Raw genomic sequence first — 71,508 nt, 5'->3', positions numbered from 1 at the left:
ACATTACAACCGTATGAGAGCCAAAGCCGCCTCTCTTACGTTTCTTGAGCGTTTCTCTTATCGTCCAGGTAGGGCTGCCAGAGCCCTGCTGCTCCATCGCTGGTGGTGAGCGGCGTATACTGGTCAGCGTAGACCTCAATTTCCAGAGGTTGGACAACCGAGTGATACTGATCGTAGATGCACAAGGCTGTGGATAGCCCGATCACCCCCGCCCCGATCACCACTACGTGCATGGCAGCCAGGTCCCTCCTGCAGGGGCAAGACAAATTAAACCAAACCCCCAAGATTGTGCCCAGGAAGGAAATAAAGTCAGAGTGCCAGGGGAGCTGCTTGAATGGGCCTGGTTCATCCCAGAGAAGGCCTGCCCCTACAAGGCTGTCCTGAAAGTCCTCTGATGACAACGGGACAGAGCCAGTCTGCAAGGGCAGCAGGCCCAGCAGCAAAGGGGCTAAGCCACATCTCAGTGTTTATATTTAACCTCATTTCTCCAACAGTAAAAGCAGCTGCTGACTCACCTCTCCGGCTCAAGGGAGGAGTGCACCACAGACTTGGTAAGGGAGCGTCGTGGAAGCTTTCCCCACTCTTAACCTTGCAGGACTTGTGTAGACTGGATCACATCCTCAGCTATCCCCACCCCTGGCTAGATTGCTACACCAGGCTGATGAGCCCGAGCACATTATTCCTGAGACACTGCCCGGAGTCAACACACTTTGCTTCTCTTTTAAAAGCTATTTGCGACCACCCTGGCCATTGCAATTCTGAAGCAGAATGGGCATTTGGCGAGCTCCTTTACATCTCAATACCCAGGATGCTCGCTCTTCCAGCTCCCATGGCATTGCTGGCTCGGACCTCTGGCAGTAGGCAGAGACTTGGGCACACAGGCATCTCTTTCCTCAGAGGGGAAGAACCGGGGGCTGGTGCTTTCTGGGCCAGCGTGTCGCACTCACCACGTCCCACTTGAAGGCTTCAGCCTGCTTTACAAACCCAGCAATTCCTCCAGCCACTCAAGCTAGCATCTAACAAGAGAACTCTCTGTGCTCTGGAATGGCGCAACCCACCTCCCGCGCCTGTGTTCTCTAAACTCTGCTCCCGCCTGCCAGCACTCTTGGCACCCCAACGGCTGGGCTCTGAATCCTTGTCCTAGCACAGCAGAGTCTTTTGTAGAAAGACACCCTGGAAACGGTCGACATTTACCCAGCAAAACCAACGCCAGAAACAACAAATGGAAGAAAGGTTTTATTGTACTGGCTTTGCAAACTTCCCCACTCAGCTCTGCGAATGTACCTGCAGCCTGATCTGCATATCCCAACACTGGGGAAGCCCCCAGAGCTACACTGATACCCTGTAGCTCAAAACTACAGCCTCAGAAAGGCAGGATCAAACCAGTCATTCCTAAAATTTGTGCCTCTTCCCCTGTATAAGCCTTAAGCCTCACCCATCCCTTAAAATGCTGCATTGATGACAGCTCAGGGATCAAAGGGTTAAAGTGCACGTCTTTCAATTCACTGTTGACTGGCACAATGTTCCTCTGCTTCTCATGGCCAACATGCAGCTGCAGCTCTTCCCATGGGCTTACCAGAGCAGCTGTTGCTGCTAAATGCATCCTGGCCAACAAACCCCACTCTGGGGTCCTGTCTGGCCAGCTCCCTTAGCAGCTGCTGCTCCCCAACCTGGTACTAGTGAGCATTCCAGCACAGGTGTGTGAGCAGGTAAGTGCTCAGGTGTGCTTGTGCGGATCTTTGCCTGCACACACACCTGAGAGCTCCGCTTCACCCTTTTGAAGATCAGCCTCCTATTTTTAAAATAAATGTTAATTTACTCTGTTACCAACCCACATTCCTAGAACTCCCTTAGCACGCATGGAGAATTAAACTCTTGCATAGAGTCCTGCTCCTTCCATTACTGTGACTAATGATCTGATCAGATAACAGAAATTACAGTCAGAAAAGGCCTATGTGCCCCGCCCAGACCCGTCCCCAGAGCCAGGACAGACTGCCCCGACTGTGCAAATTGAACAGACGGCTTTCTCACCAGTTCTCCAGCTGGTCAATAAACCAGAGACAAACACATTCCCCAGACTAACCTGCAGAGTGACAAGTCCCCAAGAACGTTCCTAGACCCTCCGCACAGAGCCTTCTGCACACAAGCTGTTTATCGCTAAGCACGAACTGTACAGTCTGAAGGTCATTCACCAGCGGCAGAAAGAGCAGCATCAGCAACTCGCTCTTCCTAACAGCTGGGCAGTAGGTCAAAGTCTCCCAGACAAAGTGACACTGGGCAGGGAGATGGCGTTTCACAGTCCTGGTGGACTCACTCTGCCCAGAGAGCATGACTGGGATCTTCCCCAGCGCAGGGCAGAGCTCCACCCTCATTACTGCCATTGAGCTGCCTTGCCTGAAATTAGGGAAGGAAATGGAGTGACAGGGCCTCCCAGGACTCCTGAAAGGGGTGGTCACTGCCACTGGTCACCATGGAAATTTTTCGTTCCTCTGACCCCAGAGAAAGGGAGAGGCGACTAGTGGGTAGAAGCAGAGGAATGGGAGTCAGGACTCTTGCGTTCTCTTCCTGGTTCGGCCACAGGCTTCCTGCAAGACCCTGGGTGTGTCATTTACCTTCCATGCCTCAGTTTCCCCTTCTGTAAATGGGAATAACTCTTCCCTGCCTCACACGGGGGCTGTGTTTACAAAGCGTTCCGGGATCCCAGCTGGAACAGGGAATGCCCTGTAGCGGCATCCCAAGCGTTAGTAGCTGAAGGAGCTCTCACACCACTGGGGTCTTTGTGCCTGGCTGTCCCCTGGCAATAGGCTGACAGTCCTGCAGATGGTTTACTCCATCTCCATCCCTCCTATTCATAGCTGTGCCTGGAGCTGGAACAACTCTCCCATGCAGCAGTGACTTCTTTACCTCAGGGAAGCAGCTGGGAGTATTTACTTAGCCATGGACCTCCGCTGTGCGGAGCAGACCCCTCCTCCTAACACATCCGCTTCCCATGAAAGAGCCAGGACCCCTCAGCTTCTAGGGCAATGGTTCTCAACCTATTTACCATTGTGGGCTGCATATATGTGGCTCTCCATGTGTTATGTGGGCTGCATCCACACTGCATGGCCCTGATGTCACATGGGCCACAGCTGTGTACTGATTGGGCTGCAAGCAGCCCATGGCCTGAGAAACGCTGTTCTAGAGTTTGTGCAGCCTGGAAAGCTACACTCATCTGCATATTCAAATCCATCCTGTTTAACCTCTAGACACCTACAGATATAGTAAAATCTGCCCTAAGCAACCACACAAAGCAACCAAACAAGACAATTGCCTAGTAAGAGTGAGTCCTTATGTAACAGTCAAAGAAAATTGTCCTGGAAATCTTGGGGAGATTTCCAAGTGGCTTCTAACAACAGGAAGTTGCCTATAGGAAAGGGATCAACCCTTAGGGCTGGTGACACATATTTATGGCATTTGTATATTTCTGTGGGTTTATCCTATCCAAAAGGTCATGTGAACAGCCACCAGTAGTAATGTGAGCTGGGCAAACAGCAGAAGCATATTGTGTTTACAGAAGGCCATGCTACAAGCTAATCCCTTGTGTAGCCGGTTTCTAGCAGTCCTGGCGTGAACTCTGGATTACAGCAGGTGGGACAATCTTACCGTAGAGTGGCTGTACTGCTATCCATGTTTCCCATGTAATACTTTAAAGAAGGGAAGCTCTGTTGCAGTGAGGCTCATTCCCCAGTGTAATAATACCCCAAAAGGCCTCCACATCTCTTTCTAGAAACTGGTGAGACAGAATCACCAGTTCTCCACGCAGATTTGAAATGGGGCAGAAAAGTGCCTCTTTGACTTCTAGAGCATGTTTCATCTGAGGATCTCAATGCTTTAAAAATGTCAGTTAATTAGCTAACCCTTGTGAGATAGGTTAGCATTAGCACTCCCATTTTATAAATGGGGAAACCCCAAGGCACAGAGATTTGCACCTGAGATCATACAGTGAGTCAGCAGCAGTGTGGGAATAGAACCCAGGAGCTCTGACTCCTGGTCCCCTGCTCTAAGTAACAGACACACTCTTTCTCAATCTTCCTCTAGCTGGAGAAACCCATAATTTCCTCCCCTGCCTCAAAGACAGGTTTCTTTGAGATTGTGTCTCTGTGTAGATACCCATAATGTTGAAGAATGAGGGAAGCATACAGTGCATGGGCAGGATGGTTACAGACCAAATTTTTGGTGAGTATTCCAGGAGCTGTCAGTAGCTTTTTAAAAATAAGTACAGAGGAAACAGAAATGTGGACTGTTCTCCTAAGTAATGAAACTTAACATATGTATATGGACTTCTGGGCCAAGGATTTCACTCTGAGTGGGTGGATGAATTTTTTTTCTCAACACAAGGGGCTGATCATTTATTTATTGGCTAATGTACAAAGAAGCCATCTCGCAAAAGTATCTGGGATGCTGTGCACAAACTAAAATGAAATCAAGATTGGCTTGGGGCCCGGAGGAATCCACCTCCAAACAATGTGAACAAAGGAAAGGATCCAAGAAAGGACAGAGGTGATTAAAAGAAAAGGTGCAAGGGGGTCAGAGGCAGCTGGCAGGAACAGAAAGGCCTTGCACTTGGCAAGGAAGGAGGCATGCAGCCATGTGTATATGCTCAGTCAGAGGGAATGACAGAGAGAGAGTCGAACCTCCAAGCTTCTATGTCTTGATCCCTGTGCAGCCATTGATGCTGTTGACGATCAGGTGCCGTTGTTCCTTGTGGGCCCTGGCGCAGCACTGATGGGGCCAGTCGTGCCTGACAAATGTTCCTGTCTACCAAGAGCCTCCATGTGGAGTGACACAGAGGTCCCTGCTGTCTGCCCTTCTCTCCAGCATCCACATGAGACAGCTAGTGGGTACTCCGCGATCTAGAGCATGCTGACAACGCAGCTCTATGCACCTCCTCCGTTGTTATACCAATAAAATAAAAACCAGCAGGATCTTATTAAAGGGGAAAAGGCAAAACGCCACATTTATTGTGAATACAGAAAGAATCATAGTAAGCAGTTAGTTATAGCTATAACATTCCATTCAATCTCATCTTTATTCACACATTCATTCATACACACACAGGTTCTACAAGGTTGTTATCATAGTTACCAGCCTTAGAGTTGCTCATGCCAAGCCACTGGCCAGGTGGCCTGGACATGAGGAGGGAGCAGGGCCTCGTCAGATGCTCATCTGATGCTCCTGGAAGTTGGTTTGCAGAATCAGACCCCAAAGTTCTCACTTTCTAGAGTCCATTTTTATAGGAATTTCTTCCTATGCCAGTCTATGGGAATTGCTTCATCATACTGTTGCTGAATCAATCAGCAGATAGCACATTCCTGACAGCTCTGTGCTGCCAGATGTTATCTTGTTCTTTGGTTCTCCCATCCTTGAGGCTGTTGGGTGGATTCCAGTCTGCCCTCCGGGGGTCCTCTCGTTATTTCCACTTGACGCCTTCTTCAGCCGATGGACACTGGATTCTTAGGCTGGCACCTCCCTGAACATTCAGTTATTATCTACACCAAGCATCCATCCACATACATCCTCTATCTCTATTTTAATCACAATTGTTAACAAAGCGAGATGAATACAACAAAAGGGCGGGGAGTCTCTGGGTGCTGTTTCTGTTGTTACAGAGTATTGCTTTGAGTCTCTCTCTGTGTGAGTAGTTGTTGTTACAAAGAATTGCTTTGAGAACAGACTCTGTCTTAGAATGTACTAACACAATTAGCAGCTTGCACGTTTCACACATGGAGGGAGAGAAACAGTACCAAAAACCAAGAGACCTCTTAATTAGTAATACCCTGGAATTTAAACTATGGGGAATCAAACTCATTTGTGATTTTAATACAGAACTTCTTTAATATGATCCAACACCGTGAGTGCACCCCTGCCATCACCCAGGAGCACCAGTTGGCATATGGATGGATGACAAACATTTGGTACAGGTTTGATCCAGGGAAGTCAGAACTGATGATGGAGACAGGGAAACACTGGGAGGAACTGAGGACACTCTCCAGCCCCCAGTCATCCAGGCAGGGCAGAGCCTTGGGGCCATGCTTAGGGTCCTCACTGCACCTGGACGCATAGCCCACACCAGTGCTGAAGGGTGTTCTCCACCAGCTGCAGCTGCCCGAAGGCAGGGAAGCACCTAGCTGCTGCCTTTGCTCATTGCTTAGGTATCTTAGATATGACATCAGACACACTGATCGGGGCCCTGCGACAAGAAGGCCTGATTTGTATGAACCCCTAAGCTTCAGATGCCTTGGAGAGATCTAGGGGGAGAGGCAGTTGCTCAAGAGCCTAAATTATTAAGGGCTTTCTATACAATCAGTAAAGCCTATTATACTAATTACCCTATTACTTGTCTGCCTCTTGCTTTTGGCACTGCTGACCCCTCACACTTTCTCCTGTCTGGCAATTAGACTTTTTCCTTGCATGGTGCCATGCCTTTGATGCTGTCAAAATGCTTTACAGACAAGATCTGTAAAGGCCCTAGACAAATTAGAGGATTGGGCCAAAAGAAATCTGATAAGGTTCAACAAGGACAAGTGCAGAGTCCTGCACTTAGGACGGAAGAATCCCATGCACCACTACAGACTAGGGACCGAATGGCTAGGCAGCAGTTCTGCAGAAAAGGACCTAGGGGTGACAGTGGACGAGAAGCTGGATATGAGTCAACAGTGTGCCCTTGTTGCCAAAAAGGCCAATGGCATTTTGGGATGTATATGTAGGGGCATTGCCAGCAGATTGAGGGACGTGATCGTTCCCCTCTATTCGACATTGGTGAGGCCTCATCTGGAGTTCTGTGTCCAGTTTTGGGCCCCACACTACAAGAAGGATGTGGAAAAATTGGAAAGAGTCCAGCGGAGGGCAACAAAAATGATTAGGGGACTGGAACACATGACTTATGAGGAGAGGCTGAGGGAACTGGGATTGTTTAGTCTGCGGAAGAGAAGAATGAGGGGGGATTTGATAGCTGCTTTCAACTACCTGAAAGGGGGTTCCAAAGAGGATGGATCTAGACAGTTCTCAGTGGTAGCAGATGACAGAATGAGGAGTAATGGTCTCAAGTTGCAGTGGGGGAGGTTTAGGTTGGATATTAGGAAAAACTTTTTCACTAGGAGGGTGGTGAAACACTGGAATGCGTTACCTAGAGAGGTGGTGGAATCTCCTTCCTTAGATATTTTTAAGGTCAGGCTTGACAAAGCCCTGTCTGGGATTATTTAGTTGGGGATTGGTCCTGCTTTGAGCAGGGGGTTGGACTAGATGACCTCCTGAGGTCCCTTCCAGCCCTGATATTCTATGATTCTATGATCTAACTTGAACAGAAGCTGCACCCGTGGGGGGGGGGGGGGGGGAGGCGGTGCGTGTCAGAATTATTACCCCCATTTCACAGATAGGGAGGCAGAGGCTCAGGGAGATGGAATGATCTGCCCCAGGTCACACGGTGAGTCAACAGCAGGGCTGGAAACAGAGACACCCCCTCCAAACTGCTAGACTGCACCCTCCTCCTGCCAGGTTGGGTCTTCAGCCAGGAAGGACTGCGCTGTGTAAAAGAAACCAGCATATGACAGTACTTGGCTAATGGCAGCTCCTGCTGCCACCACTTCTGCTCTGAGAACATGGGAAGCTTCTCCTTGACCGGATTATGTAGCTGTTTAAATATTTCATGCAACATCTTTGTAGCAATTCTCTGTTTGATCAGTTACCTCTGACTGCCCACCTAGCGCTCCAGAGGCAGCTGTGACTCAGGTCTCATTAGGAAAAGGCTAATAGTGACACATGTGAAAGGGAATAATTTTCATGCCTGTCTAACATACTCGGTCTGTATGGATTGCAGGGTGCAAAATTTGCACACAAGAGTCCATCTCCTACAAAGCAGGGCAGTTCAGGGTCTGCTTGTTTCACTTTTATAAGCATCTGTGATTATTACTGCAGATCTGTATAACTATGACTATTCACAGAAAACTGGTTATTCAGTGACTTTAGAGCTTTCTTCTGTTGACAAATTAGCTGTAGGCAGACTGAGCTCTTACAAATTCATCCACTAATAATATAAATAATAACAACAAATAAAAACACCTCTCTCTTGTACAGTGCTTTTCATCCATAGCTCTCAAAGCACTCTACAAAGGAGGTCAGTAGCATTATCCCCATTTTACAGATAGGGAAATTGAGGCACAAAGAGTGGGAGTGACTTTCCCATGGTCGCTCAGCACAACAGCGACAGAGTTGGGAACTAAACACAGGTCTCCTAAGTCCCAGACCAGCACCCTATCCATTAGGACACACTGCCTCCCCATTAGTCTACACTGTTTAGTGAAAACAATGAGGAGTCCTTCCTTGTTGTTTTTGCTGTACAGACTAACATGGCTACCACTCTGAAACTGTTTAGTGAGTGGCTGATGTGAACGTACTTCAGCCTACAGGCTCCATTTGCCAGGGTTGTTATAATTCACTATCCGTGCTATGTGCTGGTCGCCTGAGTCACATGGTATGGTTTGTGCTCCATTATTGGATGACTCCATGAAACGTTTCAAGATGGCGGTCAGGTGTTTCCAGAAAGGCACGTTCCCATGAGCATCTGTGACGCTTTCTCATTCCACAAACAAATTGCTCATGCAAATATTCACAGGAAATGAGTAAAAGGGGCCGTGAATACTGTCCAGATACATTCACAGGGCTTACCTGAATGAATGTTTGTGGGTGCTTTGGCACAGTATTTATCCAGCTCTAGCTAGCACCAGGAAGGTTTTCTTCCTGAAAAGGGCCCTCATTTGGAATTAGTGGCTCAAATTCAATCCTGGTTTAACAAAATCCCCTGAATCATAGGGAGTTGCATCTGTATCTATGGGCTCAATCCTGCAGTTCTTACTCAGGCCAAGCTCCTACCGAGGTCAGTGGGTGGGAGTATTGCCTGAATAAGTCCCATGTGTAGATCTTAAGTTGTACCACTCCATGTTTGCCCTGTCCTTTCCTGACAGAGAGGCCCCAGCCTCACCCTTTAGGCTTATTCTAGAAATTGATTCACTCTTAAAAATAAATAAAACGCATATTGGTCCCACAGGCCTGTAGAACTGACCCGGTCCTGGAGCAGGACAGAAACCGTAACGAGTTACTGCGAGGGACAGAGTGAGAGTCTGGAACTAAAGCCAATGTAAAGGCAGAAAAACAAAGGGAGCGTCTCCAATGTTTACAGTATGCAGCACTGATTGTCAGGAGTGGTGAGGGCTACTCTCCAGAGAGCATAGCTAATATCCTTCCATCTGGACAGGAATTTGGTCCAGCTTAGTGGATTCTGAGAGTGAGGGCTCGTTTGCCAGTCCCTTTATTCTAGAAGGAAGGTCTCTCTGCAGGACACTCCCTGGAGGCCGGGGGCACACACAGAGAGGAGCCCCTTTGCCTTGTCTTTGCTGAGAGTCGAGGGGAGCCAGCCCTCCTTTGTTCAGTGCTTCCACACAGTTAAGGGGAGTAGAACTGTTCAAACACTATTAGAGAGGACACATCCGTGAGGTACGTGTCTCCAAGACAGACAGATGTAATAGGCTCCCAGAGGGACTGCGAAACACTCTTTGGTCTAGTGTGATTTTTATAAATGCCCCTGGCCATAATTACTCCAGATGACAATCCTGAGTATTCACATTAGCAACAATGTAGAAGGAGAGATCTAATAAGCCACGCTCCCCTATTCCCCAAGTATCATTATTCTCCTCACTGACATGGAGCATCTTTATAAGACGAGACAGATTATGCCCATAAAATTGTAATTGACTTTTATCTCCTTAAAATTCCTTGGCTCTTTCATTTGTGAACTAACAAGCCTTCAGTGCCTTTGTTCTATACAAACGGAATCACAAGTATCCTCCCCCTCCCTTTCTGCCCCATTTGCTTCTACAATAAACCACAAGAGTGAACCCCTTGTTTGCACCTGTGCAATGGCACTGAAGGAGGTCAACAGAATGGGTAGGATTTGCTCCATTACTTGGGAGATTCTAATAATTCCCTTTGTTTTCACAGTCATGGTTGCAGCCGATGAAGTGAGCTGTAGCTCACGAAAGCTTATGCTCAGATAAATTTGTTAGTCTCTAAGGTGCCACAAGTACTCCTTTTCTTTTTGCGACGTTTCTGACAAGGAGCAGAGATGTGAAATGACCCACATTTCATTCACTGAAGAAATCCCCTGTAATTTATTTTGCAAACAACACCGTTAAAGAAATCAGTATTGCACTTGTCAATGAAAAGGATTCTAAGCAGTACCTGTTTTCTAGCACAGCCTCCAAGGGACAGACAGAAGGTTGCCAAGTGCCCGTCAGCTGAGCTGGATCCTCCCTCACCAGGTGTCACACAGGTCAACAGAACATGAGAAAACGGTTTTGATTTGCACTGAGAACAGTGCACCTGATGCTCCTCTCCTGTGCACCAGCCACCCTCAGTGGGGATTAACGCCAGTGCAGTCCAGGCAGTCGCCCCAGTGACCAAACCAGACCCAACTCTGCTGCCAAGAGGCCCCCTCCTGTGCAGATATCCCCGCAGCCCTGCCAAGCTTCCTTTGCAGCTTCCCCCGCCCACACATACACCCCCGCCAGAACGCACTGCTCACCTGCTGCTGCCCCCCCCTCCATCCCCAGCCTGCCCCCACCTCCCCTGCTGCCCCCCAGCCCCCCGCTGCCCCTTTCTACGTCCAGCCCCCCACCCTGCCCTCCTGCGGCTCCCCCGCCCCCAGCCTGCCCCCCACCTCCCCTGCTGCCCCCTTCCCGCCCTCAGCCTGCCCCCACCTCCCCTGCTGCCCCCTTCCTGCCCCCAGCCTGCCCCCCACCTCCCCTCCTGCGGCCCCCCCCACCCCCAGCCTGCCCCCCTCCCCTGCTGCCCCCCGCCCCCTACCTGCACCCCAGCCCTGTGCTGCCCCTCCCCTACTTCCAGCCCCCCTGCTGCCCCTTACCTGCCCCCCTGCGGCTCCCCCCCACCTCCCCGCGGCCCCCCGCCCGCCCTCTCCCGGCGCCGCAGCCCGCTCGCCCCCCCGGCCGGAGGCTGCGCAGCAGCAGCGGATGGAGGCGGCCGGAGGCCGGGAGCCGCCGTCGCTGTAGCCGGGCCCCGCGCTCCGCCCCGGCCCGGAGCCGGCAGCCCCGCGCCCCAGCCATGGCCCTGGTCACCCTGCAGCGCTCGCCGACCCCCAGCGCCGCCTCCTCGGCCAGCGCCAGCGAGGTGAGCCGGGGCGCCGGGCCGGGCCGGGCCGGGCCGAGGGGGAGGCCGCGCCAGGCCCCGGGCGGGGAGCGGGGTCCGGGGTCCGGGCCGCCCCGAGGGCTGCGGGCAAAGGGGGATGGACCGGTCCTGCCCCCCGCGCCGCTGAACCCCCCGTACTCCCCGCCCCCGCTGTACCCCCCACCGTGCCCCCAACCCCCGCTGTACCCCCCACCGTGCCCCCCGCTGTACCCCCCCCGTGCCCCCCGCCCCCGCTGTACCCCCAACCCCCGCTGTACCCCCCCCGTGCCCCCAACCCCCGCTGTACCCCCCACCGTGCCCCCCGCCGTACCCCCGTACCCCCAACCCCCGCTGTACCCCGTGCCCCCCGCCCCCGCTGTACCCCCCACCGTGCCCCCCGCTGTACCCCCCACCGTGCCCCCCGCTGTACCCCCCCCGTGCCCCCCGCCCCCGCTGTACCCCCCCCCGTGCCCCCCTCCCCTGCTGTACCCCCAACCCCCGCTGTACCCCCCCCGTGCCCCCAACCCCCGCTGTACTCCCCCCGTGCCCCCCGCCCCTGCTGTACCCCCAACCCCCGCTGTACCCCCCACCGTGCCCCCCGCCCCCGCTGTACCCCCCACCGTGCCCCCCGCTGTACCCCCCCCGTGCCCCCCGCCCCCGCTGTACTCCCCCCGTGCCCCCCGCCCCTGCTGTACCCCCAACCCCCGCTGTACCCCCCACTGTGCCCCCCGCCCCCGCTGTACCCCCCACTGTGCCCCCAACCCCCGCTGTACCCCCCACCGTGCCCCCGCTGTACCCCCCACCGTGCCCCCAACCCCCGCTGTACCCCCCACCGTGCCCCCCGCCGTACCCCCGTACCCCCAACCCCCGCTGTACCCCACCGTGCCCCCCAACCCCCGCTGTACCCCTCGCTGTGCCTCCCGCCCGCGCTGTACCCCCCCCGTGCCCCCAACCCCCGCTGTACCCCCCCGTGCCCCCTGCCCCTGCTGTACCCCCAACCCCCGCTGTACCCCCCACCGTGCCCCCCGCCCCCGCTGTACCCCCCGTACTCTCTGCCCCAAACCCCCGCTGTACCCCACCATGCCCCCCGCCCCCGCTGTACCCCCGTACCATCTGCCCCAAACCCCCGCTGTACCCCCCACCGTGTCTCCCGCCCCCGCTTTACCCCACCGTGCCCCCCGCCCCACTGTACCCCCTGCCCCCGCTGTACCCCCCACCGTGCCCCTCGCCCCTGCTGTACCCCCCACTGTGCCTCCCGCCCCCGCTGTACCCCCTGCCCCAAACCCCCGCTGTACCCCCCACCGTGCCCCCCAGCCCCGCTGTCTCCCCACCGTGCCCCCGACCCCACACCCTGCTGTCCCCCCCACGCCCGCTGTCCCCCCTGCCCTACCCCCTGTCCCCCCACTCTCCGCAATACACTCACCCCCCGCAAATACTCCCTGCCCCCCACTGTGTCCCCACCCCCTGACCACCACTGTATCTCCACCGAGCCCCCTGCCCCCACAACACCCCACTATAATTCCTGCCCCCCACTGTACTCCCTGCCCCCCACCCTCTGCAATACACCCACTATGACCCCCGCATTCCACTGTACCCCCTGCCCTCCTCATCTCTCTGTCCCCCCTGCCCCCGTTATACCCCCACCCCCACCATAACCCCTGCCCCCCACTCCCTGCTATATCCCCACTGTGCCCCTTCCCTCACCCCCACTGTGCCCCCTGCCCCTGATATAACCCCACCCCCCACTCCCTGCTATATCCCCACTGTGCCCCTTCCCTCACCCCCACTGTGCCCCCTGCCCCTGATATAACCCCACCCCCCACTGTGTCCCCTGTCCCCCCTCTGCTATATCCCCACCTTACCCCCACCCACCACTATACTCTCTGCCCCCCACACCCTGCTATACCCCCACCATGCCCCCTGCCTTCACAACAGCCTGGTATACTCCCAGTCCCGCACAGCCCCACTGAGCCCCCTGCCCCATACATCTTGCTATATAGCCCTTCCTTTACAGAGCCAATATCCCTCTGGCCCATGCCCCTGCTGTACAACTCTGCCCCATTCTGTCCCCTGCCTCTATACATCCCACACCTGCTATACCCTCTCTGCCCTATTCACTCCACTATACCTCCTCTCTCTGCACCAGGCCCCACACCTTACTATACTTCTCTGCCTTATTACCACCCCCATAGGCCCCCACTTCTGTTATCTCCTCTGCCCTGTTCCTCTTCTCCTGCCCTATACGCTCCTGTGTCCTTCCCCTGCCTTATAAACCCCAAAGACAGGCTCTGTGTTCCCCTACCCTAACTCCTCGCTCTCCTGTGTCCTTCCCTACACCCCCATGCCCTCCCTTTACACAGCATCCCACTTGCCTGGGCCTCCCTCCTATATACTTCCCCCTGTGTCCGTTCTCCTATCAGGTTAACAGTCCTATTTGTCACCTGTCAAATCCCTGTCACTAACCTTCTCCCACTGATGATCTCAGCTGAGTATGGGAGGTGGTGGGGAATGGCTGGTAAAAATCTCATTGACTGTCCCCAGCTCAGGGATGCTCTTCGTTTACTTTGTTCATTCCAAACTGTGGGCCTTGGACTCAGCCTTTAATTCCCTAGTGGCTCTGCCCTCGCTCCAGGTTGTGGGTTTGAGTTTACCAAGCCACAGAGACACGGTTTATTTTCTAACTGTGTTCACTGAAAAATATGGAATGCAGTGTTGTTGTCGCCGTGTGGGTCCTAGGATGTTAGAGAGACAAGGTGGGTGAGATAATATCTTTCATCGGACCAGCTCCTGTTGGTGAGAGAAACGACCTTTCAAGCTACACAGTGGTCGTCTTCCTGTCAGAAGAAGAAGACCAGAAGAAGAGCTCTGTGTAAGCTCAAAAACTTCTCTCACCAATAGAAGATGGTCCAATAAAAGATATTACCTTGCCCATCTTGTTTCACTGAAAATGTTATGAAATCATGAAGATATTTCTGTTTCCATAAGGGTTTTTAAAATCTTTACTTTGTTTAAAAAAAAGGTATAAAACCTAAATTTTGAACATAAACCATTGATCGTCCTGTGAACCCGTGAAAGAGAGAGACCTGATTCTCATCTCATTTACACAGTTGTAAACCAGGAGTAATCCCACTGAAGTCAGTGGGGTTACACAGGTTTTAATCTAGTGTATATGAGAGATGAATCAAGCTTTTGGTGTGTCTGTCTTGTCTTTGGAGTGTTTCTGCATTATGTCTGTTCAGTATCATGTTCTGTAAGGGTATTAAGCCGTTTGTTTTTTTTTCCAAGGAAATAGGGGTCTCCTTCCATGAGGATTGGCTCATGCCTGCCATTGGATGCAGTACTGGCTCATGCCTGCCATTGGATGCAGTAGAGTAGTGATTCCCAAACTTGTTCTGCCGCTTGTGCAGGGAAAGCCCCTGGTTGGCCGGGCCGGTTTGTTTACCTGCCGCGTCCACAGGTTCGGCTGATCGCGGCTCCCAGTGGCCGCGGTTCGCTGCTCCAGGCCAATGGGAGCTGCTGGAAGCAGCGGGCAGTACGTCCCTTGGCCCGCACCGCTTCCAGAAGCTCCCATTGGCCTGGAGCAGCGAACCGCAGCCACTGGGAGCCGCGATCGGCTGAACCTGCGGACGTGGCAGGTAAACAAACCGGCCCGGCTCGCCAGGGGCTTTCCCTGTGCAAACAGTGGAACGAGTTTGGGACCCACTGCAATAGAGTGTACTCCAAAGGCAGGGCAATTCCTTTTCAGAAGCACCTTTATGAGCCAGGAATAGAGATGCTTTAAGGGGTACCCAGAGAAAGGCTGAGGTAGGATATCTCCCCCTACTCTCCGTCCTAATGGTCCCTTCTGATCTAAAAGTCCATGAATATATGAATCACCCCTGGAAATTTAAACATTGATTTTTGTATAATGTTAATAAAAAACAAAGAATTTCTAGCCAAACTGTGTCTGTGTTTTCCCTGATCTGTTACGCTCTTTCTTGTGTGAAGATGGATTTACAGGCTGAGTCTGTAGCAAATATGTATTTAGAGACTTTTTAAAAAGGGAATTATTGACCCAAAAGTTCTTACTATGAAAGAGCTCTTACAGCCTGCTTCTTAACAACACATAAACCAGTATGGATTTATAAAATGGATGCTAATGTTGTCTTCATGGGAATTGTGATAGTGTCAATATGGCATGCCAGAAACCCTTATGAATTTTTTTCTGAGCAGAAAACCAGTTTGCACAGTTGCTAATTTTTTATAAATTCAAATAGCTCCCTTGCCCTATCAGATCTCCAGCATCTTTTCTGCTGTAGGCAAAGCCCCAGTCCAGCATTGCAAGCTGTACAGGCTCAGCTGTCTGCTTGGGCAGGTCATGGTGCGGAATCAGGGCCTAAAGATGGATCTATCCCTCCACGATGCAGATTTCAGGATGCTGTCACCTGAAGAGCCATGGCTTGACATCACTCAGAGTGCCTGGGACAAACTGGGGGATGAGTGGATGGTTGAATGGCACTGCCAGTGATGGGTCCAGTACAAGATAATTATATTTGTATATAACCCAGCAAATACCCAGTCAAGTTGCCAGCCTTGTCAGTTCAGATAAATGTTCTGCCCAAAGAACTAAAGCCAGTTAAGAAGGTTTCTGTCCTCTGTAATATTGAGCCCTTAATTCTTCCTGTTGTGCCTATTTTTGTTTATTTTTTAAAAAGGTCAATTTGAAACCTAGTCAGTTTGAAAAGATGAGTGTAAAGTAGCTTCAAGTTCTGAAGCTCCCTGATGATATTTGTGGTTTCATACATATTTTTACAATCACAATTAAAAAAAAATATTTGTATGTTCCCCCATTGCTGTGTAACAGACCCAGACAAGTGGGGGAGCTCACTAGGTCCCCAACGCTGCAACTGAATCCAGGCAGGTGGACCCTGTGTCCAATGATTTCAGTGGATTTCTTGAAATCACTGATTTATTTGGGCATAAGCTTTGTGGGTAAAAAACCATTTCTTCAGGTGCATCTGAAGAAGTGGTTGTTTACCCACGAAAGCTTATGCCCAAATAAATCTGTTAGTCTTGAAGGTGCCACGAGGCTCCTTGTTGTTTTTGTGAATGCAGACTAACAGGGCTACCCCCTGATACTTGAAATCACTGGGACTCCACATGGGCCCAGGGGGATTTCTGCAGGAGTCTGACCTCAGGATAAGGGCTCAACTGATAGTACGCTAAGTGGTGGTAAATGCACAAAGTAAACAAACTATAAAAATAGAGGAAATATATTTTTCTTCAAAGCTCTATCAGTCACAGTAATCTTGCATTGCTTTTTAATATCTTCTTTCCACTGAATAGATACGTCTAATATACAGATTATGCAAAGCTGTAATAGAACTTGTGTGTCATCATTTTAATGTCCAATAACAAATTAAGAACCATAACTACTAGCTATGAGCAGCAAATTCCTTTACATCATTAACTCTGACCTTTTGAAGTCTTAATATTAAAAACCCCCTCTAACCTTGAAAATGTTATGTTAACCTCTTTTCTTTAGTTGAGGTCCACAAAAAACATTTCAGAGCATTGTTTGTACATTGTACAGCAGAAAGGGGCTCCAACTGGCCTTTGCACTACTGCAGTAGAACTGTTCATAAAAACCAGTAGGACTCTTACACTTTTTTAAGTTTAAAGGCCAAATTAACTTCTGCTGATTTGTGTAAAAGCTGCATTTGTGTGGAGGCTCACCAGCTGTGTTAGGTTTTACTCGTGCTTCTAATGGCTGGGTTACCTTCTCTTGGTAGGTTAAGGTACTTGCAAAAAAATCAGAAAAACAAATCCATGGCCGTTTAGGAACATGACATTTGTCAGTAGGCTACACGCTTTGAACTGGGGATAGAGCTCAGATCTTCCTGGCCTAAACGCATAGGCACCTCCCAGAGATCAGCAGCATACGGCTTATAAAACCGAGTTGGACAGTTTTGATTGCATCCATCATATTGACACACTACCCCATTCATTGAAGGATTTCTTTATGCCCCGCTCTTTGCTAACATTCTGATGCTCTATTCAGCTCCTGTTGATTTCAATGGGAGGGCTGTGTGCACATCCCTTGTGATGTCTAGGCATTCCATCCGCCAGCTGATCTGCCCTCCAGCTTGCAGGATTGGTGTTTAATGGTTTTAAACTCCCTGTGAGCCCCTTTGACATCCTGTACCCGGGGAAATGGTGGGAGGGGATATTTTATGTGGCTGTATAGTACTATTTTTCTGTGGACATTGAAAAAAAATCATTGTTTTAAAAAGTGTGAGGAATTTTTGACAATAAGGTAGAAACAGCCAGTGCATAACACATTCTCTATCCCTCTTTTCCCTCCTTAGCTGGAGGTTGGCAGTGATGAAGATCGCAAATTAAACCTGAGGTGAGCAGAACCGTTTAATTCATGCTGTTCTAAACATTGTTTCCAGCACTGTTGAACTTCTGCCATGTGATTTCCTACGCCCTGATCCCACAATGAGCTTTGGACGGGCAGATTCTTGCTCCTGCGCAGACCCCAGGACCTCTAGTGAGCTAAGGCCAGATCACTGACCTCTCTCATTCAGTTATTTTATTTTTGATCTTGGAATTTAACATTTAAAAACTAAAATGAGGTTTAATTTTCTTGTCAGGAAAAAAGTGGAACATTGTTTATAAAATTCATCCACAACGCTTATTAATTATCTTAATGTGTCTTGTCTCTAATAGTTTGGGCTTCTTTTGTGGGGCGGGGAGCCTATACCCTAGTTGGAGGTGGCTGGAGGAATGGTGGAAATAGAGCCATCCTCTGTTCACTTTTGACTGTTTAATGGTCAAGGATTGAATTCATTTCATGTTGGAAATAATAAGTTGCTGTTATGAAGTGAGGAGGGGGAAACGGAAAAGGAACAAAAGAAATAAGTGAGGAGAGGGCTGAGGTAAGTAACCCAGAGGAGATGGGAGCGGGCTTTCATGTGCAGAATCAATTGTTGCCCCACAATCTCCAAACGTAGCTGTCTGAAAGGTAAGGCTTAGAAACTCTGCAGTATCTCAACAGGCTTGTTCTTGCCATTTGCTCTTCTCCTAGGTCCTACTCCCCAGTTTTAATGTCCGTTTAGGCAGTTTATTGGTTTTGTTTTCTGTTTGCCGTTTGTCATTGCTTTTTTTATACCTTCAGGCACACTGAGTTCATGGGATATTGCATGATGTGTCTCTGTTACACACTACTGGAAGTTTGATTCCCTTTACACCCTAATACACCAGCGGATTCCAGCAGATGCATAGATATGTTTTGGGGCTGGGATAGAACCTGTTTTAATTTGGAACCTGTATAATTTTCTAATTTTGGCAGTGGGTGGGGTTTTGAGGAATGGACTCTTTTTATTCGGCATAAATTGACGTTAGAAAGCCGAGTCGTCTTCTCTGTAAACAGGTGAGGTAAGCTGCAAACGGCTGTATTACAGCCTCTGTTGTTTGGCTCAGCAGTGATCTGACTTGAGTTACAAATCACTCTAACAAGCCTGACTATACAGCAGAGGCACTGTGCATTTGATTTTGCTCAGCAGGACTCTCTGGTTTGTAAGTTCTGATTACAGGTTTTAGTTTTTATTTCTCAGTCCTTATTCTGTAGTGGCAGTGGTGTCTAGAAGTTCAAGGAGAATTAAGTACTCCTGGTTCTACTCCCAGCTCTGCTACTTATTCACTATGTCAGTGGTTCCCAACCAGGGGTCCGGGGCCCCTTAGGGGGCCATGAGCAGGTTTCTGGGGGTCCATCAAAATAAACCAGAGAGCAGGGCTGGCATTAGACTCACTGGAGACCAGAACAGAAAGCCAAAACCCAAGCCTGCCGCCCGGGGCTGCAAGCCGAAGCCTGAGCAACTTAGCTTCGTGGGGCCCCCGGAGGCATGGGGCCCTGGGCAGTTGCCCGGCTTGCTACCCCCTAATGCCAGCCATGGCTTTTAATCTGCTGCATATGCAGAACACCAGTTGTTGTGACACAGGTGGGCCACGGAATTTTTATAGCATGTTTGTTTACCCTTTTGTAAAACAAATAATAATATGTAACCTATTAGGAGGGTCATGAGAACTAATTAGTGTCTATAAAATGTTCCTTTGCTGAAAGCTGCTGCAGAAGTGCAGATTGTTGTTGTTGTTCTTTATAAAGGGGCAAAGTGATGGTGCAATCGTAGGTCCATGAGTCGCCGGTCTACGTAGACACAAGGCAGCAGAGTTCTAAGGAAGGTGTGTCAAACGGCGGGTTTCAGCCTGCTTGGTGTATCATCTGGTCGTTATGACAGATATCGATTCTGTAGAATGCCGGATTTCATTTGCAGAAAAGTATCAAGTATCTAACCAATATGGTCACAAAGAACCCTCTGAATGTAGCCTGACGTAATGCTGCCTCAGGGTATGTCTGTGCTGGATCTGGAAGGTTTAAATTAGGTGTTCAGCTGATCACCTGCGTAACTTAAAAATATAGCCATAAAGCCTCTTCATTAGGTTTTGAGCTGAACGAGATGGCATATCCTTCTCAGAGTCATTTCAGGCTTAGGATCGGTAGAGTTAGAAGGCGTAAATTCCAGCTCCAGGAGTCACCCCTGTGCTAGCTCCGATGGAGCAATTGCACCAAAATAGAAATGTAGCTGTGGTGGGCATGTGGCAGGAGAGGCTAACCGTCCTGGGTATGTACCTAGGGTATTGGACAGCATCGTACTGGGGTCGGCTAGCTCCTCCCACTGCTCGCACTGCCATGGCTACACTGCCGTTTTTACTATGCTAGCTTGATTAGAGTGTGTGGGTATGTCTAGTGTGGGTATGTCTCCTTGAGTTGGAATTTACACCTTCCAGCTCCAGTGTAACCAAACCCTAAGGCAGCCTGAAGCAGCTCTGAGAAGTGTGCACGGTCTCATTAAACTCAGGTTAGCTCTGAAACTTAACGAGAGGAGGCCTTATGGCTAGTTAACATAGGCAAACAGCTGCGCCCATAGTTTGAATGCCCAGCCTCTGGATATATATGCACAAGTCAGGCATTTGGACTCACCAGTGGCCAAATAAACAAAAGGGGAGATTAATACCAGTCTTAAAAGGGGTTTTGCGTAATCTTACTCACTGAGCGATGCTGCGAACAGCAGTAACTTTACGAACTAAGGTCTGATTCCCTGACCACTCAGAGCGTAATGGGGCTACTTGTATGTATATTTGCAGGACTGAGGCCTAATAATTAGTTGCTACCCTTGATCTTTGTCTAACCCTCTTGCTGTGATGAGTGGAAGCTGTGCAAAAGATTGATGGGAATTTATGTGGCACCATGGCCTATGAAATAAAATTTAAAAATGGATTGTAACCTTCTGCACAGAAGGATTCAGAGTAACAGCCGTGTTAGTCTGTATTCGCAAAAAGAAAGGGAGTACTTGTGGCACCTTAGAGACTAACCAATTTATTTGAGCATGAGCTTTCGTGAGCATCCGATGAAGTGAGCTGTAGCTCACGAAAGCTCATGCTCAAATAAATTGGTTAGTCTCTAAGGTGCCACAAGTTTCAATGCTTTTTTTGCCTCTGTTTTCACTAACAAGGACAGCTCCCAGACTGCTACGCTGGGCATCACAAAATGGGGAAGAGATGGCCAGCCCTCTGTGGAGATAGAGGTGGTTAGGGACTATTTAGAAAAGCTGGACGTGCACAAGTCCATGGGGCCGGACGAGTTGCATCCGAGAGTGCTGAAGGAATTGGCGGCTGTGATTGCAGAGCCATTGGCCATTATCTTTGAAAACTCGTGGCGAACCGGGGAAGTCCCGGATGACTGGAAAAAGGCTAATGTAGTGCCAATCTTTAAAAAAGGGAAGAAGGAGGATCCTGGGAACTACAGGCCAGTCAGCCTCACCTCAGTCCCTGGAAAAATCATGGAGCAGGTCCTCAAAGAATCAATCTTGAAGTACTTGCATGAAAGGAAAGTGATCAGGAACAGCCAGCATGGATTCACCAAGGGAAGGTCATGCCTGACTAATCTAATCGCCTTTTATCATGAGATTACTGGTTCTGTGGATGAAGGGAAAGCAGTGGATGTATTGTTTCTTGACTTTAGCAAAGCTTTTGACACGGTCTCCCACAGTATTCTTGTCAGCAAGTTAAGGAAGTATGGGCTGGATGAATGCACTATAGGGTGGGTAGAAAGCTGGCTAGATTGTCGGGCTCAACGGGTAGTGATCAGTGGCTCCATGTCTAGTTGGCAGCCGGTGTCAAGTGGAGTGCCCCAGGGGTCGGTCCTGGGGCCGGTTTTGTTCAATATCTTCATAAATGATCTGGAGGATGGTGTAGATTGCACTCTCAGCAAATTTGCGGACGATACTAAACTGGGAGGAGTGGTAGATACGCTGGAGGGGAGGGATAGGATACAGAAGGACCTAGACAAATTGGAGGATTGGGCCAAAAGAAATCTGATGAGGTTCAATAAGGATAAGTGCAGGGTCCTGCACTTAGGACGGAAGAATCCAATGCACCGCTACAGACTAGGGACTGAATGGCTAGGCAGCAGTTCTGCGGAAAAGGACCTAGGGGTGACAGTGGACGAGAAGCTGGATATGAGTCAGCAGTGTGCCCTTGTTGCCAAGAAGGCCAATGGCATTTTGGGATGTATACGTAGGGGCATAGCTAGCAGATCGAGGGACGTGATCGTCCCCCTCTATTCGACATTGGTGAGGCCTCATCTGGAGTACTGTGTCCAGTTTTGGGCCCCACACTACAAGAAGGATGTGGATAAATTGGAGAGAGTCCAGCGAAGGGCAACAAAAATGATTAGGGGTCTAGAACACATGACTTATGAGGAGAGGCTGAGGGAGCTGGGATTGTTTAGCCTGCAGAAGAGAAGAATGAGGGGGGATTTGATAGCTGCTTTCAACTACCTGAAAGGGGGTTCCAAAGAGGATGGCTCTAGACTGTTCTCAATGGTAGCAGATGACAGAACGAGGAGTAATGGCTTCAAGTTGCAGTGGGGGAGGTTTAGATTGGATATTAGGAAAAACTTTTTCACTAAGAGGGTGGTGAAACACTGGAATGCGTTGCCTAGGGAGGTGGTGGAATCTCCTTCCTTGGAAGTTTTTAAGGTCAGGCTTGACAAAGCCCTGGCTGGGATGATTTAACTGGGAATTGGTCCTGCTTCGAGCAGGGGGTTGGACTAGATGACCTTCAGGGGTCCCTTCCAACCCTGATATTCTATGATTCTATGATTCTATGATTCTAAGTACTCCTTTTCTTTTTGCACAGAAGGAGTTTGTCTCCCCTTTCATAAGGTGCTTTCTGTAGAGTGACTTACTGAGACTCTACCTTGTGCCCATAGGGTGGCAGAGTTGTTCAACTTCATTGTTCTTTTGCTGCAAAAGCAGTCTAAAGCCGGGGTTGTGTTTGCTGCAGGAAATGAAGGCCCTGATTGGTGTGGCAGTGAGATATTTTTGTCTTAACTTTGAGATCCTAGACCGAGAGAGACTGACATGACAGCAGTTCTCTGTCACGTGTGGTGGGCATAGGGTTTGGCAGTGCGTGACTTAAAAGACCTCATAGGATCCTAGCAGTCAGAAAAAGGAAGAGCGGTTGGAACATAAAGTCCATCTGTCTGCCAGTGCTGGGTGAATTTCCCTGATACAGGATTTATCAGATATTACACATTTACAGCTTTTTCATAAACTTGCTGAACAGATTTCTCATTCACTGCAGAAAGTCCCAGAATTTTCATTTGTGATAGGACAGTTGGCTCAGTGTGTTAATACCATCAGGTTCCTTCTATAATTGCTGAAGGTTCTCTTCTTCCCCCCACGGCCCCTGTCACAAAGGGCTAGCTGCCGCACCTCTTAACTCCTCTTTGGAATTACACGACAGCCCCATGTATGCCGTGTTGTTGTAGCCGTCTTGGTCCCAGGATATTAGAGAGACAAGGTGGGTGAGGTAATATATTTTATTGAACCAACTTCTGTCACAGCTAAATACAAGATGGAACAGATTGTTTAGCATAGATAGTTAGCACATATTGTAAGGGATCATTCACGGTGGAGAGGCCCATTAACACCTCAGCAGCCATAGGACAAAAAATGGGGAGGTTAGTGGGTTACAGATTGCTGTAATAAAGCATAAATCCAGTGTCTCTGTTCAGTCCATGATTTTTAGTGCCTAGCAGAGTAATGAATTTAAGTTCCCAGCTCGTCTTTTGAAAGTGTTGTGCAGGTTTCCTTTGAGGATGAGGACTGAGAGGTCAGCTGTAGAGTGATCGCTTTGTGAAAGGTGTTCATTCACCCACAGGGGATAGGTTGTTTTTGTCTTTTATCATTTTCCTGCGTGCGTTCATTTTAGAGTGCAGTGATTGTCTGGTTTCACCCACTTAGTAGTTATTGGGGCATTTAGTGCTCTGGATGAGGTACACCACATGTTGTAATAAGCATGTCTAGGACGCATGGATCTTGGAGGGTGTACGGGGTTGACGGTTTGATCATTGTAGCAATGGAGATATGCTAGGATACTCACGTTGTCCTGGGTGTATTCCTGTAAGCCATTTTTTGCCACCAGATATGTAAAGACAAGCCCCACTGCAGGCAGAGGGAATTGCTGGCCCTTATATGAATTTGATTCATTGCCTATGATACTTTGGTAAAGTTTCAAATTGCTGTGTGTAATTCTGTCTTTAGGGTTGCCATAGCTGCTGAATGCTTGTTTCTTGTATCTATCCTCATCACAGGGCATTTGTGGTTTGATTTTTTTCAGAGATGCTGTACACCCACAGGATCCTGAAAAAACTTGTGTGCTCACCTTTAACCACGAGTGATTTCATTGAGTTAATGGGACTACTGAGATGCTTAGAGTTTTTGCATAAGATTTTCCAGAACCAGGCCAGTTGACTTCAATGGCCAAGTAATGTGTGCTCAGCATCTCTGAAAGTCAGGTGGCTTTAGACCCCGATTCCTCTCCGTTACACTGAGGCACCCTCAGTGAAGTTAAGAGTGTTGCACAGGAAGAACCCATCTGTGTTAAGCTGTTCTGGAGGACACGGGTAGTTTTTTCTTTGTACAACTCATCTAACTTCAAAACCAGAATTTACCCTGTTGTGACGTGAGAACTGGGAGAGTTTGTCACTTGGAGAGTCATAAAGCGAATCCTGTAATGTAGATAATTCATCTAATTACACTTCGCCTGTTCCCTTTTATCATCCATGACAATAGGTTGTCTTGTCCTAAGTCAAGGAGAATGTTTCACACCTAGCCAGTCCCATTCTGAATATTGGCTATTGCTCAAATACACTCGGCCAATACATCCAGATAAGCACTGTCTTAATTACAAATATACAGTAAGTTTGTTTATCCAGTCATTCCATAATGCTCACAATTACAGGGTTTTCAGTCACATTCTGAATGTGGTTGAAGAGAGACAATGTGTGGGTGCCTTCAGACGCTGATTGCCTGCACAGAGGATGACGTTAGAGCCATGATGCGTTGAGGTCTGTCTGGGGGATACCTATCCAGATCTCTGATCTGGTCTGAAGGTCTCTCTTGAAAGAATTGGTTTTGTTTGACAACATTAACTACAGCTCTAGGAGGTAGCTCCACTCTGCATTGAGTGAGCTAGGGTCATTGTGGGGCACCTCAGCCTTGGAGGAGCCAGAAGGAAACCCCGCTACCCGCTAGCACAGTAACGTGGTCATGCGCATGTGCGTTAGACTGCCACAGTTTAACTCACCCCATGCTAAGCATGCAGCAAACCAAAGGCTGAGAGGGGACCTTGTTGCTCTCTATTAATACATCAGGTGGTAAACACCAGGGAAGGAGACGATCTATTTAAGCTGAAGGACTGTGGTGATACAGGAGCCAATGGGTATAAACTGGCCATGAATGAATTTAGGCTGGAAATGAGCAGAAAGTTCAGAGGAGGGAGATTTTGGACCAGCCTCCCAATAGGAGGAGTTGGGTGCAAACAACCTAAGTTGTTTTCAGAGGGCGCTTGATAAGGTTTTGAATGGCATTGTGTCCCTGCTGTAGTAGGGACTGGACTTGATGACCCAGGAGGTCCCTTCCAGGCCTAAGTGCCCGTGTTCCTGCAGCGTCTAGTCTCATAGCAGTCTCTGCATTGTGTCTTTGCTTCTTCACAGACTGAGGGGTAGGAGCCATGTCTGAAATGGTTACGCAATGCTTCTGCAGCCCCACAACTCCTTTTGACAGCCATGCGGCTGTTGGAGACTCCACCGAGCCTGATGGCTACATACAGGAATTGTGTTGGGGCAGCACTGGGCCTGGGAAGTAAAGGTAGACCAAAGACAAGTCTCTCGGTGAAACAGACCTGTAAATGGGCTTGGATCCTCTGCCCGCCTCCCGTTCCAGTTATCCTGAGCACACCTGGGCACCTCTCACTTCTTTACCAAACAGTAAACTGTAGGCGGTGCTTTTATGGAGCGTCCTTGGGAGAAGGGGTAAAGCTGCATGGGTCTCTGCTCTCTTTGTTGTCTGTGTGCCTGATGGAGCTCTGAGGCTAGCCGCTCTACTTTGGTAGAGGCAGAAGATTAGAAAGCTAAAGCAATAACAATGCAAATTAAATTTGTCCACAGCATGGCAGAGGATTCTGACTGGAAGAATGTGCCTTTGGGGGAAGATAGCTCTGAAGTTGTAAACACTGAGAAACTGGTGCTTCTGGGAGCGGGGAGCAGGGCAGGCCAGGAAATATGCTGCTGATTTTTAAAAAGAACATTATATGAAACAATTATGGCCCAATCCTGCATTTCTGAGCCTGCAGGACTGGGTTCTTAGAGCTTTTTAAAATAACAGTTAAGGAGCAGATCCTGCAAATGGGGTTTGATGTGTAAATAAAGGTTTGCAGGATTGGGCCCTTATCTACCCATGAAGGCTTTGACGAACTCCTGTAGACCTTGTGCTGTTCAGGATGACTTCAGTTGAGTGTGCAATACAGTATCTATACCAGTGAAATGCTACACATTGCTGGCAGTGTGGTCCAGTTGATAGAGAACAGGACAGGGACTAGAAAGAGTTCTTACCTCCCCTATCCCTGCTCTGCTGCTGACTCACTCTGTGACCTTGGCCAAGTCACCTAACCTATCCTGAGCCTCATTTTACCCATCTGTAAAATGGGAGATAATACTTTGTCATCTTTGTAAAACACTCTGAGATGCAAAGTGATGTGTATGTGTTAAGAATTATTGCTTTCATTCAATACCTTTCAGCTGTCTCATATATAGGACTTTTTATCACCTCTGAAGCTACCATAAGTTGATCTAGCTTTAAAAATGTAATGAGGAAGTAGCATTGTTTCCCCTGTCTTCGACTTTCAATGATTTACATGGCTGAGTACTCAACTATTCCAGTGGGTTACCTGGTCAGAAATGAACATGCTCTGCTTTAAGAGACCATATTGGTTAATAACTAGCCGAACACTCGCTTTTGTTGTTGTTTAATAAAAGAAAGTTATTTTCTGATAATAAATTGGTTAGTCTCTAAGGTGCCACAAGTACTCCTTTTCTTTTTGCAAATACAGACTAACACGGCTGTTACTCTGAAACCTATTTTCTGATTGTGGTTTGGAAACCATTGAGGGCATTGGAGTTACACCAGGGTGAATTTGTACCCTTCTGTACTTTGGCTTTGTGTGTCTGATGGAATCTCTGGATTTAGAGAAGTCACCAAACTGCTCTGTAATCGACAGCAGAAAAACTTGCTGCAAGCAAGTTCCTTCCAAGCATATTCTCATGCTTGTGTATAAACAGGGAGGTGATTAAACTAAAATCATATTTAAAAAATTCTTCCCCGTGATACCAATAGTACCTTAAGTAATTGAAACTCAAAGAACTTTAAAAATCCAATTTACTGTTCTCCATTCTGCTACTTGTTTACTTTTTGCACTTCACTTAGCTCTGGTTGTGAAAAAAGACTGCTTCGTTTCAGCTTGTTGTTTTCCCCTGCTAGTCTTGTGCTGTGTTTATGATCCCAGCGCAGCACAGGGATGTTTATATACTTTAGTGAATACACATGTATCTTTAAATATTTTTATAACCCCCGCACACTCACACACCTTTTTTAATGTAATTGTTTTGTCCAAACTGCCTGACAAACGTCCCTTTAAGTGTATAAGGAATTGTGTACATGCAGTGAGGGGAGAATAGACTAGTTGTATTTTAACAACAGACCAGACTGACTCTGAGCCTTTGGGCTGGGGAGGATGTTGGGGCTTGGGGAAGTCAGAGTGGCTATCTTGAGCATTTATTTGGTAAGACAGTAGCCTCACTGTGTTCTTGTCTAGCTACTTCGCTCCACTATTTGTTGCCTTAAAGTGAGTCGGTGGGAGATCCAGAGGCAGAAGTTGAAGAGTGTATTAAATGTTCAAAACAGGATGCTGAATCATATCCTGACAAGGCTGCTGCAGCCTGCCTTAGCGTGCACTGTACAATGGGGAAATGAGTTCTCAGGCCCCTGACCATTTGTAACCGTCTGCCCTGTGGGTGTGGCCTTGGAAAATGGCAAAGTTATAATTAGGGTTTCACATTCCGCGCTGTCTGGTGCAGGAACATTTGAAAAAAGTGGAGTAGGAAAAAGCCCCGGCTTAAACAACGGCTGGGAAGGTGACGTCTCCATCGGTCGCCTGCTCGCAGCTGAGCAACACTGTGTGGTTATACAGACGCGGGCAGAGTCTCAGCAGGAGGCTCCAGGCGGCCACTCCATTGCCAGTCCAGAGACCTGCTATTCAGACATCAGGTGTGGCCTGTGCAAGGAAGGTGATGGGTGGCTTCAGACTCCTCCGACAAGCTCACTTCTTTCACGAAGGCCGTCCCTGCAACAAAAAATACGGTCACCATTTTTTAGAAAAGGTTTTTCTTTTTCTAGGCTTGGTCGGCATGTTTGTCTAACAAATATTGTTCTAAAAACCAGTTGTAAAAAACCTAATACAGGCAGGGCGTCTTCATGGATTTTGTTTCATTTCAATGGAAAGGGCTTTGTGGTTGTTTTTTTCTTTAGACAAGATTTAAAAATCCCTCTGCTGCCTCTGAAGCGGCAAAGCAACAGCACCATGCTAGTGCGAATGAAATGCTAAAAGGAAGCAAACTGCAGCCATTATTTAACCCACGTAAATACAAAAAAGGCACCTCCCTGCTGCTCTCGCGCCCCCTCCCCCCAGGTCATTGGAATCAAATCCACACAGACATCCATTACTGTGCTCCCATTCAACACAAGTACATCAGTGCAAACGACCTATAATTTGGAGCAGAAAGTATGCCCTGACCCCTCACACTCAAACCCTGTGTCTTCCCCCAGAGTCTTAGCAAATAGTGTTTGCAGCAAGACCAGGGGGTGAACAGATTCTGGCAGTTCATATTGGCTGGCTGGTTCCAGAGGCAGAGAGACCTCGTAGACAATGCCCTTCCTGTAGCAGATTCTCTCTTTTAGGGCTTGATCTTGAAGATGCTGTATGTATTGTTCAGTGGGGTGTGGAGTGCTCGAGCCCCTTATAGGATTGAGGCCACGGTCAGGGGCAACAGTCAAAGCGAGTGTGCTGACCAGCGCTGTGGTATACAGGGAGCGACTGAGTGGTGAATTAAATTAGAGTGGGGATGGATAAAGCTAGACTGGCTTAATGGTAGATAGTGCAGAACTCAGGTGGTGGTGGTAGGAAAGAACTTTCCTTTTGAGTAGGTGATACCGTAAGCCTGGTTGTACCCCTTTATGGGAGCTGGTGGGCAGCTTGAAAAGCTCCAGCTGCGTTGGTTTGGAGGGTTATGAGCAGCCACATTCAGTCGGAAGAAGAACACCCTGTTACGGTTGCTGTTTACTGTCCATCCTACATTGATAGAACTGCTACAATCACAGCAGCTCCTCTTTGCTTTTTTCCTGTAGAAATCCACATTGTAAAGATCACTAGCAAAGGCACCTGCTATGGGATTAGGGGTCTGTGTGAATGACAGAAAATAGCCCCGCTCTTGCCAATGGGCAGACGGCTGCAGGGTCTCAGCATCTCCAAAAACGCAGCCAATTTGCCACGATGTCCTATCCAGATCATTCCTGGAACGCTGCCAGCCTCTCCCCAGTCCAAGTGGCCACTTCCAAAGCAAGCATCCAAGCATTGCCCACTTCCTTTGGGGCTGCTCAGAGCATACCTGGTGTGTAGGCATTTCCCGCTTCCAGCCCACCACAACTTTGTAACAATGCTCTCTTGGTTCTTTCAAGTTGGCGGCCCTTGCTCTGGTCTTAAAAGATAGGTGGTTGGGGGGTGGCCCCAAGATTTCCACCCACCTCCACTACATCATGGGCTGGCTTTGTCACAGGCTATTGTTTTCTTGGGCTTTCCTAGTTACCTAGCATGGGGGCTGTACTCTCCCTGCCGCTGGGAAGGCAGGCAGCCTGGGACGCTTCAGTGCTGCTCTGCAGTGCGCCACTAGAGAATGTGCTGGCCTGGGCTGATCTAGATGAGAGGGTTTTTGGCTTTTGCTCAGTTACTCTGCCTGGTTTTGCTGGGTTTATTTTGTACACATCTCTGATGTGTCAAATATGCCCTGGCCTCTGCTGCCTTTTTTGGAATCGTTCTAAAACCCATCAGCTCTGCATTTTCTGGGCAGATGCACTGCTGTGTTGCTGGGGTTTTCCATCACTCTCTGCACTGTTGTCTGTCTGTTAGTGGCTGACCACTGCTCATTCCATTTGTGGTCTTGTTTCTTAATCCTGGAAACTATTATTCACCTTCCTGTGCTCGGCCACCCAGCCTCACCTTCCCCTTCTCAGTGGCTATGGGGGCATGAGGTTGGGAGCCACTGGCAAAGGGCAGGTGACAAATAAAATAGTTTAAAGGTTTAAAATAATGAGTTTGGGAACGGAATGGAGGCAGATTGGTCAGTGTGCTGGCAGCTTGGCTGAGAGAGGAGCAGATTTCGCTCCTGCCTGAGAAACAGCATTCCTGACACTCACTCTCTGAGGCACTAATGCACAGCACTGTCTGCTAGGCCAAGCGTTCCAAACTGTTCTCTAGCAGGGAGCAGTGTAACAGAGTTTTTCTCATGGACACCTCCCCTGCCATTCCCGGTTGTGTGGTCTCCCTCCCTTCACACAACCCCGCTGCATCTATAGCAATTGTTTACAAGCAAAACACTCGGAAAGCATTGACTGTTTTTTCAGTTCTTTTAATACAGTCTGGAGCTGGAAATAAGGAGGCAAGCCAGCACCATGTGCCTAGCTGGCTCGCTACAGACCACCAGGGCATTGGGGAGCAAAGTCTGCCCTAGGCTACAAAGCTGCCCCACTGTGTCTTTGCTTTGTTTTGTTGAACTTACTGATAGTCCCCTTCCCATAGCTGTTCTGCCACGTTGTAGCCAGGCTCTCTTCAGATCAGTCTGGACTGTGATACTGTGCAAGGGACAGCACTGGGGGGTATTTTGCCCCTGTGTACCTAGCAATATAAGCAGGTGTGTAGCGGTTGAGACAGCTGCAAGAAGCAAAACCATACAGGTCTATTCTGAATTGTTAGATGGTTAGGAAAGGATGGATGATCTTGTGGCTGAAACCTTGGACACGGGACTCTGGAGTCCCCTTTCCCCATTCTGTGCTCACGCCCATGCTAGAATGCTGGCGCTTTGCAGACGGCCAGACGAGTGAATGCTTTGGTGTTTGTGGTCATAGGGTGAAATGTCATCTTAAGGGGTAATGTATAAAAAAGGAAAAGCACCGCTTGTTTATTATTGTTTAATGAGCACTAATGCAAGCAGAGAGGCTTTTAAAATCTCTGACACTGGACTCTGAGGCAGCTGGTGTCACAAATGATGTCATTTTTCAGCGGGAAGCTCAGAAATGGTAATTGCAATTAAAAACATTCGTTCCAAGTCTGTTGCATACTTGCCTGATGCTGTGATGGGCCTCTTGCCTTTTTGAACTGTGTTATTAATGGGATGGGCACAATGCGTAGTTTTTCTTTTCTTGTAAAACAGTCTGTAGTTTTGTTTGGCTTTTCACCCGCCAAAGTACTGGGGATTCTTAGAATTTTCTCTTCTCTAGCCATTTGTAGTCGCTCTGCTAGCTTATTTTTGTGTCCGTCTTGGAATCCCAAAGGTTTTTCCACCTTCCCTTCCCTGCATTCAGATACAATTCTAGCTTGAGGGGCTTACCAAAGCTGCTCCTTCATTGCCTGGGGGAGCAACCCAGGCTGCCCCTTCCTGCTAGGAGCTGATTGTGCCAGCTTTGCTGAGCTCGCCGCTCCACTGGGAGTAAAAGGGACAGAGCTGGAGCACAGAGCTCTGGCTTGCTGATGGGGCTGGGAGCTGGATTTTTGGAGTCACTTCTCTAATCCCTCTGAGCGTGCTGGCATTGCACCTGGCCAGCAACGCTTTTCCCTGCGAACAATTCAGGGTGAGGTTTTCCTGTCAAGCAGGAGGAGAGTGATGCGTGCCATTGAGGCTGACAAGGAGGCTAGTCAGGTCTGCCTGCAGGACGGTTATTGTTTATTCCTGACATAGCGCTATAAATGTGCGTTCTGTACAATACAGATGAGGGCAGAGACCGTGCCCCAGAGAGCTTACACCCAGCGAGTTAAGACAAGAACAGTGGGAAGGGATGACAAACCCAGGGAGAGGTCTGGAGGAAGGCTGAGAGTGAGGCCAGTAAGACTATGCCACTACCTGTTGGCCTCCTGGAAGAAATGTGTTTTGAGGGGTGGAAGCCTGGCAGAGGGCAGCATAAAGGCAAGTATGGGGGGAGGACACAAGTGGGGTGCAGTTTGTTGAGGGGCTGGGAATGTGGAGGAAGTGGAAGTAGGGAAGTTGTGGAGGGTCTTGGAGGCAAGAGTGATGAGCCCTGAATATGGCGCAGAAGGCAATGGGAGGCCAGCGAGGGGATATCCCAAGGGGCTGAATGTGCATGGCAGAGCAGTGCCGGATGTATGGCCTTAGACAAGCCAAGGTGTTGCATACTAATATAGGGACATGGTGTCTCCTGGGTTCACTTCCTGGCTCTGTAACTGACTCACTGAATGATCCTGGCTAATTTACTAAATTGCCAGTGTGCCTTGCTTGACTCCTCTATGGAAGGTCTGTGACCCCATCTCCTGGCAGGATTATGGGGCTTAGTTAACATGGGTGAATCCTGTTGTCATCTGCAGGTGAAGGGTGCTGTGTAGCTGCAAGGTATTGTGAGCATCTTAACACACTGGGTCAGGATGAGCTCTGCCAAGGTCACTTGTTTACCAAGGAGTGGAGGGAGGCTGCCTCAAAGAAGAAGGTGATGAAGAACTTCCAGAGAGCTCCAGGTCAGCGGGGCAGCACACATGAAAGAGCATTCTCCAGCTATGGAGTCCAGAGGAGAGCTGGGAGGGTAACACCGGAGACTGAGGCAAGTGGGGCAGAAGGAGCAGCTAGGGGAGTATGTTGCCAGGGAGGTCTAGGGAAACCAATCTGGGCAGAATTTGGTGGTGGTGGTTGGGGGGAGGAGCCAGGAAGATGTTCCTGAAATAATACACTATGCAGCTGGTTCATAAGCTTCTTGCCAGCCATTTTAAAAACACAGAGTAAAATTTTCAAAAGTGCCTAAGTCCAATTTTCAGAAGAGGTTGAGGTGCCATAGGGTGTGTTTACACTGCAATTAGACACCCTGACTTGAGCTCACTGGGCTGTTTAATTGCGGTGTAGTCGTTCAAGCTCTGGGACCCTCCAACCTCGCAGGGTCCTAGAGCCTGCTGTCTTGCCCGAGTCTGAACGTCTACTCTACGATATAGTTAAATAGCCCCTTAGCCCCAGCCCCATGAGCCTGAGTCAGCTGGCACAGGCCAGCTGTGGGTGTCTAATTGAAGTGCAGACATACCCTAAGTCTCAGTGGAAGTCAGGCTCCTAAGTGCCTAAGTCATTTCTGAAAATGGGATGTTGGTGCTTTTGAAAATATAACCCCTATTCCTTTGGGTCCATAATGGACGGGCAGACAGCGTGCAGGAGACACACTAATGTGCTCCAAATGGGGGCGCTTTAGCACTGTGGTAAACGTGTGTTTCCTTGCCCTTCCCCCTCCAGTGCTCTGGCATCCACAGTTGAACTTGGGGTGAATATGTGAAGCGTGATGTAGCAATCTCGAGGTACACTGGACTGACTCGAAGCGTGTCACTGTAGGTCCATTTATGCTGGGGAATAAGCTTTGGTGGGTTTAATGATTGGTTTCATTTTTCTTTTTCCTTTTTGTTCTGAAAGAGAGTTTGTATCTGGTGCTGTGAATGGCCTACAGTGTCTGAAATGCTTCTTAGCATTCTTGTGCTGTGAATGCAGCCTACGCCTTTCAGCCAAACAATACAGGCTCAGAAACTCCTTTTGTTGCTGGAGTGTTAAAAACATTTAGAGTGAAGATTGCCAGGATTTCTTGCTCACTAGCCCCCTTTTTGACTTGAAATGCACCAGAGGGCTGGAATTTTCTTGCATTATCTGATGTGAGTTGCTGATGGGGGTGCTGGGGAAGCCCTGCTGTTCCCCGCACACACTGGATCTTGGGGTACAGGATTGTCTGTCTCTTGGAAAGAGAACATTTGCTATTGTGGCCAGATTGGTGCATGTAAGAGTTTATTTCCAGTTCCACTTCCTTTTAGTAAGGTGAGGGGGTTCTTTCTGAGGCAGGGCTTCCGTTGGTTTGGAGCACCTCTCACACCTAAGGCCCCTTCATTGTAGTAACCTGTTTTCAGCTTAGGCAGTCTGGGTAGGGCTTGCTTTAGCAATCTCTAGTTCAGCCAAAGAGATGGGAAGAGCTTTACCATCTCAGGAGCGGGTAATGAAATGCACAAAGACAAAATATTTTAAAAATATCCCCTAATTTCAAGTGCCTGATTTGAGACGTACGTTCTGGGGGGGTTTAGAGGTGCTGAGCACCGGCAGCTCCCACTGACTGCAGAGGGAGTGTGGGTGCTCAGTGGCTCTGAAAATGAGGCCTTAGATGTGTCACGTTGGGCATCCAAGATATGGCCCACTCTTCAAAATGTAGGTCTGAGTGCTCTGAATGTCCTCTAAAGGGAGCTCTATTGAGAGTGCTTCTGTGTGCTGGAAATAGCCCTTTGTAGTGCACTGTTCACAACAGGAGGTCAGGTGTGCCCGTATTTGGAGAGTGAAAACAAACCATGGTGGATTTTTAGCACCTCTTGCAGTGTCCATATTTCTATAGTAGAATCTCACTTGTGAAGGGTAAAACACAGATTGAGATTGGTCCCTTGAGCATTTCCTTTTCTTCTGGTCCAAGAAATTTAACCAAGTCTTTTGCATGGCAATGCAGATCATTAGGTACTGGGTTGTTCCATAACACATTGTGTTTAAGCAGAAAATGGGAATTACAGTGCTATCAATTAGCTTTATAAAGGAGACTGCATTGTATTTTATTTGCTGGGGCACGCCAGGCTTTCTGTACTACTGAGACGATAGTATGTGTTACACAGAGCAAATAAACATTTTAAATATATGATGCACTTTGTTAAAGTAGGAAAAGTGGAGAAATAAGCTGCTGTTGCTTTAAAGGGTTCTAATTTTTATTTCACAGATTTTACAGGAACATGTAAATGAGTAGCTATAAAGTTAATTTTCCACCAGCTCTACTGTGTCACATAAAACCCCTTCCAAAGGCCCCTATCTTGGTCAGGAATTGTTAGCTGATTATCTCATATCAAGCCAAAGCAAGCAGTCAGTGCACTTTAATTGTCCTCTTGGCTGAAGAAGCAGGAAATGTATTGCTACACGTTTATCTTCCTGATACTTGGTTCCCTGAATCACCCCTTATATTTTGTTTGCATTTCAATGTTTCAAGAAGTCTGCAAGTTTGCTCCTTAACTGGCTTCGCTAATGGGTCAGACTTCAGTAAGAGACTAACTTGTGAGGAGGTTCAGCCATTTGGAAACAGCCCTGTGAATGTGCTGTGAAGGGGGCCTGGGTGGTATCTCACAATTCTAGGAGTGCAACTGGGGAAACTAAGCAAAGGGCTCCATTACATTTTGCTGCAGAATTGCCTTGAGATATTTTGGCTTTTCTGAGCCAATGACTGGACTGAACAGAAAAGGAAAGATAGCTGGAGCCTCCTTTGCCAAAGGCATAGTTACAAAGCAAGTGTTTTTAACAGCGGAGCTTGGAAACTGATTTCCCCTGAACTAATTAGCTTGGGAATGGGGAGCAGAAGATCATGTGAAGATAGGCAGCTGTTATTCTGTGGGGTGTTCTCAAGTGTAACAAGGTAGGGGGTGGGATGGGTAGAAATGTGTATTTGTTTCATCTAAAGATGATGGGGTGGATTCTGCCATGGCACACAGAGGCACAACGCCCATGCCGTGAATGAGTGAATGCTAAGGTTGGATTTGGCCAGATATTGTCAAATACACCATGTAAAGTCCTCCTTTTGTTGGAAACCTTTTAATTCTCCTGGAGCCAGACTCTCTTTTAGATGAATCTGCCCCCTCTTGTATTTTGGAATGAGGAGGCAGACGTCCTGTGTGGTGTTTGGCAGCTCTAGGCTAGTGATGGTCACTGCTAGATGAGATCAGGTGCGAGCTCGCTGATCCACAGGTAACTGGGCAGGGGGTGGGGGGGGAGCAATGGAGGGCAGAGCCTGTTGGAGAACATGGAGAAAGTGCTCATTATTCTCCATGCTGGATGGGAGCAGCCTAGGGATTGCAGCGTCAATGGTTGTTGAAAATGCTTTTGACCATGTGGAGGTCACATGCCTGTTCAAATTGCTGAGGTTAGGGGACTTGTCTGTTCAATGGATTAAGGCTGTGTGCCTCGCTGCTGGGCTGTGGGCTAGCACTAAAGGACTCATGTCCTTCTCCCCCATCCTACACGTACACATCTTTAAATTGACCAGGAGGTAGTTATGAATCTTGATTTTGACAAAGAGAGAGTGCATTGGAAATAAGGCGTGGCTTTGTGCCTGTGGAAGGCCTGATTACCAAGTTTCTGGAGGGCAAAAGGCTGTCCAACCTATACAAGCACATGCCAGAGGCTATAGAGGAACCATTGCCCATGATTAAAGTTTAACTGAAATAGAAACAGAGCATCCTGGGAGTATTTCTCTGGGCTCAAATTTGGGAGGAGGCCCTGAAACTGTTCGGGACATCCAGAATACAGGCTTCTTCACAGAAGCTGACACCCTAAATATGATAGCCAATTATCCGTCATTTACAGACCTTAACTTGAAGGAGGCTCAATGAGCACAGTTCCTTCAGTGGTGCTGCAGCCAGGACACAGAACAATGGGAGAGAATTGCTGACCGGGTGAGCAAGGAGCTGGAAGGTTAGTTATGTGTGATTTCTCCCCTGCAGTTTCCTATCCAGTGGAACAAAGATCCTCTATCACCATTTCCTGTGGCCAGAGTATGCAGTCTCTGTGGGGAGGTTGATGGTAATGCTTAGCCAGAAGGTGTGGAAGTCTGCCGCAATAGTTCAGAAATTGGGAAAATAAAGTTTGAGACTCAGAATTTCCGTTATTCTTTTAGAGACTAGTTGGACCACAATTCTAAGTAATTGAATCTGAACTCCAGCTGCCCTCAATGTACTTCATCAGATGTGATCAGCCGCAAATGCAGTGATAATCAGCTCATCATGCCCTAGGAGGCTCTGTGATGCTAAAGATGCTTTATTGCAGTGAAACTTAAAAACAAAGTCCCTGACCATTATGTTCATTAAAGATCCCATGACAGTTTTAGCAAGAGTCAGAGTATTCTGGGCAAACATAAACTCTGGTGATTAAGTTCTGCCATCTTAAATTCCTCCTGCAGTTTCAGTTAGATATGTTTTTCTACTTCCTGTCCTAAACTGTTAAGGAGCTGCTGCTTTCTACCCTGGAGGTGCCTCTCCCTTGTGAATGAAATGACCTCTGTACTGAGTATGGACATTTACTCCGAGATGAAGGGAGTTGGGTAAATGTGAGTTGAAGATACAGTGTTGTGCTGTATCCTGTAATGCACAGTCATTACCAGTATGCGAGCTTTCCCTAAAATACCCTAAGCGTGCAAGTTTTGTGCCCACTGTGCACCACTGCCTAAGGCATGATGTCAAAATGAGCCTGTCAGGGAACGTTATGTAATTGGGTTATGCTGCCAGCTGTGAGCATCCGTTCAATAACATGCGTTTTGTCTTGAGGTCAAAGACGAGGTATTTTTAAAAGACTTAAACTGCTTTTTTTATATTTGGGGCCATAAGGAGACAGGTTTTGAAATGATCAGAAAGTGCCGCAAATTGTCTCTTTAAACAATTGAAATGTAATTGCAGTGTGTCTGCAGCCTTGTCCTTGTGAGTAACTTTTTGAAACAGCAGTAAATATTTTTCTTTAAAATGTGAATGGCCGTGTGGGTCAGTGGTTAGAGCCAAGGACTGTAAGTCAGGAGAAACTGGGGTAAAAGTACTGAGTTGCTTTGTTTCTGTAGTTTAAGCAACTGGACCTCTGTGCCTCAGTTTCCCAACCTGCAGTGTGGGCGGGGGGGTCCTATTTACCCAGTTTGTAAAATACTTTGAGATGTATGGATAAAGGCCCTATACGAGGAGGGCAAAGTAGCATAAATATCAGAGGAACTACAGAACTTGGACCCGCAGGTCCTCACACTTGTAAACAATGGGACACATACTGCTTGCCCTCTGGTGTAGATCTGAAATAGCTCCGCTGACTTGAACTTGCTGGAATTATCCTGGATTTGCCCTGTTGTGACTTTAGAGAGGATGCCAGCCACCATGTCACAAGGTTCTTTGCCATGAGGGTTAGAGAACCCCTGCTTTCCTGACAGAGAAGGTTATCAATTGTAATACATGACATGGCAACATCTTCACAGCGGGGCTCTCAAAACATTTTACAGACACTAGTGAATATCGCCTCACACCTCTGAGGGCAGGGTCATATTCTTGTCCCCCAATAACAGACTGGGAAGCTGGGACACAGAGAGATGAGTGAATTTCCTGAGGCTGGAGGTCTGTGACAGAGCTGGGTATAGAACCCAAATTTCCTGACACCCTCAAAACCCTCCCTGCCCCTCAAATGTCACTTGGACTCTGAGCATTGTATTTAGTCCAGAGCCTGAAGTGACTCCTCTTGGAAAGGGACAGAACTGGTGAGAATTTGGTGTGTGTGGGTGGGTGGTTTTGTTTTCTGCCTGGTGTGTTTCCTAGTTGAGAGGGGCAGGCAGGGCAAAAAACGTACAGAAGCAGCTTCTTCCTTTGGTTAACCCAGTGGTACTTGCTTGATGTAAGCATGTGATGATGGTTCATGCCTGTAAAAAAAACCTTGACAATTAGTCAAGGATTTGTAAGATGCCTTCTTCAGCGACTTTGGTTGTGACCAGCTGCGAACAAACAACAATACTAAACTGTCTGAAAGGCTTCATTTTACGAGTATCTCAGTTACTCATGCTTCACCCTGTAAAAGAACGAAGCAAACTTTGGTAGCCATACTGTAAGCAAGGAAAGACTTAAATTGATGCTTTTCTTATAGCTACATTGCTGTATTGGTATGCAGTGTATGGTTATGAAAAACAAATCGTCATCAGTCAATGTGACACTTTTTATCTAGTGATGTCCGAATGAATTTGGCGTTTATTTGGAGCCCCGCTGTTTGGCTTTGCATTTTCTGATCTGTGCTGTGTTGCTTCCAGAGTGTGCAAAGGAAAAAAAAAGTCTGTAGGAGGGGAAATGATTAAACAAGCTTCAGCTGTTTTTTCCCCCTTTGAATAGCCCTCTTTCATCAGGATATGTTAGGACAAGTGCTTTTTCAAGCCAGGATATCAGTGGAAGACAGTGTTCTCTAAAAGTCATCCAGTTCCTGGGTAGCATCAACGGACAAGAGATTTCTCTGCTCCTCACAGAATATGCGGTCTATCTTTCTTTTCTTTTTTTTTTCTAAGGGTTTAGAAGCAAAAGGATGTGAGTTTAACAGTTGGTTATGAATCTTTTTGGTTTTATTGACTTCTGCCTGTCTCTTGGGCCAGCACAGTGCTTCTGCTGTTCAAAGAAATCCAGTCCAAATTAGTATGTACATGCCACTTGTTTTTATTCTGCTACCAAATGTCGCTCACTTGAGCATTGCCAGGGCTGCTCAGGCTCAGCAGGTTAGGGTTTGTTGTGTAGTGGGGGGTGGGATATTGGTTTTTGGTTTTTTTTAAAGACATATTTTACTGAAACACCTGAAAAATCCTCTGTCTCTTGCAGAGATAATGGTAACTGAGATCTGGAAATGAGTTCTGTTGCTTTTATCAAAATAACATGATTTAGAAATGTGCTCCTTTTTAAGAAGCAATGTAGAAATGAGTTGGAATATTCTTTTTTTTTCTTTTGCTTTCATTTGTTAGCTGTATTCCGGAACAGTTGCTTGAAATGTTAGAAAGTACAGAAAAATCTCTTTTGCAGGAAGCCCATGTTCTTAGAGTGTATCTTTGGGATAGTGTTGGGCAGCATTCGCATTATAATAAAATTTCTAAAATAAGAGCTTTCACAAAGGGGAGCTTTGACATGTTGATGTATTGGATCGCTGGATATTTGAAATCCACTATCAAAAAGGGTTATGTGGGGACATGAGAGCAGTTAGTGGTAGGGAAATATGAACTGTGTGCTTTACAGAGAGCTGTCTTTTGTGAGGCTGGGGCCATGTCCGAGAAATGTGCATGAATTTTTTTTTTTAACTTCTTGTGTTCAGTGAGTTGTTTGACTTCTCCACCTTCATTTTCATGTAGATGAATACATGGCCACAAAAATCATCTCAGGCGGGTTGCCCTTTTACTATGATTTCACACTGGTCCCGAAATGTGGGATGATCTCATAAACATTAGATAATGCAACATTCTCATTTCCCTGCAACTGGAAATTCTCCTCTTTATTGTAAGAGATGTATTGACTGCCATCACTACAGCAGAGGGAAATATCAGACAAAGATGACCCACCTGAGCTATGGTTACTAGTGTGGGGACAGAATCCTGTCTTCATCAGTTTATCAATGTCTCAAATAGAGATTTCACAGTCATTGTTTTATCAGGGGTAAATATATTGTACTGTGTACATTTCCCATTTTCCAAAGGGAAATGTAAAGGAATTTGATTTGGAGACTGTTTCCCAAGTTTCTCGAGACAGGGCTGCCGCTAAGTATTTAGCTGTGGGTTATTTTAATTGTTCTTTCCTCTTATGTACAACTGGAGGAGGATGAGTTACAGTCAGAAGCATGACTATAAAGGTGGTACGTTCCTTAGCAGATCTGCTCCCAGAACGTATTCAGAGTCAGAGCTGTTCATGTTAGTGATGCTATTCTTATATAACTCTCTACCCTTTTGACTGCTTTACTCTCCCATTAGTGCAGCAGAACCAACGCAGTTATGGGAGAGAGAGCTGGATTCTTCTGTGGTGCACACATGATGAATGGAATTAACTAAATTCCAGTTGCAGAGCCTCTTCCTGGTGGTGTACAAGTCAAAAAGATCACAGCTTGAGTTTCAGATCCTAGGCACAATTTACATGTCTCCCAGTTAGAAAAAACTGTCTCCCAGTTAGAAAAAACTTTGTTTTACTAGTAAACTGAACGAGTGTGATATAGAGTCACTGTAAGAGAGTAAATGTAGAAATGCTGTTTTCAGTCACTTCTCAGAGTATGACCATGCCGTAAGGCTCTCACTTACTGTTCTAAGAAACATAACCTTGGAAACCTTGAGTGACAGAATTTTCACTAACTTTCAAACCAATGAAAAATTAAGATTTAAACCTGATTGAACTAGCCTGGGCAGCCCCCATGTACCTGGAAAGAAGGGATGGAGACACCACTGTATTCCCAGAGAGGGGAGAAGCGGAATGCCGTAATTCCATGTCTTTCACTTGGAAGTCCTCGCTTAGAATTGAGCAACAGAGTGTGAGCTCCTCCCTGGGACAAAGACCCAAAATAAGGCCAAGGAAAAAGATAGGGCAGATAGTTCAGGGAGCTTTGACCTGCGTGGGGTTGATTTCTGTAGCATAAATAATTTCCTCCAGTCACAGTCTCACAATGCAGTGTTTTAGCTTCGTAGATAATTGACAATAATAAAGAAAGATGAGAACCCCAGGTTCTGTGGTATGCGATGGAGGCAAATTTGGGTCTAAAATGAGGGACCTGCCTTGTAAAGATCATTACTTGATGTCTCGATCCTTAGAAGAAATGCAATGTAAGCAGTAACATCGGTAACCAAAAACTAGCTTTGTAGATGCTGATTTTCAGTGTTGTGGGAAATGCTAACTTTAGAAATGGACACTGACACAAATGGCAAATGCTCACCAGTACATCATGATAACATGTAATTAGACTTGAGCTGACCCTTACTGTAACTACTGATTTTGTTAGTTATGTTCTCAGATCCGTGTTCCTCTCAGTCTTGGGGAAATAGCCTCGCACCTTTGCACATATCGGAGCCTGGCCTGCTGTCAGTGGAAGCTTTACGTGCATGAGGACTGTAGGATCAGACTCCCAGGAAGCAAAAAGTCATTCTTTACTCGTTGCACAGATTGTGAGGGTTCCAAGCAGTTTTGTTTGACTTGTACGGTTTTCATGTAAAAAGGATTTTTTTTTTTTGCCTTCTTGTAACTTAAAAAAATGATGTATAATTTCAATTTCTTGATTTTTTTTTTTTCCATTCCTAAGAAATGTGTGCCGTGGAAACAATGACTGGTTCAGCACTTTACATAGTACCACTTTACATTAGTACCACACCATCTTAGTGGCAGAGTTCTTGCAATTGCTGTTTTTAATTTGTAGAGTTTCATAATCAAATGATGTTGTATAATTACTTGGAAATTTACTTCCAGCTCTGTAAGAGCGCATGCAAATAACTCCTTTAGAGACCAAGCATTGTAATCCTGTTGAAAAATGACATACCCTCCAGATGTAACTCCCAAGTTTTGTAATGTTGGACGTGATACCCCGTAATGTCTGAAGCTTGGGACTTTCCATCTAAATGTATCCTGACCTTGAGAGTGTTTTGCTGATCTTTTTCTTAGGTTGATTTCCTGTGTCTTTTGTTTTCCAGCTTAAGTGAGAGCTTTTTCATGGTGAAAGGAGCAGCGCTTTTCTTACAACAGGGAAACAGTCCACAAGGCCAGCGGAGTCTGCAGCATCCTCACAAGAATGCAGGTTATTGATTAAATCCCTTATTGAAATACTTTCTTGCATTTGCTTGTGTTGTGCACAGTGACAGCCGAATAGCGCGAGCACGAAAGTGGGGGTCTCCGCCTCGGCATTAGAGTGTGGGCCATTGTGTAAACGACTGAGTACAACTAGATTTCCACCCCACTTACGATGAAAGAAGTTGAATTGGAACATATGAATGCCGTGTCGCTGTTTAAATTTCTGTAATTCTCTTGTAATTGTCGCTCACTGAAGTAAAAAGTGGTCCTCTATGAACATCATGAAAAGAAAAGGAGTACTTGTGGCACCTTAGAGACTAACCAATTTATTTGAGCATAAGCTTTCGTGAGCTACAGCTCACTTCATCGGATGCATTCAGTGGAAAATACAGTGAGGAGATTTATATACACACAGAACATGAAAAAAATGGGTGTTTATCATGCACACTGTAAGGAGAGTGATCACTTAAGATGAGCTATTACCAGCAGGAGAGTGGGGGGGGCGAAGAAAACCCTTTGTAGTGATAATCAAGGTGGGCCATTTTCAGCAGTTAAAAAGAACGTCTAAGGAACAGTGGGGGTGGGTGGGGGGGGAAATAAACAAGGGGAAATAGTTTTACTTTGTGTAATGACTCAAGCACTCCCAGTCTCTATTCAAGCCTAAGTTAATTGTATCTAATTTGCAAATTAATTCCAATTCAGCAGTCTCTTGTTGGAGTCAGTTTCTGAAGTCTTTTTGTTGAAGAATTGCCACTTTTAGGTCAGAAATCGAGTGACCAGAGAGATTGAAGTGTTCTCCGACTGGTTTATGAATGTTATAATTCTTGACATCTGATTTGTGTCCATTTATTCTTTTACGTAGAGACTGTCCAGTTTGACCAATGTACATGGCAGAGGGGCATTGCTGGCACATGATGGCATATATCACATTGGTGGATGTGCAGGTGAACGAGCCTCTGATAGTGTGGCTGATGTGATTAGGCCCTATGATGGTGTTCCCGGAATAGATATGTGGGCACAGTTGGCAACGGGCTTTGTTCCAAGGATAGGTTCCTGGGTTAGTGGTTCTGTTGTGTGGTTGCTGGTGAGTATTTGCTTCAGGTTGCGGGGCTGTCTGTAGGCAAGGACTGGTCTGTCTCCCAAGATTTGTGAGAGCGATGGGTCGTCCTTCAGGATAGGTTGTAGATCCTTGATGATGCATTGGAGAGGTTTTAGTTGGGGGCTGAAGGTGACGGCTAGTGGCGTTCTGTTATTTTCTTCGTTGGGCCTGTCCTGTAGTAGGTGACTTCTGGGTACTCTTCTGGCTCTGTCAATCTCTTTCTTCACTTCAGCAGGTGGGTATTGTAGTTGTAAGAATGCTTGATAGAGATCTTGTAGGCGTTTGTCTCTGTCTGAGGGGTTGGAGCAAATGCGGTTGTATCGTAGAGCTTGGCTGTAGAAAATGGATTGTGTGGTGTGGTCTGGGTGAAAGCTGGAGGCATGTAGGTAGGAATAGCGGTCAGTAGGTTTCCTGTGTAGATGGTGTTTATGTGACCATCGCTTATCATGTTCTTTGTGTATATAAATCTCCTCATTGTATTTTCCACTGAATGCATCCGATGAAGTGAGCTGTAGCTCACGAAAGCTTAGGCTCAGATAAATTGGTTAGTCTCTAAGGTGCCACAAGTACTCCTTTTCTTTTTGCGAATACAGACTAACACGGCTGCTACTCTGAAACCTATGAACATCATAATATTCAGCACCGTGTCCTTTAGTCTAGGGCCTTTGAGGAAAATCTGCTGAGCCATATGATGCTCTTTTGAATGCCATTCATGTTTTCTGCCTTCTTGTGAGAAGAAATGTCTATTTTTTCCACTTTACTAATTTGACTAAACCTGCTTTGCGTTCCCCTCTCTTTGTATAGCAAAAAGATTAACCCATTGCACTGGGCTGTTCCCTTTTCTTGATCAGTGGTTTTATCATCTGTTCTGTGGGCACTGAAGCCTTGGTTCAGTAAGGTCTTGTCAGCTGACCAGTACGAGGGCGCTGTAGCCTAGTGGCCAGAGCGGGAGACAGGCGTAGTGGCTGGAGTCAGAGCCGTAGTCAGTCGCCAGAGTCAGAATCAAAACTGGAGATCAGGAACTGGATACCGGAGATCAGGAACTGGATACCAGAGCCAGGTGGTCGGGTCAGAGTCCATAGTCAGGAGCCAGAGCCAGGGGTTAGAACCAGAGATCAGGAACTCGAGAGAGCAGGGAGGGGCTCAAGGCAGGGACAGGACAGAGACAAGGCCGGATGCAAGGCAGGAGCAGCAGGAACAAGCTAGGATAGGAGCAGGTACGGCGGCAGGCATGAGCGTTGAGAAGCCAGGGAGCTGCTGCTGTGGCTGGCTTAAGAACCAGGCTATCAGGCAGCTGCTGCAGGCCAGCTGTATTGATGAGGGAGCCTGGAGACTAGCTCTGTTGCAGGCCCTGATTCCTGACAGGTCCGTAAGCACGGGCCTAATTTTAAGTGCATGAGTAATCCTTTTGAAATCGAATATAGTGCTTAAAATTAGACACAAGCCTTGCTGAATCAGGGCCTGAGATGGAAATCATGTTGATTCTATTACTAGATTTTTGTATACCAGGTAAGATATTTTATCCCATCCAAACATCCTAACCCAAATAAATACGTAGTTATTATGTTTAAAGAAGTAATTTTTAGTTAAATCAATTAATTTTGTTGTTCCTACCTTGAAAAAATAGCTCATCAGTAATGGTTTGTATATTTTTATGCTATGTTATAACCTTGACTTTTAATAAGAACTATAACCGGAGTGCTAGAGGGAATGCATGATAGATGTATAATAAAAAGCAACAACAACAAAACAACCCCACTCCCTTCTGTCGACTTGTCCACTCTAGTGTTTGTCACTGGGCTGTTGAAAATAGCCAGTTTTAACAAATACCCTTTGAAATAAAAATAATTGACTCTGTTGTTGTAGATGGAAAATGGAAAAAAAGCTAATTGCAGAATTATGTCATGCAAGTGAAAACGGGTCATGGGCAAGGATTACCAGAACTGCATTTTACTCTCTCTTTACTGTCTTTGATGTGTAACCAATCTGAGCCAGGCGCAGGGACCAACTCACATAAGGGTTTGAGTAGGCAGAATGAAGGCTTTTCCACAGCGCATACAGTCTCCAAATGAACCATGGGGGTAACACAGTACTGAATGGAATTGTGGAGCTTCATTTGCAGATCCGCATGCTGCCTTTGGCATTGCGTCCTTAGGATTCAACCTAAAAGGATCATAGCATTTACCAGCGGCTCAGACTAACCAATCCAGTGGCCAATGCCTGATGTTTCAGGGGATGGCAGCCTCTTTACCCTGTTAATTCAGCTGGCCAGTTTTGGAGGGCGGGAGAAGAATGGCTTCTGGCCCCATTTACATCATATTTATTCAATGGAGACTAAGAAAATGCAAGGTTACTGCTTAGTGAGGTTCATACCACAAAAGACAGGTGACTAGCCCGCTTCAAGCTGCTTTAGTGTGAAGCAGTCTGTAGTGCTTTTGGCTAAGGAATAATTGTTGAAATCGAGAAATAGACCAGGAATAGTTACCAGAAATCCCCACACCTCAGGGTTCTTTTGAAGCCTTCACTTAATATTTTGGTTATTGTAGCCTTACATAAACCCCATTTTCCTGTGATGTCCAGCTTAATCAAGACAGACACAAGAACAGTCTAAAGAACACAGTTCAGGCCCCACTCTTGCAAAGATCTCCAAGTGAGTGCAGAGGTGAGGAGCTCCTTGTGGGATCGGGGCCTAGGATGTACATGACCCAAAGCCCTTGCCTCTTAGCTCCATATATTTCATTTCTTGGCTTTAGGCAGGAAATTCTAATTTAGATGCTACATCTAGACATTGTTCTTAAAATGTTATACATGTTTATGAGTTTATATAGATTCTGGTTGTTTCCAGTGTGCTAAAAGGGAGAGAAGAGACAGTAGAGAATTTAAATTAAAAGTATATTAAGACTGATAAGAATACACAGGGTTAAAGAGAATGAGCCCCACTCGCCCTGTATTTTTATGCCTTCTGTCTTTGATAGCTTTGGAATAAGTGGTTAGCTTAAAAAAAAAATCGCCATCAGGGCGCGTTGCGTGAAGGAGCATGTGGGAAAGGCACAGTGTGGTACTGTATGTCTGCTGCTTAGTAAACACTCCAGAATAACAAAGAGCATGTTTGAATGCCAGCCCTGGCTTTTGGTTTCTCAGACCGTCAGCAATTCATATGCCCTGCAAGTATCCTATGGGAGGAACTGTATCTTGTATAGAAAGTTATGCTTGCGTTATCACATTATTAGACAGAGTCTCATTGTATTTCCACATGTATGACTTAATCCTATAACCCAGTGGTTCTCAAACTTTTGTAGTGGTGACCCCTTTCATACAGCAAGCCTCTGAGTGTGACCCCCTAATAAATTAAAAAATCCTTTTTTATATATTTAACACCATTATAAATGCTGGAGGCAAAGTGGGGTGGAGGCTGACAGCTCGCAACCCCCCAGGTAATAACCTGGTGACCCCCTCGGGGTCCCGACCCCCTGTTTGAGAACCCCTGCTATAACCCATTTGTACCAAACAGGAATGTGTCTGCTTCTGTAGATTCCAAGTATGCTGTTGCATGAATGACAGGTTTCAGAGTAGCAGCCGTGTTAGTCTGTATTCACAAAAGAAAAGGAGGACTTGTGGCACCTTAGAGACTAACCAATTTATTTGAGCATAAGCTTTCGTGAGCTACAGTTCGCTTCATCGGATGCATTCAGTGGAAAATACAGTGAGGAGATTTATATACAGAGAGAACATGAAACAATAGGTGTTACCATACACACTGTAACAAGAGTGATCACTTAAGGTGAGCTATTACCAGCGGGGCGGGGAGGTAGTGTGGTGGAAACCTTTTGTAGTGATGGTCAAGGTGGGCCATTTCCAGCAGTTGACAAGAACGTCTGAGGAACAGTGGGGGGTGGAGGAGGGGGAAATAAACATGGGGAAATAGTTTTACTTTGTGTAATGACCCATCCACTCCCAGTCTCTATTCAAGCCTAAGTTAATTGTATCCAGTTTGCAAATTAATTCCAATTCAGCAGTCTCTCGTTGGAGTCTGTTTCTGAAGTTTTTTGTTGAAGAATTGCCATTTTTAGGTCTCTAATCGAGTGACCAGAGAGATTGAAGTGTTCTCCAACTGGTTTTTGAATGTTATAATTCTTGACGTCTGATTTGTGTTCATTTACTCTTTTACGTAGAGACTGTCCAGTTTGACCAATGTACATGGCAGAGGGGCATTGCTGGCACATGATGGCATATATCACATTGGTAGATGTGCAGGTGAACGAGATGGACTTTACAAAAACTAGACAAGCCATTTACAACACATACTTTGCTTCTCTACAAAAGAAAAAGGACACTAAACTGTCTAAACTACTACATGCCACAAGGGGCCACAAACAGTGGTTCCCTTAACCTACCCAGCAATATTGTTAATCTATCCAACTATACTCTTAGCCCAGCAGAAGAATCTGTTCTATCTCGGGGCCTCTCCTTCTGCCCCTCCACCCCCATGAACATGATACAGTTCTGTGGTGATCTAGAATCCCATTTTCGACATCTCCGACTCAAGGAATATTTCCAACACACCTCTGAACAACATACTAACCCACAGAGAGCTTCCTACCAAGACTACAAAAAGAAGGATTCTGGGTGGACTCCTCCTGAAGGTCGAAACAACAGACTGGACTTCTACATAGAGTGCTTCCACCAACGTGCACGGGCTGAAATTGTGGAAAAGCAGCATCACTTGCCCCATAACCTCAGCCGTGCAGAACACAATGCCATCCACAGCCTCAGAAACAACTCTGACATCATAATCAAAAAGGCTGACAAAGGAGGTGCTGTTGTCATCATGAATAGGTTGGAATATGAACAAGGGGCTGCTCGGCAGCTCTCCAACACCACTTTCTACAAGCCATTACGCTCTGATCCCACTGAGGGTTACCAAAAGAAACTACACCATTTGCTCAAGAAACTCCCTGAAAAAGCATAAGAACAAATCCGCACAGACACACCCCTGGAACCCTGACCTGGGGTATTCTGTCTGCTACCCAAGATCCATAAACCTGGAAATCCTGGATGCCCCATCATCTCAGGCATTGGCACCCTGACAGCAGGATTGTCTGGCTATGTAGACTCCCTCCTCAGGCGCTACAATACTAGCTCTCCCAGCTATCTTTGAGACACCACTGACTTCCTGAGGAAACTACAATCCATCGGTGATCTTCCTGAAAACACCATCCTGGCCACTATGGATGTAGAAGTCCTCTACACCAACATTCCACACAAAGATGGACTACGAGCCGTCAGGAACAGTATTCCCGATAACTTCACGGCAAACCTGGTGGCTGTACTTTATGACTTTGTTCTCACCCATAACTATTTCACATTTGGGGACAATGTATACCTTCAAATCAGCAGCACTGCTATGGGTACCCGCATGGCCCCACAGTATGCCAACATTTTTATGGCTGACTTAGAACAACGCTTCCTCAGCTCTTGTCCTATAATGCCCCTACTCTACTTGCGCTACATTGATGACATCTTCATCATCTGGACCCATGGAAGCGAAGCCATTGGGGAATTCCACCACGATTTCAACAATTTCCATCCCACCATCAACCTCAGGCTGGACCAGTCCACACAAGAGATCCACTTCCTGGACATTACTGTGCTAATAAGCAATGGTCACATAAACACCACCCTATACCAGAAACCTACTGACCTCTATTCTACCTACATGCCCCTAGCTTTCACCCAGACCACACCACACAATCCATTATCTACAGCCAAGCTCTACGATACAACCGCATTTGCTCCAACCCCTCAGACAGAGACAAACGCCTACAAGATCTCTATCAAGCATTCTTACAACTACAGTACCCACCTGCTGAAGTGAAGAAAGAGATTGACAGAGCCAGAAGAGTACGCAGAAGTCACCTACTACAGGACAGGCCCAACAAAGAAAATAACAGAACGCCACTAGCCGTCACCTTCAGCCCCCAACTAAAACCTCTCCAACGCATCATCAAGGATCTACAACCTATCCTGAAGGACGACCCATCACTCTCACAGATCTTGGGAGACAGGCCAGTCCTTGCCTACAGACAGCCCCCCAATCTGAAGCAAATACTCACCAGCAACCACACAACAGAACCACTAACCCAGGAACCTATCCTTGGAACAAAGCCCATTGCCAACTGTGTCCACATATCTATTCAGGTGACACCATCATAGGGGCTAATCACATCAGCCACACTATCAGAGGCTCGTTCATCTGCACATCTACCAATGTGATATATGCCATCATGTGCCAGCAATGCCCCTCTGCCATGTACATTGGTCAAACTGGACAGTCTCTATGTAAAAGAATAAATGGACACAAATCAGATGTCAAGAATTATAACATTCATAAACCAGTCGGAGAACACTTCAATCTCTCTGGTCACTCGATTTCTGACCTAAAAGTGGCAATTCTTCAACAAAAAAACTTCAAAAACAGACTCCAACGAGAGACTGCTGAATTGGAATTAATTTGCAAACTGGATACAATTAACTTAGGCTTAAATAGAGACTTGGAGTGCTTGAGTCATTACACAAAGTAAAACTATTTCCCCATGTTTATTTCCCCCTCCTCCACCCCCCACTGTTCCTCAGACGTTCTTGTCAACTGCTGGAAATGGCCCACCTTGACCATCACTACAAAAGGTGTGTCCTCCCATCCCCCCCTCCGCTCTCCTGCTGGTAATAGCTCACCTTAAGTGATCACTCTTGTTATAGTGTGTATGGTAACACCCATTGTTTCATGTTCTCTATGTATATAAATCTCTGCACTGTATTTTTCACTGAATGCATCCGATGAAGCGAGCTGCAGCTCATGAAAGCTTATGCTCAAATAAATTTGTTAGTCTCTAAGGTGCCACAAGTCCTCCTTTTCTTATTGCATGAATGGTACTAACTGCGTTAGGGTAAAATGTTACTGTAACCTCAGCTGGGTCAAGTCCTGCAGCCTTCACACATGCAAAACTCCTATTGTGTTCAAAAGGAAAATGGCCTGAGTTAGGCCCACAGACTCAGGCCCATTGTCTTGTATGAAATTCACAAATTTATTTATTTTTTATAGCCTTAATCTTTCAGGAATCTCTTGTTTCCCCATTATCCCCTCCCTCCCAATCCCTTGCCCACAAATCTTACTGTTCAGTGCAGGATGTGGTAGCTATGAGACAAATCTTGTTGGTTATAATTTGAACCAGTGGCAGAGGCATTCCTTATGTATCTAATGCCTGCCAAATGCCAAAATGTCCAGGTCCCATGACAGACTAATTAGTCTGGTATCCAGGGAAACTCAATTCTGTCGTTATCATCTTAAGAATGCTCTGAGAGTCTGAGGCTTGAATGGCTTCCCAAATTTTCTCTAGTTACAGGAATTTAAGTTTCTCTATACATCAGGAGGACATGCAGAGCTTAGTGCACTAAGTAGGGACCATGGCAACATCTGTTGATTATTTCCCAATCATCTCTGTAGGTGACTTGCCCCAGCACCTTCAAGTGATGATCAACCTTCTGCGCTGTGAGGACAGAATCAAATTGGTAAGAGGGTCTGCCGTTTCTGCCCTTCTTTCAGCCGGAGGAGTCTGAAATAGCTCTGTAAAATAGCACCATGATCACTGGTATTTCTAACAGGGCCACGCTTCCCTTTTAAAGAAGGTAAAGAATCTTTTATTAAAATCCTGCCTGTTTGAGTAATGCAGACAGCCACACATGTAGAGGATATGAAATGTCACATCAGAAGGGAAAGGCCTCGTGAATTACCTGAGGTAGGGTCACTGTGACACTGCAGTGTAAAAATCATAAAAGGTAACGATGGAAGAGCCCTCTTAGTACCTTCCTATACCCCAGTCCAGTGCAAGATTGGTACTTTTATCAACTTTCCTACTTAACCTACATTTTTAAAAAATCCCAGTTTATTTTCCCCTCAGACTTCATCTTTTAACAAGTTTCAGAATGGACACTGGTAATCTAGGCAAAGAAACTGCACTTCCACTGTGCCCCTTCCCTCCCCTCCCCTCCCCTCCCCTCCTATAGGCTTTTGGTTAAACTAGTGGCTAAATGTGTGCAGAGAGCGGATGGACTGTGTCTTCCTATGTGTTTCTGCAGCAGCTAACGCCACGGAGCCCTATGCTGACTGGGGCCTTTGGGCCCGACTGCAACACAAATAATGAACTCTAACATTACTGGCAATAATGGTCATTGACAGCAGGTTTGCAGAGCTGTGTTGCCCTGTTTTAGGCTGTACGCTTGGAAAGCATGTGGACAGACCGAGTCAGATACATGGTGGTCGTGTATAGCAGTGGGCGGCAAGACACAGAAGAAAACATTTTACTGGGAGTGGACTTTTCCAGCAAAGAAAGGTACGTCTGGGAGACTTCTTGTGTGCCATGGTGTTGCTTGAACAGGACATTCTCTCTGTTGTACTATAAAGTCACCTGATTCCCATAAAGATGAAGGAGCTGATGTTGTAAAGGCCTTCAACTCTTCGGCTGCATTGCAGCCCTGCAAACAGCTCAGGGCAAAGTACTGTGTGCACAGTCCTTTCATAGCACTGTGGCATCTGACTGATCTGCAGCCAGTTAAGGTAGCTAGATGTCTAATGGCCCCAAAATGTGTCTGCAGCTACTTAGAGCTGCAAAGCTGAAGGCCGCTTTTTCAAATCAGGCCCAAAATGTTGTTAATGTCCTGGAGCTGGACAGTGATGGATCTGCTTTAATTTCTAAATAGCATAAAGCTCCTGCAAAGAATAAACAAACCCAAACTGCTGAGAGATTAGGGATTTATGTCTAGCTTTTCCCAAATTTGAGTTCTGTGTTCTGTCTGGGATACAGACCCATCTCCTGATAAGAGTGTTTACTATTTCCAAAGCCCCATAAAATATTAAGTAACCCTCAGAATCCTTGTGTTCTCCCCATTTTATAGATGAAGAAACAGAGGCAGAGAAGTCATTACTTGCCCAAGGACACAGGCGGAATGTGTGGTAGAGAGTCAGGACGTCTAGGCTTCTAGTTCTGTATTCAGACCACTAGCCCTCTGTCATATTACACTTGACTATACTCAAGGAATAGCCAAAATGTAGGGTTTTTTTTAAACGTTTTCCCTTGTCTTCTAATAAATCAGAGTGGATTTTTCTGTACTATAAGTGAAGAGGGTAGATATGTGTTAGGAAGGAGTATATATACTAATATAATATACAGTAAGAAAATGTTTTCATTGACAGTAAACCCACTGGCTGTTCCTGGCTATGAAGTTCTTTCTTACTTGCTTTGGTGCTATACTTCCCACTGTTGTTAAGTGCTGTCAGAGGGGTAGAGGAGCTCCTAACCCAGCACTACAGAATGGAACATTAGTCTGCATTATAGAAAGTCTAGGAATGTTTGCTACATCTTGTCCAAAACTAAGATGGACTGATTTTGAAATAATTTCTACTGGTGGTTACTAGTGCAAAATGAGGGGGTAACCTGGGAAATAGCCCTGGCAGATATCCCAGCGCAGCCCTGAACTCTGGGTAGGGCATTCTCTTCACTTACAATGATCCCTGCGAGACTAAGGAAGCTGACAGAGCTGCACATGTAGAAAAGATCATCAAAGAAAGAAGGCTCAGGAGGCAGGGACATGTATATCGTATGAGAGATGGGAGCCATGCTCCGCAAGCATTGCATTGGGTGCCCAAGAGAGGGAAGAGAAAGCGAGGAAGGCCAAAGGAGAACTGGCAGAAGACAGTGACAAGATGGTATTGAATGTGTTGGCATCACGTGGGAAGAAGTACCACAGCTAATGAGTGACCATCCTCAGTGGAGGAACTGGTGTGCCCCATGTGTCAAAGGCACAGGAGGGACTAAGGACCTTATGTCTTTGTAGATTAGATTAAAGAAAACCTTTCAGTACAAACCAGTGTCCATCAGTAATGGCAGTTTTACCCAAGCAGCCCTGGATCCTGTGTTGAGGCTGGAATGAGAGTCCTTGGCTATTGCCATTCTGAGTTACTAGCGTGGGGCTTTTGTACTGATACACACGTTTTCTTGGAAGGCTCTGAAGTGCGCACTGCCCACATGTGCACTGAAATTAGCCGGTTGGCTAATTTGGTCTGTTGTATCAATGGTTATGATTTTAAAAAAATAATCATTCTGAATTCTTTACAGACTGGCTGATGCATGCATGCTCATTTCCTTTAAAAGTTTAATATCTTGGCAGCTTAATTATTTACTAGTTGAAAGCGTCTGGTCCGCATCATGGTCTAGTTTTCTTGACAGATTTCTTCTCTCGTACAGAAGTACTTTTTTGGATTAGATAAACTCATAAAACCCCCTTAACCCCTTACTCCAGTCAAAGTGATTCAATGAAAACCCCACAAACAGCCCATTAAGGGTCCAGACAACTGGACACATAGGTGCCTGACGGGCTGGAGTACCTGCTGTCTATGTGCCACTCATTGAGGGACTTGTCCTTCTTTTGGGCTTTTAGTGGGGAAGATGAAGTAAAGGTCAAAGGTGGCCTATGATAGGATATGTGGCTTCTGGCGAGAGGGGGAAAGAGATGGAAATTGTAACTGTTACTTCTAAAAAGTTGCTACTCCGTCACTGAAAACCAGCACACCGGTGCCAGAGCAGCCCTGAAGATTTTCATGCGTGGCTGTACAGTGTGTGTGTGTGTGTGTATAGACACTGTATGTATAAGCTTAGATGTTGCAGTGAGAGCTGCTAGAGAGGAAGGTGAGGTTTTTAAATAAAGATACATAGTTGTCAGGGTTCCTTCCCCACTCTGAACTCTAGGGTGCAGATGTGGGGACCTGCATGAAAGACCCCCTAAGCTTATTCTTACCAGCTTAGGTTAAAAACTTCCCCAAGGTACAAACTTTGCCTTGTCCTTGAACCCCATGCTGCCACCACCAAGTGTCTTACACAAAGACCAGGAAAAGAGCCCACTTGGAGACATCTTCCCCCAAAATATCCCCCCAAGCCCTACACCCCCTTTCCTGGGGAAGGCTTGATAAGAATCCTAACCAATTTGTACAGGTGAACACAGACCCAACCATTGGATCTTAAGAACAATGAAAAATCAATCAGGTTCTTAAAAGAAGAATTTTAATTAAAGAAAAGGTAAAAGAATCACCTCTGTAAAATCAGGATGGAAAATACTTTACAGGGTATCCAGATTCAAAACACAGAGGATCCCCCTCTGGGCAAAACCTTAAAGTTACAGAAAACAGGAATAAACTTCCCTCTTAACACAGGGAAAATTCACATAAAACAAAAGAGAAACTAATCCGCCTTGCCTGGCTTACCTATACTGGTTGCAATATTGGAGACTTGGATTAGGATTGGGTGGAGAACATGGATTTCTGTCTGGCCTCTCTCAGTCCCAAGAGAGAACAACCACGTAAACAAAGAGCACAAACAAGCCCCCCCTCCCCCCCCCCAAGATTTGAAAGTATCTTGTTCCCTTATTGGTCCTTTGGGTCAGGTGCCAGCCAGGTTAGCTGAGCTTCTTAACCCTTTACAGGTAACAGGACGTTGCCTCTGGCCAGGAGGGATTTTATAGCACTGTATACAGAAAGGTGGTTACTCTTCCCTTTATATTTATGACAATAGTATTCAGAATCTAAGGTTACTTTCTACTGTTAATTCCGAGTATTGTGTCCTGCATTTGAACTCCTTATACCAATAGCATTGAATGCTGTCACTTCTTTCCTTTTCCATGGTAGTAAAAGCTGCACTATTGGGATGGTCCTGCGCCTGTGGAGTGATACCAAGATACATCTTGATGGAGATGGGTACGAAACAAAAACATTTTAATGTCTAGAAGGATGAATTTGAGTGTCAGAGAGCGCAAGAGCCTAATAGCTCAGGTTAGAGCTCAGAGGATATTAGGGTTGATTTATTTTGCCCTGTTAGAGGGCTGTTTTAAGAGTCTCTTTCATTTTTACACTTAAGGAGAATTCAAATTTAGGTTCTTTCACCCAGTCTGTTTAATTGATCATTTATTTTTGCTTATTGCTATCCTTGTGCTATCTGATAGAATGTGTTAGATCTTATTAGTGATTTCTTAAAGTAAACAAATATGCAATATTTTAATTAATTGCAGTGCGCTTGGGCAAACTTTTCCCTTCACAGTCTTGTTTGCAAGACATTAAGAGCCGTGTTAGACAATCAGGTTGCATAAATTCCCATTTTTGATTCTAGTGAACTGTCAATGCCAGCCCACACGTACTGCAATGGCCATGATTTGTTTTGCCTTGCAGCATGGGTGTTACTGTCTTAGCAGGAAAACAGTGGTGGTTTGCTGAATGGAGCATCTAATGCAAAAGGGGGCATTGTATGACTTTTTCTTCTCTCTCTGTTAGTGGATTTAGTGTGAGCACTGCAGGGAAGATGCATATCTTCAAACCAGTTTCTGTACAAGCTATGTGGTATGTATGTTGCTGATTTAGTTTTACTAAAAAAAAAAAGATGATCATTTATGTTAGCTTTTTTTAAAAACAAACAAACCTGCATTTAGCATTTTACATAGCTGTTATTTAGTACCTTTAGAAAAAAATTCCATTTGTAGAAAGCAGGTTGTCTCAGCAGGTAAATATGCTGAAAGGAGTAATGAGCATGCTGTACCATTTTCCTGATGGTAAATTACGTGCTTCTGTTCTAGTATAAGCACTGAGGGAAATTCCATGAATAAGATGATTAAATATGAGAACTGAGTTGAACATGGAATTAATCAGGCTGCAGACCCCATACTGGCTCTCTGTATTTTTGTAACTATCTTAAGAGGGCATCTCAGGAGCTCTTGCCAGTCTCACGGAAATTCCAGTGCTCTTTGTTGCTGCAGTGTTGCCCTGGAGTTCCTGCTGTCTGATAACTTTCCATGAAGCCCAGGGTTTCACTTTGCAGCTTTTGATTATGTTGGCTGAGCTTTTATAATCACACCCACCCATGTACAGACATCCCAAAACAGCAAAATGGGGATATTTAAATATCGTGAAATCCCTGACTGCTATGACCACAGATTGCCTTTAATGGTGGTGATTTTTAAGGGACTTGTTCTGATATGTAACAAATTGCATATATTTTAGCACATATTTTATGTGGGCTGCACTGAAGTTTATGAAATCTGAGCTCTTGTAACATTTAATAGGGAAATGATGTGGATATGGAAAAAGATGTAATTTTAGGGATTATTTGGTACACAAACAAACAAACCCCTTGTTACTGCCATTTTAAAACTCTGCCCCTCCGGTTAGCAGCTTCAGATGTGGTTAATGTGTTCAGTGTAATAACATCTACAGAACTGAGAGGTTTTTTTTAAAGTTAAATGCTATAATTTGCAAAAACAAATTACCCAATCTGGGCTCTGTTCTCGGTGTGTGCCAGGGGCTAGGAATGCTGTTAAATGTGCTTTTCGACTCCTTGGTAGAGGTGGTTTGAAGTGTCCACATTCTTACATTTTTTGTCTGAGTTTTTAAGTTAGCTAATGATTAAGACCCAGCAGGACACAAGTGGTGCATAGGCCTTGTGCTGGTCTCTTGCATGGGGTGAATTTCGTCGTATGTTCAGTGGTTACCAGATCACAAGAGGGCATCCAAACCATACTGTTCAGAGTTTTGTGACTCCTCTATCTGAAATCGGAAAAAGCAAACCTTCTGCTGTCAAAAAACCAAACCAAACCAAAGTTGGAACAAAGTTGAAAATAAGTCTCCGCTGAAAATCTCTAGGGCCCTGGCTTCTGTGTGCTCCTACTCCCCATGATGCTCAGATTCTCCCCTTCTTTGCTTTTGAAATTTGCAGGTCTGCCCTGCAGATCCTCCACAAAGCTTGTGAGGTCGCACGGAGGTACAATTACTTCCCAGGTGGAATGGCCCTGGTCTGGGCCACATACTATGAAAGCTGCATCAGTTCGGACCAGAGTTGCATCAATGAGTGGAACACGATGCAGGACCTGGAGTCGACACGCCCTGATTCTCCAGCATTGTTTGTTGACAAGTCAGTTCTGAGTTTTATTTTGAATGTCTTCATTCACTTCATAAATCCCACATTTTCCCTTTCATTTCTCCAATAGTTTGATCTCTTTTTGGTTCATACATATTTTTGTGAAGTTTTCCTCTGTCATCAGTGTCAGTTTAACTTGAGTCTTTCCCATCCCTTCTCCATGTAAGAGTATCATTATACAGAGAGAGCATCGCTGAGGCCTTCTGCCCCAGTGAAATGCCTGTCTGGATAGTTCCTTTAATTTTCCTTTGCAGGCCAACTGAGGGGGAAAGAACAGAGCGGTTCATTAAAGCCAAACTCCGAAGTATCATGATGAGCAAAGACCTGGAAAATGTGACCTCCAAGGAAGTAAGCAAAACCGACCATTTGCTGGCCTGTGACCACTCGGTTCCTGTTGTTGTCCAGAGTATGGGAGGTAGCACTGGATAAGGGTCAGAGAGGACTGGGAGTCAGGACCCTCAGGATATATATTTCCACTGTGCTTACAAGATTCACTCCATGTCCTGGGATAAGATTTCTGTTCTCTGCCCCTCAGTTTTCCCATCTGTAAAATAGGATATCATCAACCTCACAGTGGACTTTTAGAGTCCTTACAACAAGTGATTGAAATACTCCGATGGGAGGTCCTATCGGAGCCCAAGGTATAAGGAAACCTGGAAACTGACCCACAATGTACCCTGAGTGTGAACTTGCCTGGAGCTTTGTGCAGTGGTAAAAGCCATACAAATTGGTTGCCAACATTTCTTCTTAGGCTGCCCGGAAAATGCTCAGATTCTTCTGTTTTATTAGAGTTACTCACATGCAGTGTTATAATGTAGAAAGCTGTGGTAGGTTTGGCTTTTAAAGGGAGGGGATAAAGAGGAAAATCTATACACCTTAAAAATGTTCTTACCTTCCAACTTAAAAGTGAGAAACTTTAAAAGATCTAATTCCCTTTTCACAATGATGCTGCTGTTTTTCACTTCTTGTTTCTAGGGGGGTTGCTTTTGTTTCTTCGGAGCTAGCACAGTGCAGGGTGTTGAGCACTTCAGGGGAATGCTTCATAGTGAAAAATACCAGAACAGTTTTTTGTTCATATTGGGTTTTGCATGAAGCTTTATTTACAAAGCCTGAATCTGGGGCCTCATGTGACCTTTTACTGAGGTTATTTGTCTCTGAAAGCATTTACATACTTCTCTGTGGACTGTAGTCTCTCTCTTTCTCTAATGCATGTATGTATAATTTATTGGCACTCTCCTTTTAAAAGTGGACAATCATTCTGCACAGCCCACTATCTAGGTGGTATGCTATCATTTCCTAAGTGGCATACTTTGTCATTTTCTGCCCCACAGATACGAAATGAACTGGAGAAGCAGATGAATTGCAACTTGAAAGAATTCAAGGAATTTATAGACAATGAAATGCTGCTTATCCTGGGGCAGATGGACAAACCATCTCTAATTTTTGATCATCTGTATCTGGTAAGCCACGGAGTCAGAAGCTATGCTGGGTGTGAGGAGGGGGCATCAGTCAAACACTAGCCGCCACTGAGCTCCAGGCAAGCTGCACTGGGTATAAAGGCTGCAATGGGGAGAAAAACCAGCAGGTGCCGTAGCCTAATGTTTAGCCTATTATACAAGGAAACTATAGGCCTCCTTTCCTTCCTCTCCCTATGTCACTTCCAAAGGCCCACATCCCAGCAGCTCTTTCTGCTATCTGAGCCTTCATTCTGAACACACAGGGCTGCACTGATGGGCTGGCAAGAGGGACAGGGTGCCTTCCTGATCCTTTCTCTCCCTGTGAGTGAATGTGCTGCATCAGTGGTCCTCTCCTGGCCAGCTCAGCTCAGGAGCAGCACACATCATGGGCCTGGCGTGGTGGAGGGTCCTGTATGTGGTGACGTGCTGTGGGGGGATGTTTGTTTCACCTGGCCTTTGAAGAGAAGTAAAGGAGCTGAGGAGCAGACTGACGTACGGGGGCGCACATAACACATGTAATGTTGGATGAGGACCTGCTTCTAGGCAGGAGGGTGATTTGGCTGAATGACATTTTGCTTTTGTAATTGTAGATAATTGGCAGGGGCTAGAGTCTTAGTATGGGAGCTTCTTATTCTAATGGAAAGAAAATAAATAAGAGGTTGCCAGTGGTTGATACAGTACATGGGAAAACAGCCTTCCCCCACGTCCTGAGAACTGCTCTGAGGAAGTGCTTCGTCTTTCCCTTTTCACCATTTATTCCCACTGCTGTGACTTTGCCATGTGCACAATAACCTGTTACCCTGCTTTGGAAGTAAGTAGATTTAATAAAATGGTGTTCCTGCCCTGATGTTTGTGCTCCTGTTTGTTGGGTGCACTGTGCACAGGAAAGGCTGCCTTTTATGGATTTATTTCATATTTCTAGGAATAGGAGTCATTTTTCTTTAAGACGGGATAAGGACCTAGATCATGACACAGTCCAAATGTACCAGTTATGTGCCCTCTATTTTTGCCTTGCTGAATCAAAGGTAATGATAATACACTAAGAGAGTCAAAGTGCCTTCCATGTAGATAATCAATGGCTCCATGTCTAGTTGGCAGCCGGTATCTAGCGGAGTGCCCCAAGGGTCGGTCCTGGGGCCAGTTTTGTTCAATATCTTCATTAATGATCTGGAGGATGGTGTGGATTGCACCCTCAGCAAGTTTGCGGATGACACTAAATTGGGAGGAGAGGTAGATACGCTGGAGGGTAGGGATAGGATACAGAGGGACCTAGACAAATTGGAGGATTGGGCCAAAAGAAATCTGATGAGGTTCAACAAGGACAAGTGCAGAGTCCTGCACTTAGGACGGAAGAATCCAATGCACTGCTACAGACTAGGGACCGAATGGCTAGGCAGCAGTTCTGCAGAGAAGGACCTAGGGGTGACAGTGGACGAGAAGCTGGATATGAGTCAACAGTGTGCCCTTGTTGCCAAGAAGGCCAATGGCATTTTGAGGTGTATAAGTAGGGGCATAGCGAGCAGATCGAGGGACGTGATTGTCCCCCTCTATTCGACATTGGTGAGGCCTCATCTGGAGTACTGTGTCCAGTTTTGGGCCCCACACTACAAGAAGGATGTGGATAAATTGGAGAGAGTCCAGCAAAGGGCAACAAAAATGATTAGGGGTCTGGAACACATGACTTATGAGGAGAGGCTGAGGGAACTGGGATTGTTCAGTCTACGGAAGAGAAGAATGAGCGGGGATTTGATAGCTGCTTTTAACTACCTGAAAGGTGGATCCAAAGAGGATGGATCTAGACTATTCTCAGTGATAGCAGATGACAGGACAAGGAGTAATGGTCTCAAGTTGCAGTGGGGGAGATTTAGGTTGGATATTAGGAAAAACTTTTTCACTAGGAGGGTGGTGAAACACAGGAATGGGTTACCTAGGGAGGTGGTGGAATCCCCTTCCTTAGAAGTTTTTAAGATCAGGCTTGACAAAGCCCTGGCTGGGATGATTTAGTTGGGATTGGTCCTGCTCTGGGCAGGGGGTTGGACTAGATGGCCTCCAGAGGTCCCTTCCAACTCTGTTATTCTATGATTCTATGTGGCTGGCTTTATATAAATCATCAGTTTGGAAGGTGATTTGCTTGTTCAGCCTATGAACAGGCTCAGAGCGGGGATGAGTCTCTTGTAATCTCTTGCCACTAGGTGGTACTCCAAACAAAACTGGAAGTTGCCATCCAGAACAAAGATTTAATTGAGACGGGAGCAATTCTGCACTTTGTAGCAGTGTCATCTTTTCCACGATAGACTCAGAGGAAATAGGCCTCTGAGGGTGAATCATATTTTAAAATCCTCTTTGTTCTCCAGGCAATGTGTTGTACATGTACCTCTGCAGTAATTTCTCCCATGGCTTTTAGGGGCCATCTCACCCACTCATCCCCAGAGCCCACACCCCCAGCCAGAGCCCTCATCCCCCACACTCCAACCATCTACCCCAGCCCTGAGCCCCCTCCCACACGCCAAACTCCTCGGCCCCACCCCCACCACATGAACTGTGTTATGTGCACCGATATGCATCACTTCCATATCGGTGCACATCACAAAATTCATTCCGCACATGGACTTAAAAAATTAGAGGGAACTCTGATAACGACCACTTTATTTTGCAGAATGTCTGATTGGTTTTCCTATGCAATTTATGATCTTGAAAAGAGGGAATGTTCATTTGTGGTGGGTTTTGTGATGTGCTAGGAACCACTCTGAGACTGTCTAACTCACTTTGTGCAAGTAAGCGAGCAGATCCAGTGCTGCTCACTACCAGCTGAGATTGGATCTGAACAGGCAACCTGGAGATGCATCCTTAGTGTCCCACATCCTGTCTTCTTTTCCGTTCGGTCCCCTTCATAGGATCGCTCTTTGTGAACTTTCTTGATTGAAATCCTGCTTATTATTACTTTGTAATCTGGGAACGTTCCCACTGTGCTCCTAACACACTGCACGCATGTTGTCCAAACGTGCCATCTCTGTCGTTTTCTTTAAGTAATAGGCCTAACGCTTCCTCAGTTTAGAGGAGGGATGGTTTTGTGGTAAGGCACAGCTTTGGGACTCAGGAGATCTGGGTTCTTTCCCTGGATCTGTGAAAGCTCCACTCTGTGACCTTGGGCAAGTTACTTAATCTTGTGCTTCAGTTTTAGGGATCTGTAGAATAGGAATAATAATATTCTCTGTCTCTTGCCCTTTGTCTGTCTGGCCTGTTTAGGCCTGTTCAGCCAACAATATGATGTGGTTGCAAAAAAGGCTAATATCGTTCTGGGGCATGTTAACAGGAGTGTCGTATGTAAGACCTGGGAGGTCATTGTCCCGCTCTGCTCAGCCCTGGTGAGGCCTCAGCTGGAGAACTGTGTCCAATTCTGGGCGCCGCACTCTAGGAAACGTGGACAAACTGGAGAGAGTCCAGAGGAGAGCAACAAAAATAATCAAAGGTTTAGAAACCCTGACTTGGGAGGGAAGGTTAAACAAACTGGGCCTGGTTAGTCTTGAGAAAAGAAGACTGTCAGGGTGGGGGGCCTGAGAACAATCTTCAGATATATTAAGGACTGTTGTAAAGAGGAGTGTGATCTGTTGTTCTCCAGGCTAATAGTAATGGGCTTAATCTGCAGCAAGGGAGATTTAGGTTAGATATTAGGAAGAAAATTCTGCCTATAACGGTAGTTAAGCTGCTTCCAAGGGAAGCTGTAGAATCCCCATCGCTGGAGGTTGCTTAGATCAGGTTGGACAGTGCAGCCTGAAATTACCTGAGGTGCAAAGTGCACCGGTCACAGTTAACAGGTTCTTTCCCTTCGTGGCTACGTAAATTATGTAACAGGTGGGATTGATGAATCACGGGAATATGAACATAAAAGTTGTATTTATCATCCAGATAAACCAAAGCATTAATGCTACTGAACAAAAAACAGATACATATAATAAGAAAGTCAGTAGTGCTGTCATACTCTCAAACTCTTGGGACCCATGAAAAATACTGCTAGAAGAAGGTAGTCAGTGGAGTACACTGTAAGTGGGAGGTGACATGACAGTTTACACCAGCCTCTAATCCTGATGTGCCCACCTAGGGTCGAGCACACACTTTTTACTCTTTCCTGTTAAAACCACGTGCTAATATATATTAGCCCAAAAGCTTCCTATGTCATAAGTCAGGTCAAGAGCCATAGCTTAACAAGGAACACCTGTCAGGGATGGTCTAAGTTTATTTGGTCCTGCTTCACCACAGGGGGCTGGACTGGATGACTTCTTGAGGTCCCTTCCAGGCCTCATTTCTATAATTCTGTGGTTGTAAGCTGTTCAGGGCAGGGACTCTTTCTAGGTGTATTTTGTTTGGGACCTGTATGTGCTCTGTAATATAAATAATAAACCTCAGCCTGAGCTTCCTAGGGTTTCTTCCTGCAGACTGACCCCTCTCTCTCTCCCCCTACCTTCCTCTTGCCTCAGAGAGACTCTCAACATTTTATACTCTTGGGTTGTAGCTAATAGGACCAGTCTGGCCCGGTTGCTAGGATGAGTCAGCAGAATACCTCTGCATTGCTATACAAGGCCCTAGACCCTCATGTCCTGTTATACTCTTTTCAGAAACCATTGCCTATGTTTTAGTTTAGTGCTCCTGAGAAAATACTGCCCAGATTGCAAAGAGCACAGTGTTTGATCAGTGACTGTACAGTGCCCAGCAGAACCAAGGCTTACTCTGTGTGTGTGTGACTTGTATCCTAGGGGTCTGAGTGGAATGCCTCCAACCTGGAAGAGCTTCAAGGCTCGGGGTGAGTACTGGCCCTTTCCGCTACTTAATGTCGGCTGTTACACATTAGACTCTTAAATCCTCAAATCACTTGTTTTCAGTTGCGTGTTCGGGTGTCCTGTGAAATGAAATATGATACATGCAGGCCATACTTCAGTAGATAGGGCACAGGATTGGGACACTTGCCTTCTGTTCTCAGTAGTGACCTTGGACCAGATGGTTCCTCTCTTTCTATCTCAGTTTTCCCACCTGTACAATGGAGATAATATTTGTCCTCATTTGTAAAGTGCCTTGAGATCTAGGGAAGACAAATCCTCTATAGGAGTCTAGTTAATACTGAGCAAGCTTATTGTTGTCTGAGGTGTGAATTCCCAAATACTTCAGAAGATTACGCATTACAGTATTTGGGGTAAAGCTCTTATCCAAATGGTGAAAAACTGCCTGGAGATGAGCAGAGTTGTGTGAATTGTTCTCCATTCCACTAGTGCAGACAGGTGGCTGCAGTCGTGTGTGTCAGTGAACTCTCATCACGACATCACTTCTTGGCTTTATTTGCTTTACGTGTTTTAGGCCAATGGAAATTTTGTGTATAAATACTTGCTGCTTGCCCAGGACACATGTCGGCCCCTATAATGAGACTCTGAAAAGTTATTGCTCAACAGCAGGAATAAAGATGTTTAAACGGTAGTCCTTGGGAACAGATGTCTGAACACTTTTGAATAAGTAAAACAACTAGCAAATTAATCCTTTGATCTGTAGTGATGGTATCCTTGAAATCTATTTTTAAAAGTCAAAGCTGGACAAATCCTTGAATAAATATCATGTGCTATTGATTTGTCTGAATTATATGAAATAATAACTTAATATGGGCATGCATTCTCTCCCAGTATACGCCAATTGTATTATAAAAATCCTGCTGTTATATCCTGCAGAAGTAGAGTAAAATGATGCAACTTTCATTTCATATTTCTGGTTGGAAGAAGGAAGAAAGGATGAGCTTGTTACGAAAGCACAAGTTTGAGAATCAGGACTCCCGGGTTCTTTTCCTAGCACTGCCGTTGATTCACTGAGAGACTTGGATCAAGTTTCTGCACCTCTCTCTCCCTCAGCTTCCCCATTGGTAGAGTGGGCAAGTCATTTTTCCTCTGTTCTCCATCTTTACATGGGACCATAATAGTAGAGAGAGATGAGCTGGGGGCTCGATTCAGCTAGTCCCTCACATGTAGAACTCCAGCTGATTTAATCGGAAGCGGAGGGCTTAGAGCTGATCTAAGGGCTGCTGATCGTCCCATGCAGTAAGAGCACCCATGTTACACTGGGTTGTGTATGGTTTATCACATGAATTCCAGTTCCCCTTCCAGGGCTGTGATAAGTAAACTCTCTCTCTGCCTTTGTTTCCTTTTGCATCCTGCAGCGTCTACTACATTTTAAATGTCACCAGGGAGATCGATAATTTTTTTCCTGGTCTGTTCGCGTATCATAATATCCGGGTGTATGACGAGGAGACGACAGACCTCCTGGCTCACTGGAATGAGGCATATCATTTCATAAATAAAGCCAAGTAAGTGGATGGAGATGAGCGAGTCAGTGCTTGGGGACATCGGAGGTCGGGATAAGAACCTGTCATTGGAATCTGTGGAGTGATGTCGAGTCCTTGCATGACACTGAGGCGCTTCCTCCAGCAGGGGGCGAGGGAGCTCCCTCACCAGTACTGTGGGTATTGTAAGGATAGTGTTGTGCCCTCGGCATGCTGCTGAATAGCATTTCAGCAGACGATATGGAACCATTTGCAGAAGCTTTTTGAAACCTGCCTCCCTCTGAATTCCCTGTTTGTCACAGAGCTGTGGTTCCCATTTCAGGGCAAGTGCAATGAGAAGTGTATTCAATAGGGAAGTAACCACCCTGCTGTCTAGTACTGGAAACTCATTGCTTTCGGAGAAGTCCTGAACAGTGTCCATCCATCTGTTCTGGCTTTGACTCTATCCTCAGTAGCCAGTTCCGCTGGACTCCTTCGTGCTCCCAGCTCGCTGTCCCTAGGTTTGGCACAATAACTCATTCAGTGCCTTTACTGCCATGTCAGTTAAGTAGCTCTACCAAGCCAATTAAGTAGCTGTCCCTTTGCTGCTTAATTGCTGGGCTCTTTGTGAGGCGCTGAAGAGGTTTCTGGGATCCCTGCTCTCGCAAAGGCCTTTGAAAAGGGAGTTCCCTAGGGCCCCTGGAATGCCCAAATACCACGTCTGTTCCCGTCAGTGGTTAATCATTAACCCCTTCACAACCAGTCACAATCGTGCTGAGATTTTATCTTCGGCGCCTTGTTCAACTTGCTTTTTTGTTTCCCTTTTTAAAAACAGAATGTTTGTTTGTTTCCAGTAATGAAGCTACATTCTGTTTGTGTTTGCACCTAACGCCCTAAAAGATTCAAGAGCCCCTAAGGGTCCTTCTGATGAAGTAAAACATTTTGAAATCCTTGAATTTTGTCTGTGATAGAATAAGCAGAGCAATGGCTCCCAGCAACAGTTAGTGACATGAACCACTCACATTCTGCTGAGGTTTCAGCGTGTGGCTTGTAACTTGATGGGCTTTTCTTCATTCGGATCTGCATGGGGTAGCTGGACAGTGACACCTGGTTAATTTGGCGTCTTTCATTAATTGGCCAAATCCTGCCCTAAGTAAGGACCAAATCATTAGGGTTGCAGGGGTGTAACTAGCGATTGAATTTGATTTTGTCCATCAGCCACAATGCCAGGATTAATAATGGGCTCAAAAAGTAAGGAACTGCATCTGAAGCTGTGGAGGTCCCATCCCTGACAGATTGTGGCACAATTCTGTCAGGTGATGTAATAGGCGTTGAGGTTCATAAATACATAGCAGGAGACATTTATTCCCATGTGTGATCCATCATTCAGTTGCCTTGCCTCCACCTTTGAAGATGGGGACCTGGCATAAGGGCCTTCTTGCCCAGCCCCGCTGGGCCTCCAACCCTGTTACTTGCTCTTCGGATTGCACCAACCTCTCTGAGGAAGCCTCTTTATTTGTGAGACTTCTTGCTCTGTGATTTTCATTCAGTCACTCCACCCTCCAGGGCACAGGTGATACAGAAGCCCTAATATGCAGTGAACAGTGCAGGGGGGTTTGGTAGGGAACCCACCACGCCTGTTCGGTCCACATCTCCAAAGACAGGGACATGCAGATAAAGGGAGCTTTGGATAGTATCTGAAATAGCAGTGTGGTTGGCGTGAGAGGAGAGTGGTTAGGGGGTGTTACACTTCTCCAAATTCTAACTTTCCTTGAGAGTTTATTTTCTTGGACCATTTAACCCAAACCAATTAACTCCCTCTGAGCTGTGACGTTGGCTCGGTAAGGTGAACAAATGACCATCCATGCACCATATAAACCTGTGATAGTAAAACTTAATAAACAAAAGGATTTGAGATATAGTTTTTCTTATTTTTTGCCTTCCTCTCTAGGAAAAATCACTCTAAGTGTCTGGTACACTGCAAAATGGGTGTTAGCCGGTCTGCCTCTACAGTTATAGCTTATGCAATGAAGGAATTTGGCTGGTCTTTGGAAAAAGCCTATAATTACGTGAAGCAAAAACGCAGCATTGCAAGACCAAATGCAGGCTTCATGAAACAGCTGCTGGAATATGAAGGGATTTTAGATGCAAGGTAAGGTGATGGGTGGAATGAGAAGGTGACTTGCAAGGAAACGAAAAGAGCCTGTTGCAGAGTAGGATGTCTCACAAAGCAGGATTAGCAATTTGCAGTTGTGTGTACGCGCATGTGGGGCCTATGCTGGGCAAATAAGTTAAAAATTATCAGAGTTGCTTGGAAAGGGGGGACACAATTTTGTGAAAAACGGGAAGAGAAGGCAGTTTTTGGTCAATGTTTTAGTAGCTGTTTCAGGCGCGGGTTGCAGCTAGGGCTGCTACAGGAAGCGGTCTGGCGCAGCTGCTGCCATGGAACAAACACATCGAGGTGCCACTGTGCTACTGTTGCTACAAGGCTTAAATGGTGATCTGTTGGCTCTTCTGTCCACTCAAGGAGCACAATGACTGAGTAAGGGGTATTGGGCCCAGCGAGCTCATTGGGTGGCTGGGCTCCCCTGCCTGGAGCTGGCTGAGTTCCTGAGGCTGCATAGACATACATAGGACAAAGTCCTGAAGTTGAGGAAGTCTTTCTGAGCGAGAACAACTGGATTCGGCCCTTAGTTGGTTGTTGCTGAGCATCTTGTTTAAGTTATACTCGAGTGACTCTGGTACATGTTTTGTGTGCACTTGATCCGGATGCTTTCAGCTGCTGCATAATTTCTGGGGGACTTTGTTTCTGTTTCTTCATTATGTGCATATCGCCTTCATTTCCATCACAGCTAACTACGGATGTGATCAATGCCATTTAAATCACAGTTACCTGATTCTTGAGGACTTTGGTTGCTGTTGTTTTTCTTCCCTTGAATCTTACGTAATGACCCAGCCATTTGTTCCCTTGTTTAGACCAGAGCCTGACTGCTTCGTACATCCTGCTCCTCTGCCCTGTGTTGCCACTGTCCTCTGTAGTGGGTGATCTGCTGGGATTGCATGTTTCCTCCAAAGGTTTCTGAGGGGCGTGACTTGTATGGGGCAGGGCACTGTGATGCATTTACATACAACAGCTGCTGAGTGTTTGATTGTAGTAATTTGTGCCTTTTATTTTTCTCCCCAGCAAACAGCGTCATAACAAGCTGTGGAAGCAGCAAGCAGAGAGCAATCTACCCCAGAATGCAGATGATTCTACGGGGCCCAGTGACTTCCTGCTCGATAGCTTAGACATCGATCTAGAAAACCGCCTATCTGACCTGGACGCACCTTCACAGTCCACGTACTTGGACAACAGAGCCAATATGGAGGCCGGGGGGTTTCACTACTGCTTCCGACGCCTGTCTGACTCGCTGCTGGAGAACAAGCTGCCTGGTGACAGGGAAATATTTTTCCAGGTGGAGGATCTGGAGCGAGACGTACTTTCGGAGCAGGCCAATTTGCTGGTGGATCAGCCTCCCCCAATCCCTCCTGAGGCTGTGGCGGAGACAATGAAGGCTAAGGACAAAGTGGAACCATTGGCAGAGCTGAGAAGTTTCTGCGAGAAGGAAGTGAAGAAGTTGGAGTCCAGCATGCCAAAGGGGAGGAGTGTGCCCAGCCAGGCGGATCCGGGAAAGGAAAGCATCAGGGAGGAAAATCCCGTGGAGAGGTGGAAGCGGCGCTTGTCTGTGCACAAGGAGGAGAACTTACTGAACAGAGAGAACTTGAATAACAACAACAGCAAGAGGAGCTGCCCAGAGGAGTTCGAGGTGCGTATGGGCTTAAACGTAGATGATTAGTAACACCCGACACCGTGTGCATGAGACAACTCGCCACGTCCTAAGAGTATGATGTAATTTGGTTTGGAAGTGAAGGCTCCTGTAGTAGCACCCGTCTCCATGCTGAGCCTTTCCTTGTAGAAGTGCTTCTGAACATCGCTTTGCTGGTGTGGAGCCAGCCACCAAAGAGAGCATGCAGCTACGTGAACATGCTATAAACCTTTCATGACCATCACTTGAAATGGTTGGTTTCCTCCAACACTGTCAGCTGGGAATCCTCGTGGCTTGACTCCCACTGCTGAGCCCAGACTTCAGCAGTAATGGAGAGGGGCTTCCTTTAAAGTCCCTTGGAGTCCTTATAAATAAAATGTTTCCTGTTGTTCTGTGTCTTCCCTTTCAATCTGCAAATTTGTCTTGTTTTAAACTAACCTGACTCTGCTATTCTGCATCCACACTAAATTGTTTGTCTGACTTCTTACTGCCTATTCTTTCCTTTTATAGCGCGATGCCATATTTGGAATCCTCAGTAAGGTCAAGCCTTCCTACCAGTCATGCACTGACTGCATGTATTCCTCAGCCAGTGCATCCGCTGAAGCCTCTGGGGAGCAGTGTGAAACGCTGAATCCAGCTGCCGCATGCTGCAGTTCTACAATCTGCACTCAGCCTTCGCTCCTCTCCCATGTGACTTCTAACTTGTTGGACCAAATGCCTAGCAAGTCGCAGGCTGAGGAAGTAATCAGGGCTAAAAATGATGTCTTGCCTCCATTGCTGCAGGGAACTAGTGTTTTGGAAGGTGGCACCTGCAAATCCGTGGTGGATCAGCATTGTAATATTTCTGAAAAGCCAAAAGATGCACCAAAAACATCTGTCAAAGCACTGCTTGCCAGGAGAAATTCCCACTGTGAGAAGAGCCCTCTGAATACAGAAGTGATGAAGGAAGAGTCTCCATCCAGAAAAGATGTCAAACCAACGAAGGACCTGAAGTACTTGCTGTTTAGTAAAGATCTGGAAAAGCCAACCACAAACAGTTATTTGATGCAGCATCAAGAATCTCTTATTCAGCTTCAAAAAGCTGGTTTAGTTAGGAAGCATACCAAAGAACTGGAGCGTCTGAAGAGTGTGCCATCAGAATCCTCGTCACTGGTAAGAGAGAGCTCCCTGAGCAGAATTGATGCTAGTATACCAGAGGAAAACCAAGATTTGGCTTTGCACCGAGGCCCAGTATCTCTTCTGGGTCCAGCACCTTTAATATCCAGAGAGAATGATGTGGAGAAGTTAGAGGCCAAAAACCCCTTACAGGGACTGTCTCAGAAAACCTCCACACCTGTCCTGTGCAGGCTAGAACACATGAGCAGTTACACAAAGGACTTTCTGAAGACCATATGCTATACACCATCATCTTCCAGGAGTTCCAACTTGACACGCAGTTCTAGTAGCGACAGCATACACAGTGTGCATGGGAAACCCGGCCTGGTAAAACAACGTACTCAGGAAATCGAAACCAGGCTACGACTTGCTGGTTTGACTGTTTCTTCCCCTCTGAAGAGATCCAATTCTCTTGCCAAGCTAGGGTGTCTTAACTTGTCCTCCGAGGACTTATCGAGTGACATGGACGTGTCAACAGTAATGAACTCAAAAGAGGCCAAATTGAGTGAGTCTTCCATGCTTTGTGAGTCACAATCCTCTCTGAGGAGTGTGGACGTAAGCTCCAAACTGCTAGCAAATTCAGCCACAGGAAACTTGAAGAGCACACTTTGGAAGGGCAAAAGTTGACACGTTCTGGTGTATGTGTTGTTTTTTTAAAATCAGCATTTATTGCCTGAACCCAATGCCATTTTATCATCTGAAACAAAATAGTTCAGCTGATGCCACGTCTTTACCCCCTTCCTTGTGCAGTAAGTGGGGAGAAAGAGGGACATAACTGACATGGGTGAATGGCACAGTGAAAAAAAACATTGCATGGCTTGGAAGAGGACGTGGTGTGTGAACTGCCTACTGTTCCTATAGGACAATATTCCCAGTACTGTTTGCCAAGTATAGTTGTGTTAAAATATATATAATGTAAAAAAATGCTGAAAATATTGTTTCAAAGTCTCAACAAAAGTCATGGCATTTTAAAATTTTTTTTATTTTGCAAAACAAACATAGCACAAGTCTCTAGTTTAAACAGCCACTTGTGGAAAAACCTGTAGATGGCAACATAAACTCTACCTCTGTTCTTGCTGATTTCTGTGTTGATTTTTTTAAGGCTTATTCCAGGATATTTAAAGTTTTTTGAAAAGCATTCCTATGACATCAACTGTAAAGATCCAAAAGAGTGTTGAGGTGTAGGCTTTACTGTACTGAGTAACTCTAACTATGAAGTCAAGTGAAAAAGTGTAGAGCTGTTGTTTTATTGACTGCGTGATCTGCTGACCCGATAGTTCCTCTTTACTGTATAATCAGGGTTAGCTGTCACAGTGTCTTGTGTTAATAACAGAATGACATCTAGGTTGTGTGTTTTCAAGGTTTCTGTTAAAGTGGAGAAATGTCTTGTTCTTCAGGTATTGTTGCTCTTGTTGTGGTTTTA

General features: G+C 46.3%; 2 protein-coding genes across 2 annotated transcripts in view; one reads left to right on the top strand and one right to left on the bottom strand.

Annotated features, from left to right (window-relative positions):
• The window catches only part of DAO (D-amino acid oxidase), a 13,975-nt gene extending 13,742 nt beyond the window's left edge, over positions 1–233 (bottom strand). Inside the window, exon 1 of the mRNA XM_077835217.1 lies at positions 40–233. Within this exon, the coding sequence (XP_077691343.1) occupies positions 40–233 (194 nt within the window). The remainder of the gene's footprint in view (positions 1–39) is intronic.
• Positions 234–11,151: 10,918 nt separating this feature from the next.
• On the top strand, positions 11,152–70,926 carry SSH1 (slingshot protein phosphatase 1). Its single transcript, XM_077835143.1, has 15 exons — positions 11,152–11,217; positions 17,562–17,602; positions 42,174–42,277; positions 50,871–50,935; positions 51,635–51,756; positions 55,101–55,169; positions 55,740–55,805; positions 57,175–57,369; positions 57,630–57,723; positions 58,707–58,835; positions 63,584–63,630; positions 65,023–65,169; positions 67,076–67,276; positions 68,309–68,930; positions 69,441–70,926. The coding sequence occupies exons 1-15, from the start codon at positions 11,152–11,154 to the stop codon at positions 70,710–70,712; spliced, it is 3,240 nt and encodes a 1,079-aa protein (XP_077691269.1). The 3' UTR covers positions 70,713–70,926.
• The last annotated feature ends 582 nt before the right edge of the window (positions 70,927–71,508 follow it).

The sequence above is a fragment of the Eretmochelys imbricata genome, chromosome 15 (genome assembly GCF_965152235.1).
Source record: "Eretmochelys imbricata isolate rEreImb1 chromosome 15, rEreImb1.hap1, whole genome shotgun sequence".
In the NCBI taxonomy this organism is placed as follows: Eukaryota; Metazoa; Chordata; order Testudines; family Cheloniidae; genus Eretmochelys; species Eretmochelys imbricata.
Note: the sequence above shows the minus strand (reverse complement) of the source record. Positions and strands in the feature narration are given on the sequence as shown.

Coding starts and splice junctions, on each gene's coding strand:
- SSH1 (XM_077835143.1), top strand. CDS start 11,152: ATGGCCCTGGTCACCCTGCAGCGCTCGCCGACCCCCAGCGCCGCCTCC. Junction 58,836..63,583: donor TTTTTGATCATCTGTATCTG/GTAAGCCACGGA, acceptor CTTGTATCCTAG/GGGTCTGAGTGGAATGCCTC. Junction 65,170..67,075: donor CATTTCATAAATAAAGCCAA/GTAAGTGGATGG, acceptor CTTCCTCTCTAG/GAAAAATCACTCTAAGTGTC.